We start from the raw sequence: 72089 nt of genomic DNA on the forward strand, positions 1-72089 counted from the left end.
TGATCGTTTTTACCGCATCCGGGTTTTCGCTTCGGCTTTCCCGCCCAACGTTCCCTTGTCTTCAAAGGAACGGCCGCCATCAAAGGCCCATTGATGCCACCGTTCTTTTGTTCGTCTTTCCTGCAAGTCTTAATTTCTGTCGAAAGACCGAAGAATCTATTCTAAATAGCTCCCTCTACGACCAAAACAAAGGCGTGCCTTCATATTTACTGTCGGATCGGAGAGTTCGGGTCACTGTGGTTCGCATCTATAATGGAAGTTCGGGTGCAGTAAAGCCACGGTAGCTTAATCAAAAATCACGCACGTGTCATAAATCGTTACTGATCTTTCGAATTTGCTGCAATAACCATGAAAACCTCTTTTTTTTTGCAATTGGAAGAGAGTCAATTCAGGATGTTTTAGGTGGGAAAATAAGATTCCACACATTTTCGTTTCGTAGGCCCAAGCCATTCGTAGAATTCACGTCAACTTGGAATATTTATTATTACTCGCATCTGAAACAAGTTTGGAGCCCCCCCCCCCCCAAAAAAAAAAAAAAAAAAAAAAAAAGGAAATGGAAAGATGAAATGACTATGACCGGAACAGCTTGGCACTATTAGGCATAGATAGATCAACGATTTATTAGAAACTGTAAGAAATAATTTGTTCAATTTTTGGACGGGCAACCATTTCCCCAGGATAACATATTGTCTTAGTCTTAAATTTCCTTATCTCTATGTTTTAAAGAAGCGGGACCAAAAGAGAAGATGAAAAGAGGAAGAAGAAAACTAAGAAGGATAGGGAGAGAAAAGGAAGGGGAAACAGAGAGATAATAAAAAAATAATATTGGGGTGGAGGAAGAGGAAGGGTGAAAAAAATATGGAGGAAAAACAGTTGAACGAGAAAAAAAACTAGGAAATTTGAGAGGGGAAGAAATTTAGGATCGCCAATCAATGGGAGAGGGGGGACAAATTGAAATATGGAAATGGATAGAGACAGAAAATAGGGGAAAGAAGAAGAAAGAGCTGGTGGACGATGGGGGGGGGGGGGAGAAAAAAAAGGGGGAAAGTGAAAGGGGAACAGAGGGGAAGACTTGCAGTGGCGGAGGCTGGATGTGTGAAAAGGGCTAAATTTTCCAATAAAATTTGATTTCATATCTATCACATCACAATCATTTTAGGGCCATGCTCATATAACCAAGGAGATATCATCTCCTTGATATAATATAGTACTCAAGAATGGAATAGTGACATGAACTTTTATGACCGGGATTTACCAATGTAATTATAAACTTAAAAGCTTTAAATCATCATCAAGAAGGAATGTAAGCGGACAAAATTCAGTTAAAAAAATAAGAATAAACTAAATGGGAGGCTTACAAGTTGCATAAATTGTGTGTGATTTTTATTTCATCAAAAAAGTATTTTTCTTGGTATTATTCATTGAATGTGTGACTTTCGTAACGTTCAGTATCTTTCATTTGTCATAATCACCAAGGCTACCACTACCACATTCACCATCACCGCCACCACCACCATCATCATCATCAGTGTTGATTATCATCACTATCATCAGCAGCATCATTATCGTCAGCAGCAAATCATCTATGTCATTATCATAGTTATTGAAATTAGGATCATTTTGGTAAGGAAATAATGAAAGGGACTGAAAATAAAAAGTTTGTAGCGGGAAGGGAAGGAGGTGAATTTGTTCTAAAGTAAAACCAATGTGAGTAGAATTAACTCTATGTTTTTATCTATATTGCAGTGATGGTAAAAATCAGTACAATACTAGGATGCCATGATGTTCAATAATTTAAACTTCAAATTTCAATACTTCACGGGTGAAGATATGGGGCCGTAAGCTTCAGGGTAATTATGTAGAATGATATTAACATTAGATCATTACTCTAAAATAGATGAAAGATAATTATTTATCATCTATATGAGGTTGTACACAACTGGCCTACAGCAAAAGCGAATGGGGCCATGATATAGTCTTCTCCAGCAAGAGAATTGAACATTATTGATCTTTCAGGATTACTTGGCATTAATACTCATCGAACTGTTCTTAGTCATTGCCCAGGCCTATGGTCATGAAAGAGCAAGATCACTCACCCGTGTAGAGAATCATTAATTGACAATGGCATGCTCAGCGGGTTGGCTATAGACCACAATGAATGGGAGAGGCGCTCAGAGAATAGTTCCCCATATCCGCTGTCGTGATTATTGTCATAATTTCAATAGACGAACCTACTTCAAAAGACCGTTGGCCCGTCCGATGGGGAATCTTTTGTACTATAGTGTATTAAAGTGCGTGTATACAGTAACTACCGTCCCGACTTCTTTCTTTCACCATCATCGAGTAGCGATTAGCACGTAAAACCGCATAAATTATCTCACAAAACGGATCTAATGTTCATGATTACCAGCATCACCATAATCATTACTATTATCTTTCATATATTCTTAATTATATAAAATATAAAATTGATATTGGAGAACGATTGTAAATAGATAATGAATGAATGATGATGGTGATGATGATAATGATAATTATAACTTTGAAGTGATATTAACAGACATGATAATACGAATAATAATATCAGTGATAATGTTGATGATTAAATGATAACAAATGAAGATGATTGCTATATTTTGCGGCAATGAACCATGTATAACTTGAGACGCGTTTTTTTTCTTTATTATGTTTGTTTTAAAAGGGTTTTCACATCATGATCCTGAAATACATAGATTATATTTAAATTAAAAATAGAGAGAATGGATGGCCTTCATCTAATTTTGGAAAAGATTTTGCGGGTTCTCAAGTCGAACGCAGTATCAAACATGATTGCATATCGAGGTCGATGCGATTTTTATATCGACATCATTCCCCAGTAGTCCAGTCAATCTAGCCAGAATAGGGGGGTAACCCACCACTAATTGCAACACAAGATATTCCACTGAAATGTTTTCCAGGAAGGTCCCCTAAACAACATACTAAAAGTCCCAAGAAATCCAAGCAGTGGAAATTTATTAAATTTGCATATTATGCAAATTAGCCATGAAAAATTAGACAAAGAAGGGAAATAATCTAAAGATTACAAATTAAATGTCCAAAACAATTTAATTTGAATGGAAATTCATGATAAATAACTGAATTCAATGTTTTTAATCAAAAGTGCAAAAATTTCTACCTCATTTGCATATTATGCAAATAAGCATCCTTATTTGGAAAAAATGTCAAGATATTGTGAATTTTCTCATATAGACTGCTTGAAAATATTTCATTAATGTTGGCATTAATATGCTACTATATTCCAAACATGAAAATTCATCCCAATGCCTGAAAAATAATTTGCATATTATGCAAATTAGCCATTTAAAAAAAAAATGAGGAAATAAATCCAAAGATTACAAATTAAATGTCCACAGCAAGTAATTTTGAACAAAAGTTCATGATGAATAAATAAGTTCAATGTCTTTATTTAAAAGAGCTAGCAAATGCGCCTCATTTGCATATTATGCAAATAAGTATCCTTATATGGAAAATGTCAAGAAATTTTGATTTTTATCACATTGACTGCAGTGAAAACATTGCAGTTTTTCAAATTAATATGCTGCTATCACTAAGCATTCAAATCTATCCTAATATGATTTATATTCAAGGAAAAATACTGGAAATATGTTCTTCGCTTCCTAAGCGTTAGTCTGACAAGATGATGGGATTGGCAAGAACAAATCACAGTATTTGAATTGGTGTGTATATAGTTTGTTAGAGTTGACAACCATTTCTTATGTGGATGAGAACGACTTAGACTTTCTTGAAATTTCGATCACCGCATAAACATGATAAAGTGAGGCCAGGAAAAGCAAACTTATGGCAGGTAAGATCTGATGAGTAGTCTCATTAAGAAGTGCAGCAGAGATTCCGTCTGGCCTAGTAGCTTCATGCAGGTTGTTTTCTTTAACATTTTCTTCAGTAGTCTGGCTACACATGCTTGACTAAACAATATGCTATCTGGCCATATCTGGGTCAGGACTGGGTCCCAGGACTTCAGCGTCATCATCATCATGATCAGTGGTGAATACTAAGACTAAAAATATTTGCCTTCCTTTAATAATGATATTCCAATGTAATCATAGCTATTGATATTAAGGGCTTCCAACATGCTAATTGTTACAGCCTGGATCATTGTCAATCCGGTCAACAAATTATGTATTATAGGCTTGTCTATAAACCCTCTTATGGTTCTAATTGTCATGTTAAAACTCTTCGATTAACTTTGATAAATGATACGTAATTTTGTCTTTAGAATTTTGTCGAGTATCAACAAGCATTCTAAATTGTTTACAAAAGTGCAGTGATCATCGAATTTTTTCAGATGTCACGAATCAAGCACCATTTCTCGATGATGTTCTATTTTAGAAATAATCTTTTGAGCACCAAACGAAGTATATGTTGTAATGTTATTCAGACCCAGATCGTGAAGTCTGTCCCGATAGATGGTTTACAAGAAAAAAATACGCAGACATTTTGGTCGGTCGCCAAATCGCTGGGAAAAAAAATGAAAAGGGCTAAATTTTCCAATAAAACACATTTGATTTCATACCTATCACATCACAATCATTTAGGGCCATGCTCATATAATACAGTAATAGGGAATGGAATGGTGACATGAACTTTTCTGACCGGGATTTACCAATATAATTATAAACTTAAAAGCTTTAAACCATAAAGAAGGAATATGAACGGATACACTGCAGTTTTTTGTAATAAGAATAGATTAAATAGGAGGCCTACAAGAAGCATACATTGTGTGTGAATTTTATATCATCAAAAATTATGTTTCTTGGTATTATTCATTGAATGTGTGACTTTCGTAACTTTCAGTATTTTCATTTATTATAATCATCAAGGCTGCCACATTCACTACCACCGCCACCACCATCATCAGTGTTAATTATCATCACTATCATCAGCAGGATCATTATAGTCAAGTCAACAGCAAATCATCTATGTCATTATCGTAGTTATTGAAATTAGGATCATTTTGGTAAGGAAATAATAAAAATGAGAGAAAGGTTGTAGCGGGAAGGGGGGTGTGAATTTGTTCTAAAGTAAAATCAATGTGAGTAGAATTAACTTTGTTTTTATCTATATTGCAGTGATGGTAAACATCATTGCAATACTATTTAGGATGCCATGATGTTCAATAATTCAAGCTTAAAAATTCAATACTTCACGGGTGAAGATATGGGGCCGTAAGCTGCAGGGAGATAATTATGTAGAATAATATTAAAATTAGATCATTACTCTAAAATAGATGAAATGTAATTATTATATATTTATTATTTATATTAGTTTGTACACTTAATGGCCTAACGGCAAAAGCAAATAGGGCCATGATATAGTCTTCTCCATCAAGAGAATTGAACATTATTTTCCTTTCAGGATTAATTGCTGGGCATTATACTCATCGAACTGTTCTAAGTCATTGCCCAGGCCTATGATCATGAAAAAGCAAGATCACTGACCCGTATAGTAGAGAATCATTGACAATGGCATGCTCAGCGCGTTCGCCACAGAGAACAATGGGAGAGACGCGCACAGACTTTAGTTCCCCATATCCGCTGTCGTGATTATAGTCGTAATTTCAATAGATTAACTTACTTCAAAAGACCGTTGGCCGGTCCGATGGGGAATCTTTTGTACTATAGTGTATTAAAGTGCGTATATACAGTAACTACCGTCCCGACTTCTTTTGTGCTATTTAAAAGATTTCTTTCACCACCATCGAGTAGCAATTAGCACGTAAAATCGCATAAAATACCTGACAAAACGGGTCTAATGTTCATGATTACCAGCATCACCATAATCATTACTATTACCTTTCATATATTTATAATTATAGAAAATATAAAATTGACATTGGAGAACGATTGGAAATAGATAATGAATGATGATGATAATGATAATAACATTGATGATGATAATGATAATAATAACAATGAAGTGATATTAACGGACATGATAATACGAATAATAATATAAGTGAAAATGTTGATGATCAAATTATAACAAATGAAGATGATTGGTATATTTTGCGGTATAATGAACCATGTATAACATGAGACACATTTTTCCTTTATCATGTTTGTTATAAAAGGATTTTTATATCATGATCCTGAAATACATAGATTATATTTCAGTTTTCAAACAAAATTAAGAAGAGGGAGAATGGATGGCCTTTATCTAATTATGGAAAAGTTTTTGCTGGTTGCCAAGTCCGATGCAGTATCAATCATGATTGCATACCGAGGTCGATGCGATTTTTATATCAACGTCATCATCCCCCAGAGTTTATCAAGTTTAATTTGAGTTTGTGTGCATTTTCGCAAAAATTGAAATTTGTCATGTTTGTAATACGAGATTATTCTAATTTTAGAGTGCTGTATCATCCGAACTGCATGCCATCCCGGCTATATACGTACGTTTTGAATTCATCGCCTAATTCAATTTCTGGATGCATGATACCATGCACTGCAGTTAAAGCGGAATGTCTCGGTCATATGTCAAAACTTAAGGTAATAATATTCAAACATATCAGCTCTTTTTTTAACTGTGATCCATATCCACTCACAATTTTCATACAAATCTCGAATTTTCCGCTTCCGCTTCGCATCAGTTGCTTATTTGTATAACTATATTTTTCATGATTACAAAAATTGCTTAGAATTTTCATTCTTCAGGTAGAAATGTCAAGATTTTCAGCTCACGCTTCGCGCTCACATTATTAACTTGTTGAAATATGTAACGTTTTCATTTACGGATATTACAAGCAGCCGTTAACAGTTCCCTTTTTATCAGAATGATCAAAACTCATTTTATTCATCTCGTTTAGGATGACAAACATTGCCAGAATGCCACTTTAGGACAAAATACATGAAATAATAATTTAAGAAATATCTCGCGCCTCGCGCTCGCACTATTTAAAAAAGGCTTATGAGACTATGTTAGATTTATTTTGATTTATAAGAATAAAGCTTAGAATTGACAATAGGACTACCCCTTCAAACAAAACAAAAAATCAGATTTGAGCGGCTGATCGCGGGTCATGCCTTTTGTGGATAAAAAAATTCCGCCCGCCCCCCCCCCTTCATCGCTGTGATGCCAACACTGAACAGTTAAATGTTCTTACTCGCGATGAACATGAACAAAGGTTATTTTGCCGAAAGCATGAATCCAGTTAATGCTTATTTAACCACATGTCTATCAGGGTTTTTGTATGAAAAAAGATGAAAAAAAGATCGGGCTCAGTGTGGTTAAAAAAAAAAATCTTACCCGCTTCTGAACATTAACCCTTAAAGGACTGGGCTATTTGAGATGTATTTAGGACTGGGGGGATGATGCCCCCCCCCCCCCTTCTCATATCGGCCGCTGTTCACACGATCGCGCCGAAATTTGGTACGCACATTCCTTGCCATATAAACTACAAGATAGTATTAAAAAATTCTGAAAATAATTATTTTTTATTTATTATGAATAAGATATGCAAATTTATTCATGAAAAGCATTATTTGCATGTTTTACACCCAATTTCACTTCAAAGTTTCTTCTTTTTTTTCTGATCTCATATTTGTAACCTTATTTATATTAAACCCTAAATTAATCAAGCAGACCAATTAGAACGACAAATATTCACCCTTTTATAATTATATTTCATCTCCCATAGACTTTGTACACAAATTATGAAAATGAGCCATTTTCGGCATGACATTGTCTCGTAAAAAGTCAAGTGACGTCGCGATGCTTATACCCATATGTCACAAATTCGGTCTCAAAAGTTGCGCGAGACTTCAAAAAAAGTCATAAAATTTTGCGGGGCTATCTGTTTGCGTTTCAGAAATATCGTGCGAAGTGTCGAAGGGGGGCATCATGCTCCCCCAGTCCTTTTAGGGTTAAGTTTTAGACGGTCAACACGGTCTATTCTTGAAACTAAAACAACATGTTCATGCTATTAAGCTCAATTAATCTATCAAAACAATCTAAATCTAGTTGAACATGGGCGGAAATCTGTCCCGAAAGGTAGGGGGGACAACAGGGGCTGATCCAGCATTCGCCAATAGGGGGGGGGGGCGAAACATTTTCAGTCATATGTTAATCCCCGATCGGCAGCTCGAAGGTAATTTTTGTCTGTTTCATTGAAGGAGAAGTCCTCATGGTCACTTTTTAGCTTTATCCTTATAAATCAACATAAATATATGATATCGTTTTCCTTATTTATATAATGCGAGCAATTTTTTTTGGAAAATTTATGTATTTTTTTCCTAAAATTTGAACATTCTGGGCAATGTTTGTTATCCTGAAAAAGATGTATATACAACTAAATATTTACTACGACCGCGAAGTGCGAGCAGAGGTTAACTGATGGAAAAGGTACCTGTTAAAGACTGCTTGCAATTAGCCATGAAAACGTTACATATTTCAACAATCAAATAATGCGAGCGCGAAGCGCGAGCTGAAATTTTTTGAAATTTTTACCTAAAGACTGAAAATTCTAAGCACTTTTTGTAACTTAAACATATAATAGGTATATAACTAAACAATTGATGCGAACGCGAAGCACGAGCGGAAGGTTTTGAGATTTAGACCTAAGAACGAGACACTCTGTTCATGTTTTGTAAATCATGAAAAGGATGAGTAATTGGGGTCTTTCTTACACCCGGTCCTTACATTAATAAAGCGAGTGCAAAATGCAGCCAGAAAATGTTCATATACGTTTAATTTGAATTGATCGAAAGGGTACTTGTTAAGGACTGTTTGCACTTAGCCATGAAGACGTTACATATTTCAACAATCAATGCTAGCGCGAATCGCGAGCTGAAAATTTTTGACATTTTTAACAAAAGAATCGAAAATTTTAATCAATTTTTGTAATCGTGAACAGGGTAGCTATATAACTAAACAATAGATGTAAGCGAAGCTTGAGCAGAAAAAAATTCGAGATTTAGACCTAAAAACGGGACACTCTACTCATGTTTTGTAAATCATGAAAAGGATGAGTAATAGGGGATCTTTCTACATTAATAATGCGAGCACAAAGCGCGAGCAGAAAATTTTTGATATTGTGATCTGAAACTGGATAATGATTTAAATAGAGAACAAATTGAATATCTGAATAAACATGAGCGTGTTTCAGATTTAGACCTAAAATCTCGGCATTTTACACATCTATCAGCGAGCGCAAAGCGCGAGCATAAACTATTTGATATTCCGATCTGAAAAAAAGAGTCAATTTCAGCTATATATTTCAAGCACTTTGTAGGAAAATTGTGAGGTGGATATGGATCACACTTAATAAAGAGCTGATATTTTTCATTATTATTTGAGTTTTGACATAGGACCGGGACATCCTTAGGACAAGTCATATGAAAATGATGACTATCTTCCTTTTCCTCTTACTAAGCGCAAGATGAAACAAAAGGGACAATTTAATCATTAAATTGATATCTTATTTATTAATGCATAATGCGGGCGAGAAATCTGATGATATTATGGCCTGAAAACTGGACATTTCAAGCACTTTTGTAATTAGGAATAGAATGCATCAGTTAAAACATTTTAACCATCAATGCGAGCGCAAATCGCGAGCCAAAATCTTTGATAAACTGTCATGAAAATCAATATTGAGACATACATAAATCGCCTATCAAAATACGAGCAGCACTTTCTGCTACGTTTTGACAATCAGACTTGAAAAGGGATATTTTCAAACTAAATGGAATACACAAAAATCATAGGTACTGAATAAATCGAATTTTGCGAGCGCTCAGTACGAGTAGAAAATGTCAATATTCAGACCATAAAAGCTGAAACTTTTACAGATCACTTTTTTAAAAATCCGTTTGTAAATCACAAAAAAAAATGAAAGTTTGATTTCCGAGGTGAAATGTATAATGTCTATTGACTTCCAAACATGATATTTAAGCTCTATATTGAAAAATCACCTAACAGGCAATGCGAGCGCGAAGCGCGAGCGAAAATTTTATATGGTGACATTAAAGATTATTTTTATTTTCCAAGTTTTCCCCTCATCTTATTTTATTTACTCTAAAATACACGTATTATTTCGAATGTGAATGATGCATTTTTCTCCATCATAAAAGACCAAAAATAGTAGGGGGGACATTTGATATTGTGTCCCCCTACTCTTTTTGGTAGGGGGGACACGTCCCCCCTGTCCCCCCTGGGATTTCCGCCCATGTAGTTGAACTTGTTACTACTGAAGCCTGAAAGCAGGAAGTATAAACATTTGTAGAAGCGTAGCTTTTGGAAAATATAACAATTAAACGTACACGCCACTGAACTATTATCGGCCTTTGCATGGATCCTCGCATTGTCAACATAGAGGGCGCTCATGCAAAAACAACAAATCGGATAGTTGCTTGAGAGGATTCATCGAGGTGTCACTGTAAAAGATAAAAGAGCCGCGTCCGTTTTCGCTGCAAAAAAGGGCACGCTGGCGTCTTGAATGGCAAGAGCACTGACCCGTAGGAAAGAAAAATGGACAATGGCACGCTCAGCGGGTTCGCCGTAGATTATAAAGGTAAAGACGCACGCACACTTTTGACAACACGCCTAACACAACCAAACACATCTCAATGTTCCAAAAAGACCTTTCCCTTCTTTACATTGGTCAACAGAGGTTTTTGTCATTTTTGGCACTTTAATGTATCAGAATTGTTTAATTCAAATCGTAAAGAATAAAGATAACCCACTCAATTAATTTCTCATAATCAGAATACCCTCAAAACATTTGTAATTTGTTTTCCTATGACGTCGAATTGAAAAGTTCTGTTAAGAGTTTTTTGTCAGAATCCAAGATGGCCGTCAAGGTGGCGGCCAAGGGACAATATTCAAGTTGTCAGAAGATCAAAATGAATTAATTCAGTATACGACTCCAGGATTGAAAAGGTGTAGGTTAGAAAAACTAATCAATATGTTGAAAAGGGTGGTCAAGATAATGACAATATAGTACATTTAAGTCTGTAAAATGCAGTAAAAAAACAACTCAAATTCTTAATAATTGTATATTATTATATAGGAAAGTTTTCTAGAAAGTTTCAAGACAATTTCTTTATTTTCCTTAGATATATGGTAAATCAAGTATTTTGCAAATTTTCATTTTTGGGGGAAACAATTTCAAAATGCACTTTTCTTATTAAGCCGAATTACCTTTTCATCACCTATAAATAATATCAACTTGTAGAAAATTTATTCATCTTTCATATGACACTAATTTTGTGTTCGAAGATAAACCTGATTCAGGAATACAGGCCATAGATTCAAAATACAGATAAAGTGGGGGTAGCTTCGACATATTCCTTTGAGTTGTGTATTGATGTGTAAGAACTTCATCTCTATTACCTGCAGTGCAAGTGTATCTTATAACTGTTTCCAAGAGACTTCATTAAATAAATTTATATATAATGTAACAGAAACACCTTTTTTGCCTTTACATCCTTCTGAATCACATTTCTATTACCATTCACATTACATACTGTACATTACGGTGTGTTAGTCATACCAACACAATCATGCGAGAGGCTGATCCAAGCTATTGTATTATTTGAATGACATACCATTCATCACTTTGCAATGTTTTCATGGGTGTGACTGCCTCACTGAGGTTGCTTTTTGGCATCACTTTAGCGCAAAATCGCTTAATACATTCAGCATATTTTCCTTTTATCTGAAGCAAATGAAGATACTTATGGTGGCATGAAGCCTGCCAATATTCTCGTTGATACATCCTCTTTCATATCGAATGTTGAGATTGTGAATGTATTACTAACATTCATGATAAATCTGATCAATAACAGTGCATGTGCATTTTTTTTTCCAAAAACATACACATTTTGGCCAAAAGTCTTAATTCTTTCAACAACTATATCAACCGACTTTATATTGTAGAATAAAGGGATTGTAGTTAATTCTACCAACAAAATAATATATAATTTCGCATTTTATTAAGGCTTATCTCCATTTTCTGGGTTGAAAATGTGACAATATACATTATGTATCCAAGTCTCCGATATGTAGTAAAAAAGCAAAATTTCTGAAAATTGAATTTTCAAGTTTGAGACATTATAAGTTTGTGACTAAAAACGATATCAATTTGGAATTTCGTCCACTCAATAGTTGTATATTAGGAAAGTTTTCTAGAAATTTTTGAGGCGATTTTTTAATTTTCTTTAGAGTTATGGTAAATCATGTATTTCGCAAATTTTCAATTATTTGGAAAAAATTCTCAAAATTGCACTTTTCTTATCAAAATCTCAGCTGAATTAGCTTTTCATCACCCATGAATAGTATCAAGTTGTAGAAAATTTATCTATCTTTCATATGACACTAATTTTGTGGCAAATAAATGTTTGTGTCGGAATCTATGTACGAAAAACCAAATCCCATGAATATGGCGGCCATTTTGGACGCCATCTTGAATTTGAACCCCATGGGACAATATTTCGTTTTGGGAACATCAAAATTCATTCACTACACATCTTACGGATTCCAAAAATGTAGGTTAAAAAAATATATCATTCGGGTGCATGGGAACCCTATCTCTCTCCCCTACTATAACTCCCGTAGGAACTCGGCAGGACAGCATTTTGCTGGTAAACGCCAAGCTGGTATATAACCAATTACCTAGGAAACATTTTACGTCTAGATTAATTAGTCATAGTGGCTGACCTTATAGACGACAGATATTACTCTTGTGCCCTTTTATCAAAGTGGAGACAATGGCAGAGTGGGGATTCGAACTCACAACCTTGCGATTATGAGTCCAATGCTCTAACCACTGGACCACACGACCCGTGTACGGGTTTTCTTAATAACAAACATATCGATACTCCTATCATACACAAAAGGGAAGATATATGAAAAAAAAAAAATTACCGGTTCAATTTCGGCCTCCACTCCATGGATGTTAAAGTTTGGTTTCATACCAATGACGTCATCAAATAACCTGTCGTCTCCGTATAGAAAATGTGGTGATGATAGATAGATGGGTGCTTCTGATGACCAAAAACATGTGAATAATTTTCAGTAACAACATGTTTCGAAAAAGTTGTGCGAAAGAATCTTTAAATACCATCTGGTATCTAAATCATGCACATGACACGAATCGACAAAGGTGCAGTTCATATTATTTCTTGATAAAAAAGCCTTGGCTTAAAAAAAAAGAAATAGACCCCATCCACCTAAAAACAAATAGTTATCAGCCATGATTCTAGATATCCTTAAATATCTTTCTCCAGTGGCGTTAATCCGTTCCGAGCAGTGGGAAGGGGGATGATAACAATATATTGACCTGAAAATTCAATAATTGGGGAATATAAAAAACAGGGGGATATATAGTCGTGTACATAATGATACCCTCTTTCACCTATAGGCCTGTAATGATTTTATTTCGATGACTATAATAGTAATGTTTTTTCACTAAGATAAAAGGATATGACCCCCCCCCCCCCCCCATTCACGAAATTACAAAAGCATGTGATTATTTGTTTATGTACATATTACAAGATTATCATATTAAAGTTTTTATCATAGTTAATCTAAAATTCAATGGAATCATATATTCATGAAAGGACTTCTTATAACCATACTCCATTGATGCAGTGGTCAAAACCTTTGCAATAGACTAAGCGTAGGGATTTGTCGAATTCTTGTAAGATATAGATCGAGCGGAGCGACCGCACGAAAATTTTTGCGTTATTAGAATGCAAAATTAGGCAAATTTAAGCATTTTTAATGTATATAAAGATGAATCCACGCTTTAACAGTAGTTGTAACCGTTTGGTGATTAAACTGATATCGTTTCTGTCTTGGAAAGTGGGAGATGGTTGAACATGTCATCCCCCCTCTCTGAAAGTGGAGGATATATCCCCCACCCCTCCCCTCCTGATTTACGCCCGTGTCTCTATTTCTTCCCTCCGATTTCCCAAAGAGCGGCAAAAATGCACTTAGAAAATAACAATATTTTGACCAGATAAAAGTTTTTAATTCTAATAAACATGATGTAATTAGGCCATCTTCAGTTTTGATTTATTGTGAGATCTTGATAAGCTCTTCATCAAAGCTCCAATAGATTTCACATTTTCGTTCCATAATTGGTAAATATCTATATTTTTCATATAATTGAGCCAAACTTGACAAATAATGAAATTAAAAGTTTGCCTCTAAAATACAGTAAGAAACTGAACTTTTTGCACTGTACTTCCTTAATAAAGTGAGATCATTATTATCATCAACTGATTAATCATTGATCAGTCATTTTCGTTTGCATTGACAGATTAAACAATAAAAAAACAATTACCATTCAACAATGACAGTACATGAGAGTAGACGAATTCCAAGTTTGTACTTTGATTTAACTTTATATTTCAAATCATCTTCTTCTTCGTAGATTTAAGATCTGATTGTAATATAACAAAAAAACTAATGTAATTTGTGTTTCAGCAAATTATAGGCTTTGAATGAAATCTGTTGTTTTTCATCATATGGTCAGATGAAATTAGAAAAAATATAAATAATCATTTCTAGTGACTGTTTAGGTCTTTCATATTTTGATATCATTTTCATGTTTGTCTTTTATGCATTTTTATGTTCCTACGTTCTTATGTCTTCATGTTTTAGGTTTTCGTTCTTAAATTCATGCACAGATCAATTGAAAAAAGTTTTCTCTTTCTATAGAAAAAAAAGAAAAGTGCGAGCTTATTTGAAAATGATTCGTTTACTTACGGAAATAACATACACTGACGTTAATCAATCCAGAAGGGGGACAAGTGGTTTGGTCAGGAGTGCAAAAATCAATATTAGGTGGGTATATACTGGCGTTCGCATACAGGTATTCAGGTGCGCTAAAATAATACAGCCATATACCACGAAACTCTCGGTAGCCTTCAAACAGCAATAGACCAGACCTAGCAAATATATCGATGACGGAATGAACACGTAGGCTATATGATGATGATAATAATGATGATAACACTAATAATAATATTAATAATAATATTAATAATGATAATGATAATAAAATGTATTATAATAATAATGATAATAAGTGAACCCCCCCCCCCCCAACACACACACACATAAGCACACTCATGTGGGTAACGGATGTGGGTATGGACATGGCGGGCTATGCACATCCTATAACTCGAGTGTATAAACTAACGGAAGTTAAACTGTTTTATACGCCAGATTTCCCTGAGTGTCTGAGGTATCAGACCCGATATCAATGGAATGTTTTTATTATTGTTACTGTATTGATTATATTTTCATAACAATAATAATGATAAAAATAATAATAATAACAATTATAATAACAATAACAATAATAATAATAAAAATAATTATCATTATCATTATTATTGTTACAATTAAATTATCATTGTTATGAAAATATAATATAATATAACCTCAGACACTCAGGGAAATCTGGCGTATAAAACAGTTCCACTTCCGTTAGTTTACACACTCGAGTCATAGGGTGTGCACAGCCCGCCATGTCCATACCCACATCCGTTACCCACATGAGTGTGCTTATGTGTGTGTGGGGGTGGGGGGGGGGTCACATGAGTACCTCTGAACGGTATTTCACTTAACCCAATGGCGTAATTACTATTTCATTAGAGGGGAGAAACCAAAGATAAAAAACAGTTTTTTTAGGATTAAACAGAAAACAAAATTATATAAACGATGAAAAGGGGTTGTAAAGTGATCACCCCCTCCCCCTTCTTTCGCCTTTTCTCTTCACCGAAAGAGTTATCACTATCACGCATGGGGGGGGGGGGGTCCATAGCAATTTCATCATGTTAATTGGTGGATCATCAATCCGTTTGGGGTGGGGGTGTACATAACTCTACTTACCGACACACATATGTGGAGTAGACATACACTTCTTCCTCTTTATCTACGAATGGATGCATTATCGTTCCATCTGGAATGTATGGTATTTATTAAATTATGCATCGCAGTAACAAATACTGAATTACACATGGATATACAATATATTAATAAAAGGTGTTTAATTTCTAACAGTTGTATTATTTCCATGATTAAAAGTTACAGGTATACATCACATATTTGATCAATGAAGAAAGAAATTTATGTACCATTTTACGAGGCCGCCGTCATTTTCAAGCTTAACCGCTCACGATGACTGTCTCATGCATTCATTTAAACTGTTATTTTCTTTTAATTGAATATTGCTTATTGTTATTTATTTTTCATTGCTTTATTATGACTATTGCTTTATTGTTTTGTAAAACTTAAATGTATCACCTAAATTTTATGTTGCATATTTATATTGAATGCAGAAATAAAATAAAATCAATCAATCAATCAATTTCTAGTGAACGTACCATGCTGAACTGAATTAAAACAAAGATTTACATTGATAATATAAAAAAAGAAGATGTGGAGAGTGAGGGAGGGGGTGAAACCTGGGGTGGATGGAAAATACAAGAAAAGGGGTAAGAAGAGGGGAACGAAGTGGCAGACCTTTTAGCAAAAAAAGGAGCATCAAAAGAACGAGTTGAAATAAACATTCCGTATATCAAAGAGGAATGGAAAAAAAACATGCCTTTGATCTGGCAGGCTCAATGGGTATCATCGTCTAAAGGAAGACATTTATTGACGCAGATAATCTCTGTAGATATAGATTGAATAGCGCCAACCCAACTCCAACACCAACCAACCAACGAGGAAAGAAGACTAAGACCGATAAAGATACAAATATTGAGATGAAGGAAGGAGAAGAGAAGAAAAAGAAGAAATAGAAGACGAAGAAAAACATGAAGGACAAGTAAAAGAAGAAGAAAAGAAGAAACGGAAGAAGTAGAAGAAGAAGGGGTGAGAGAAGAAGGAAGGTAGGAATAAGAAGGAGAAAAAGAGAAGGAGGAGGAGAAGAAGAGGGAGAAGAAGAAGAAGAAGAAGAGGAAGAAGAAGAAGAAGAAAAAAAAGAAGGGAGACGAAGAACGGGTAAAAAAAGGGGAAAGGGGAAAGAGATGATGAAGAAGAAGAAGAAGAAGGAGAAGAAGAAGGAGAAGAAGAAGAAGAAGGAGACGAAGAAGAAGAAAAAGAAAAAAGAAAACTAAGAAGAAAAAATAGAAGAAGAAAATAAATTGATGAAGAAGAAAGTCAACTTGAAGAAGAATAATGTCAAATGAGATTGTATGGATCAAGCAGGCATTGGTCTTGGCCTTGAAGCTTTTAAACCTTGAAATTTCAATGCATTTTCAAGGCACTTTGTATTTTGTACTTTCCATTGTTTTTAATGTACTTATTTAAATGTTTTAATAGTTGTGTATGTTTAATGAAAAATGACGGCCAATACTTCCGGTCAACATCAGGAGTAGAACTAGTAAGTTTAAGAGTAATGCCACATATTTTATTATGATATTATCATAATTATCACCATATCCAGGATTATCATCATTAAATAGACAACACCAATGATGAAAAATAACATTAATAATGATAACATTGGAAATGACACTGGTAATGTCATGATGAAATATGATTTAATGAAAGGTCAATTTATAATAATGATGATGATGATAATGATATTAATAATGATAATTACTATTATGAGAATGATGATCATCGATTTTGTTTGCCTCGTAATTTTCTTATGTTTATTGTTATCAAATTAAACCATTCCTTTCGGATACTGTTAGAAACAGAAGGATGGGAAAACATCCAGGATGATAAAGAATAAAATGGTCATGTTAATGTTTAATAGTTGAAATAATCTATTCAAAATTTACCCATCCCCGCAACTAAGCCAGTGGCGTAAAGAGCCAAAGAAATTGAGAGCCCAAGATATGGCGTATCAGCATTTTTTTTAAGTTGCGAACGAGTGATCGATTAATTGATTTTATTCGTCAAGAATATCGCAAAATATAATATACAATAAATGGGAAGAATACCTAGACAGGATAACCCACACTGTAAAAAATGAAGTGCTAATTTAGCACTTACAGTGCTTGTGCAGTCACTATACAAGCACTGTAAGTGCTAAATTAGCACTTCATTTTTTACAGTGCATGCACTGAACAAATGTTTGGTAAAATTTTTACCACCACGAGGGTAACTATGTGTCCAACTAATTTGAGGCAGTATTTTATTGTCCAGTAAGGATTAAAAACAAGCAGCAATTACTTTAAATACTTTAAAATGGGAAAAATTTTCATCACACTGCATGAATAAATAAAAATGCCCAATGTTGGATGGACACATAATTACCCTCATGGAACACTTTCACCCAATATATCCAATGGGGTCCTATTATAGTATGAAAACATTATTTTAACAAGAAAATGTATCAACTACGACGATTAAGGGAAAGTACTGTTCTCAAGTAGATTCCAGTAGTAGGTATTTCTTTAATGCACCCATAACGTGAGGAAATTTTTAACAGCTTTGACTTGATTATAGGAAGAGAATTCCAAAATTAAATGTCATCGAAGTAAAAACTGTTCTCTATATGACCTTCATGTTCTGGCAATACACAATTGAAATTACTATTTTTAGTAGAGTACCTATGGATATTTGAGAAAAACGATTGAAATTATCAGATACAATTTTAATTATCTAATGTATCTGAATATAATATTTTGTGCACATGGTGCAATATTAGCTGTTTAGATCTTTGATCTACAAGGAGTAATCCTGCTTTGTCAAGTTAATTATATCCGACGTGTGTTCTTGGGCCTAAAACATTTATAAATCTTACAATCTTATTCTGAATTTATCTTATCCGTCACACCCAAACTACCGTACCAAGCTGCATTAGCATAGTCGAATACAGATTGTATTAAACATGCTAAAGCAAAACAACAAAATACGTCGAGACTTCGTGCATATTTTAACAGGTTTGGTATCTTTACAAAAGTTTTAATTGGCCTTTTTGGCGTTTGAGTCTATCATCAAGTCCATACAAGGTCACTTGTTAAATTAATTCCAAGTATTTTAATGATTTTTCTCAATCACTTCATTATTATATGAATCCCTGAAATCGTGTGTATATTTGAAGTTTCCTTTTGAACGAAAAAACTGCTTTATGTTTTCTAAACATGTAAGCTAATCTTGTTGTTTGTCATCCATTCGATGCAATTTGCAATTTCTGCACTAAGTTTGTTTATTCATTTATCTTAGGATTTGTATCTGAGTATAGCAAGATACTATTGTCAGCAAATAATTTGAATAATTTGAATTATGATTCCACTATAAAATAAGGCTAATGGCGAATATTTAGCACGTGTGAAACCAAACTAGACATGATAAGAATCACGAACGCTAATTACAGTCACGATTACAATAGGAATCACCAATACAATGATGATTCAAGATTCACATGTAAAAAGGCCCCTAGTGTACTTCGTGTTTTGATAAGGAATTCCATGCCGTGTTCGTTCCAGACGATTGTCTAGTGTGACGCTAGAGAGAGATTGGTCTAAACGGGGTATTATATACGTTAGATTGAATTAGTTTATATTTCTTATACAAAATCGTTTGTGTCAATAATTTTGCTTTGAAACTTTCAGACCATTATTTCAAATCTATAACATTTACCATTTTCGAGTACCAGTTCACCCCGCCCCCCCCAAAAAAAAAAAAAATCACCAAGTTGGTATATGCCTTTAGTATTTCATTATACTTTAATGCTCTAAATGTTGGACATTTGTTGTAAAATCAATTGAGAGTATATAAACTGGAAATATTGTTTGGCTGATAATAATGAATTGCATAATAGTTATTACTAACAGTCTGTGGTAAGTGGTAAAATGGCGTTCTACTTAAAATCATACTTAAAATTGTTGGACACATTGTCATTTGGTTATTTGTGAGATTGAATTTCCAGTTTGTTTGAGTTTCGCTCTCTTCCATTTTTATCACTTCTTGTGCCCCCATTAATTCGGCGCCGGGGCGCATGCCCTTTGCCCTCTAGATATGCCATAGAGCAGCGCTTCTCAAACGATGGGCCACGCGGCCCACTGGCACCGGTGGGCCGCAAGAAGCTCCAGAGGGAGAAAAAATAGGAAAAAAATATATAGTATATTTCACAGACATGTCCGAACATGGTAGGTCCGATCAGTCTACGTGGTTCAAACAAAACTAAAGCACGCTATAGGTATCATGTATTTTGGAAACATGCACATGCGCACTATGATGGTTTCGATCTAACTTTAATGTGAACCTCATGTGCATGCATATTGTGTATGTAGTTAACTGTCACCCATTTACCGGACATTTGCGAATGCAGATAAGCTCTCAAACTGTTTGTTTCAAATGTGCTTTAGAGCTTTGTTTTCAAATTTCACGAAACATTTTCTCATCAAAATGGTCGTTTTCGTAAAATTTTGGTAGGTGGGCCTCGAAAAAATCTGCGAGTGAAAGAGGTCTTCGAGTAAAAATGGGTTTAGAAGCGCTGCCATGGAGGTTTGACCACTAATAGCTGCCTTTAAAGGAAAATGCCAATAACATTGTAATCAATTAATATTTCAAAACTAATTAATATTAAGCCACTAACGGCATTTGCGATGGATAAGTGGGTTAAGAAATCGGCTAAAAATGCATAATAAAAAAAATCAACTGTATAGATGAATAAATGAAGAAATCGAAAAATGATAGTTAAAAAACATACTCTTTATTAATGAATTGATCGGAGTGAAGGAATATATTAATGGATCAATACACTGTGAAAGGGAAATAACGATATTAAATGATGGAACTGATAGAGAAACATATATGGATAATATATATAAATAAAACATTTAAGATGTCATAATATGAACCAAATAAGCAAACGTTTTGTCAAACATCAAAATGAATAAATATTGAAATTCGTGAACAATCCAATTAAGTGACATTTCAAATAAAGGACAAATAAAATCGTTAAATGAATAAATGATAAATAAACAAAAGAGAAAATTAATTGATGAATGGATGTTTAAAAAAAAATTGAATGCATCTATAAGGAACAAACGTACCAGTGCCATTTAAGGCATTAGCATAGTCTGTAGTCCACCATGATAGTAACCTCTCTCTATTCCACATATCCATCTGATTAAGCTTCATGAGATCATCTTGACCAGTATACACAGACCATATACCATCATCACTGTTATTATACTACAGATTAGCAGACAAAAAGAAAAGGAGAGAGTGAATAGTGATAGAGAAAATATAAATAGGGATTTAGATAGGAGAGGATCTGGAAGATAGAGGGTGCAAATTTTCTCTAAAAAATTGATAAGGAAAAAGATTTGAAGAAAATTGCTCACCGTTGACAGGGTTAATAACCCTTCCCCCATTTTTTTTCAAGGTGAAGTAATGAATATTTCGGTTCTTTTAAATGATGTTGAGATACGTTGTCATCATGCAGAATGTTATCACGATACATGATCTATACATGATAATGAATAATAATAATAATGATAATGATAACAACAGCAACTCTAATTTACCCAGGGCAGCCACTTCAATTGTAAGCTGTTCTTCCAGTGGGCCCTGCATGCATAACATGTTATTATTACCCTTCTCCAATCTAAATGCTGAGCACCTAGCAAGAAGGCAGAAGGTCCCATTTTTATAAGTCTTTGGCCTGAGATCGAAACCACTACCTCCCGTTCATATATATATATAAGCCTTTACAGACACATTAATTTATCAACATTATACCGTATATATGAGATATTATACACGTACGCAACAGTTTTTGCAACTCTTTTTATTTTCATAATTATATTGTGAAAGAAATGAATAAAGGAGAGCAATGGTAGGTGTAGCTCAAATCAAAGTTCCCCAGAGCTCCCTCCCTCCAAAGTTCCCTCCATTTTGAAAACTCTGGTGAGGAAGAAAAAAACGTCTCTGCCGGGAATCGAATTCAGGCCCTAAGGCGAGGTGCTGTGGCCGAGTGGTATATAAGGCGCCTGACTATACATGGAAAGTCCGGGGTTCGATCCCCGGCCGCGGCACCTATGCTCGTGAGCAAGGCATTTAATCGACAATTCTCTTTTATCCTGCATTCAAATAAATGGAAATGCTGTAAGCATTATTGCTAGCTTGTTCAAAAAATAAAAAATAAATAAAAAGATGAATGAAAAAAGTTTAGTAGCTAAGGCGAACCCGATCCGAATGACCGTCAGATAAACAGATTTCACTTACCCCCATCAGAATGCCAAAGTTTGTGAAAGGAACAACGTCTTCACCAAGGATCCTTTGTGCTAATTCTAAATACTTTTCTGGATAGCCCCATATGAAGCCTCCAACTGACAGTTCTATTATGACATCAGCTGTAGATAACTCGTGAATTAGTTGCCAAGCTTTCTGAATCAGGTCAGGGGCGTTCTTGAGCCAATTAGCAATAGTCTATTTGAGTAAATCAACAATTATTGTGGTTTGCATTTTAATCACTAAACTCCCTATAGAATAATTTTATATCTTTGTTTGAATATTCTATATGGGGACAGATTGATTTCAAGAATAAGAACAATTATATGTCTAGGATGTGTGAAATAGTTATTTGGGGGTATAAGTAAGAGAAAAACTCTTGTTGTAACCCAGTAAAAAAATATGCTAAAGAGATTTTTATTCTAAATCTAATAATGAACTTGGGCTAATTATGTTTACGCCCGTCCAAATTTTATCCAACTTTATCAAGATTCTTTAAGGAGGAGCGGGGTACAAAAACCAAAGTTCTATAAAATAATTTAAAATAAACGCATTAATATTTGGATATTTAACGAGAAATCACGAGGTTACAAGGATCACATTTTACTCTGAAGAGTCGATACTCGATTATGCTAGTTTAAGAGGCATAACCTTGTTTTTTCATATATACAATATTTTTTGATGGTTTCTTGTCAATTCGAGGGTGCTGATGACGAATCTGAATGATGCCACTCGTGTAACGTTGAGCATTTTCCGCAAATTGGCAAAATCCAATATGGCCGCCAAAATATGCATATTACCCATGAAAATCATAAAATTGCCAGCAAATTGACTATGAAATGCATGTAATTGTGTTGCAGGAGTAAAATACTCTCTGAAAAAAAAACACATTTTGACAACATATTTATTTCTTGATATTCAAAATGGCCGCCACAGACCTCTGTATACCCTATTATGTACAATATGAATAGGGAAAATTAATTTTTCACAAAAATGATCACTAAACTGCAAGTAATTGTGAACTAAGGACGAAGTAATATATGAAAATCATCAATGCTAACATGATATATCATTTATTACGTCATGTATGGGAAAATTGTTGTATTTAATATTCAAAATAGCTGCCACTGGCCCAATTAGTATTATTTCTTATGGCATAGGGGCCAACAAAAATCGCAACAGTGAGCACTAAAATGAATTATATTAAGAGAAACGAGTGGAATACTGATTAAAAAACACAACTGCTAACGAAATGTATTATATAATATGCCATGTATGTGATAAATGCTCTATTTTGATATTCAAAATGGCCGCCAAAGGCCCTAACAGTATTATATACAATGATAAAGAGGACCAAAGAAATCACAAGAGTGAGCACTGAAATGCATTTATTTGTGATGAATAAATGAGATACTGTCTAAAAACATATTTTTTAACGAAATATATCATTCAGGTTAAAGTTTGTGTTTAATACTGTATTTTGACTTTCAAAATCATGGCCGCCAAAGACATTGATTGTATTATATACAATGCGAACTAGGAAAAAAAAATCACACGAGTGAGCACCATAAATGCACTTAATTGTAATCTATGAATAAAATATTGTCTGAAAGCATAATTTCTAACAAGATATATCATTTCTTTTGCCAGGTAGGTGATAAATACTCTATTTTGAAAGTCAAAATGGCCGCTAAAGGCCCCAACAGTATTATGTACAATGTGAATGAGGACAAATGATTTTAACAGATTTTGGCTTTGCTTGACTAAATGGTGTTGTATGAGTGAAACATTGTCTGAAAATATGATTACTAACGCAATATATCACATCATCTAAAATTTAGGTGATAAATGTTATATTTCAAAATTCAAAATGGCCGCCATATGCCTTTTTTGTGAAAATTATCTGTCCTCATTCAAATTGTACATAATACAATAAGGGCCCATGGCGGCCATTTTCCATTTCAGAATGCAGCATTTATCACCTTAAATGCACCAGATATGAAGTCGTTAGGAACCATGGTTTTAGACAATATTTCACTCTTACATCACAATTATATGCAATACTTATAGTCAAGCAAAGCCAAATTCTGTCAAAATTATATGTCTCAAATTACAATGTACATAATTCTTTTAGGACCAATGGTAGCCATTTTGAATTTCAAAGTACAGCATTTATTACCTCCATGACCAATATGTGATGTATTTATTTAGAAATCATGCTTAAGACAACATTTTTACTCATACATCACAGTTATATGCATTTTATGAAACTCACTCTTGTAAAAAAGTAGATTCCCTATACGCATTAGTTGGGGCTTGTATCAGCTATTTTGAATGTCAAAATACAGTATTTATCACTTACATGGCCGAAGAAATGCTATATTTCATTAAAAAAATCATGTTTTCAAATAATGTTTCATCATACAACAGGATTTTATGGATTTCATAGTCAAGTAAATCCAATTCTTACAAAATTACATGTCCCCATTTACATTGTAGATAATACTGTTAGGGCCTATAGGGACCACTTTGAATTTTCACAATACAACATTTATCTCATGCATTGACAAAAGAAATGATATGTTTCGCTAGAAAACATGTTTTCAGATCACAATTATATACATTTTATAGTTCTTACTCTTCATACTCTTGTGAAAATTAATTTCTCCAATCGCATTGTACGTAATGTATAATGGGTCTCTGGCGGCCATTTTGAATGTAAAAATACAGCATTTATCACATAAATTGCATTTATATATCGTTAAAAATTTTGTTTTTAGCAAGAATTTCACTCGCTTATCTTAATATTAGTAATAGGCATTTTAGTACTCACTCTTGTGATTTTCTTATATCCCCATTAACATTGTACATAATACTGTCAGGGCATTTGGTAGCTTTTTGAACATTAAAATGCATCATTTATTACATACATGACATAACAAATGATACATTTCGTTAGCAGTCGTGTTTTTATCCATTATTTCACTAAAAATCACAATTACTTGCATTTAATGCTCACTTTTGTGATATTTAGTTTTCCCCATTCATATTGTACATAATATAGAATACAGGGGTGTACGGCGGCCATTTTGAATATCTAGAAAATAATTTTGTTGTCAAAAATCGTTTTTTTCAGAGAGTATTTCACTCCTGCAACACAAACACATACATTTTATAACCAATGTGTGGGCAATTTTATGATATTCATAGGTAATTTGCATATTTTGGCGGCCATATTGGATTTTGCCAATTTGCGGAAAATGCTCAAGGTTACACGAGTGGCATCATTCAGATTCGTAATCAGCACCCTCGAATTGACAAGAAACCATAAAACATATTGTATATATAAAAAAACAAGGTTTGGTCAATTTTGTATTGGGCCTAAATAAAAGGTCGAAGTATTTAGCACACAATAATCTTCTCCAAGTACGAGCTTTGATATAGCCAGTTCCACTATAAATGTGGCAGTCCTAGCAACAATAAAATACTGTTTACTTGGGGATCCTGTAGACATAAGAATAAAACAAAATGCAAGCATAGATTAATAAGCTATAAACCGCTCTACGCAGAGAAGACATCATATCATCTTAAACATCATCACCATCACCACCATTATCATTATCACCATCATCATCATCATCACCACCGCCACCATCGTAATCATCGCTATCATCATCACCATCACCACCACCATCATTATCATCATTATTATGATCACCATCATCATCACCACCACCACCACCATCATCATCATCACCACCACCACCACCATAATCACCATCATCAGCACAAAAAAAATATGATACTTACAAAGACAGGGCTGTTAACTGCAATGAAGGTATCTGATTCAGGACCGACAGACATGTCAAGATCAAAGACAAAACTTTTCTTGTTAAGGTAGCTGACTGTCCCGTTATCATAGTGGGTTATGTTAACCTTTGGACGATACTCCCTGCAATCAAATGTTTTGAATTAGATTCTCTGTCATTTTACACCATAATAACACATATCTCTTCCTTTCATCTTCACATTGTTTCAAATAATTTGAGGTGAAAAGTCAATCGCATGTTGTTTTTGTTTTAATTAGAATGTTTTGCACTTGGGATTGCTGATAGATTTGTTTTCTTCTTCTTTTTTAATTTGATTTCTTCTCGGGACCTGAAATATCTGTTTTATTTATTTTATCATCATAATGATGCATTAGCATGAAATTATTGTAGTACTTATCATTTGAGTGGTTGCTTTAAAACCCTTCAAAATTTGGTAAATGCATGGTAAGTATAAAATAGTGAATCATACTCGAGTGTGATTGGACATTTTTTTCAGCAGTTACAATTCAAATTTGACATCTTATACCCTCTCTCAGTAGTATCTTTATTTAAAAATTGCATTTAACACTTACTTTACATTTTTCTTAATTTGGATATTAAAGAGCTACAGCCTACATACAAAGATTGTGTCCTGAATTTATATATTTCACAGCATAACTGCTATGAATTGGATATAGTGACATTAACATTATCGGGGATAAACTAAAAATTAACATAGCTTTTATACAGGGGCGTATTCATGGGGGGGGGGGGGCGACCACAGGCCGTATTGGTCAAAACTCTCTTTAGAAGAGGGTAAGAAAAAGGGTAACATATTTTAGATTGAGCTAAAGCAGGAGTGGTTATGACAACAGTTGTGTTTTGTATCTACTTAAACATGTGCTATGTAAATGCATTCATTATCAGTAGTAGTAGAAGTAGCAGTAGAAATAGTAGTTGTAGTAGTAATAGTAGTAGTAGTAGTAGTAGTACTGTGGTAGTAGTAGTAGTAGTATAGCAGTAGTAGTAGTAGTAGTAGTAGTAGTAGTAGTAGTAGTAGTAGTAGTAGTAGTAGTAGTTAGTAGTAGTAGTTAGTGGTAGTAGTAGTAGTAGTAGTAGTAGTAGTAGTAGTAGTAGTGGTAGAGGTGGTGGTAGTGGTGGTGGTAGTAGTAGCATAAGTAGTAGTAGCGGCAGTAGTAGTAGTAGTAGTAGTAGTAGTAGTAGAAGTAGTAGTATTAGTAGTAGTAGTAGTGGTAGAGGTGGTGGTAGTGGTGGTGGTAGTAGTAGCAGACGTAGTAGTAGTATTAGTAGTAATAAACAATGCAAAGAATAGCAACGAGAATCACACTAATCAATAATGTCGATGGTTAATATTGTTTTTGAAAAAAATCATGAAAATACTGGTCTGTCAATTCAAATAAATTTAATTGTTTTATTTTTCCATTTTCAATGTTTTCATATTTAAAAATATTATGCAGTTGACATGGTAGTATATTATCACATTTTAAGTATATGTATGTAGAGATTAACATAATATTGCTATCCTTGTAAAACCTTACATGCAATAAATTCATATAGAAATAACGAAAAGAAATATCATGAAAGAAATCGCACAATAATTGAATAGCAATGAATACGAGAGAAACTAAACGTGGAGCAAATTAAAGAACGTGAAAATAAAAGCCGATGAACTAGACGGTAGAATTAATAACCCATTTGTGTTCGGATCTCCACATCACTGCCTTGATTTGACTTACTTATATGTATAGGGTCCAAGTTCTTCTAGTCTTGCTGGTCCTCCTTTCAAGAATTCCTCAGGATTGGTGAGATTCCAGAACCAGAACTGAAAATATATTGGAATAGGGACCTCTTCCCATAGAGGATAGGCAAGAGAACTGGGGACTAGGGTTCCTTCCTGTGAGAATAATCAACAATATTTGTTTTAATGTTATATGAATACAAAAATCATACTCTTTAAAGCATATAAACGAACCAGTAGATACAATTGAAATCCCCGAATTAGCTGAGACCCTGGCAAACCGCTTGAAAAAAGGCCTAAATCTCTTAATCCACCAAGATCAGTCTGGTTTTCTAAAAGGAAGAAATATTGGGTTTAATATTAGGTTGATTTTAGATTTGATTGAATATACTGAGACAAACAATATCCCTGGAGATATTTTGCTTCTCGATATTCAGAAAGCATTTGACAGTGTGAACCATGATTTTTTAATCGAAGTCTTGAATTGCTTTATTATGGGGATAAAATTCATTTAGTGGGTAAAAACCATATATTGCAATAGGAAAAGCTACGTTTTGAATAATGGATTTTTAACTAAGGTAATTGATATGGAAAGAGGCATATTCCAAGGGTGCCCTATTTCCCCTTATCTTTTTTTTACTTGTAATTGAAACAATGGCATTGGCTGTGAGACAAAAAGACAATATCAAAGGTATTGCAATCCAAAATGAAGATGTGAAAATTTCATTGATGGCGGATGATTCAACTTGTTTTTTAGATGGATCCTTGGAATCTTTTAATGTTTTTATTTCAATTGCTTGATAAATTTTCTTGCAGTTCAGGGTGTAAGCTTAACTTATCTAAGTCAGAAGCTATCTGGATAGGAAGGAATAAAAGGTTGTCAAGATTTCCCATTTGCTGAAAGAGGTCTAACATGGAGAGGAGAGATAATTCTTTCAAAACATTAGGTATTCAATTTTCGTTGAATTTTAATTTACTGTATAGTCTTAACTATGTTCCTAAACTGAGGCAGATAGAGAATATATTGAATAATTTGTTGGCGCTCAAGAAATTTGTCTTTGGTCGGAAGAATATGTGTTATTAAAACTTTATCAATGCCTCTGTTGCTGTATTTATTATCCGTATTGTGTATTAAAATTCCAAGTAAATTATTTAAAGATCTAAATACGCAATTTTACAGATTTATTTGGAATGGAGTTGCCTCTGTCCACACTGTGGACAGAGTAAAAAGAAACTATTTTTGTAATGATTTTTCTGCCTGTGGGCTGAAGATGGTTGATCCCCTATATGTTTTCATTGGCTCAGAAAATGATTTGGGTAATTTTTTTGTTAAATGATAACTACAATAGTGGATGGAAATTAATTGAAGTCTCATTTTAGACAAATTTAATGCAATGAGGGACATTTTGTGGAAGGCCCATGCACCAGAAATGTTTTGAATAATTTAAATTGTTCCCTACTTGCAGACTCAATCCGAACCTGGTATTTGTTTAGAGATAAAGCTTCCAGAAAGGAGTTTGGATATGATTATTTGTATTTGGGTTACTCGCATTGTATTTGGTTCAATAAAAATGTCAGATCCAAATCTAAACAATTTTTTTAATGAAAATTGGTTTGATAAAGGCATAGTTTTTACAAGTAATCTCTTTAATCCACCCCATCCATGTTACAAGTTATTTGAAGAGTTAGTTCTTGACTTTGAAATTTCAGCAAAAGATAGAAGAAGATACATTTTTTTTTTATTACAAAACATTCCTGGTCCATGGTTAGATTGGCAAAATAATCCAGAATTAGATACCCATTCCGAAGTTGTAAAGAAATTATTAGAGAAAAGGAAAGCAGTTATGCATACTCAATATTTTTTTAATCAATGTCTACCTGAGAACTGTGTTTCCTTTTGGCATGTTTGGGAAGAATCTTGCCCTTCTAACGACAAAGTAGACTGGGAGAAAATTCATTTGCTGAATTTTGAGAGTGCTTTTGATAGCCGCCTTAGATCATTTTATTACAAGGTCTTTCATAAGACAATCGCCCTTAATGCATTTTTATTTAAAATCAAAAGAAAAGATACCCCAAACTGTTCATTCTGTAAAAGAGACCCTGAAGCAATTGTTCATATTTTTGTGATTGTCCAGTTGTTGACATTGTGTGGGACGATCTTTTATCTAAATTATAATAAACCAAAAAACAACATTCGAATATTACCATTTCCTCCTTTGTAAAGATATTTGGCATTCAAGGTGATAATTTTTTAACATTCATTTTCCTTGCTTTCAAATATTATGTTCACTTTTGTAAATTTAATAACAAAACCCCCAATATTGTGGAATTCAAAGCTCGTATCAAAGGCATTTAGGATATAGCATATTTTTGGGCGAAGAAAAATGGTAAATTACCAGTACATTTAAACCAAGTGGAACGCCTCTGGCAGTCTCGCCTGCTTTACGCAATTCGATATAGCAGCAGTACTGCCTTTGAAAACAGCTGAATAATTATTCATAGAAGAAAACACTAATACGATAATAAAATATTATGTCCATTGACCCCAAATGACCTTAGACCATGATCATGTGACCTAAGACATGTGCAAAACAATCATTCATACTTTATGTCGATGTTTCATGCGCTAGATCCATAAACTTTCTAAGTTGTATGATGCCAATTCAACACATATTCCCAACACGGCCACAGTTCATTGACCTTTAAATGACATTTGACCTTGGTCATGTGACCTGAAACTCGCACAGGATGTTTAACGATACATGGTTGCTCTTATGTCCACGTTTCATGAACTAGATCCATAAAATTTTAAAGTTATGATGACAATTCCTCAAATACCCCCAACATGGCCAAAGTTCGTTGACCCTAAGTGACCTCTGACCTTGGTCATTTGACCTGAAACTCCACATGATATTCAGGGATACATGGTTGCTCTTATGTCCAAGTTTCATGAACTAGCTAGATCCATAAACTTTTAAAGTTATGATAACAATTCCTCAAACAACCCCAACATGGCCAAAGTTCATTGACCTTTAAATGACCTTTGACCTTAATCATGTGACCTGAAACTCTGGCAGGATCTTTAGTAATACGCTGTTATCCTTATGTCTAAGTTTTATGAACTAGGTCTATATACTTTCGAAGTTATGTTGACATTTCAAAAACTTAACCTTGGTTAAGATTTCGATATGGAGTCCCCCAACATGGTCTAAGTTCATTGACCCTAAAAGATCTTTGACCTTAATTATGTGACCTGAAACTCAGGCAGGATGTTTAGTAATACTTGATTACTCTTTTGATTAGGTTTTATGAACTAAGTTCATATACTTTCTAAGTTATGATGACATTTCAAAAACAAAACCTTGGTTAAGATTTCAATGTTGACGACGCCGCCGCCGTCGAAAATGCGGCGCCTATAGTCTCGCTCTGCTATGCAGACGAGACAAAAATGGAGATTTTATATTTAATTTGTCTTTTGTATCTGACAAACTTATACACACGTAAGTGCTGCTCTGTTTAATCATGTAAATAGCTTGTTGATTTGTTTGATTTATACTGTAATTTATACTTTGATCAATACAGATTGAAAGAAAAAAACATACAGTATGCTACATATTAAGGATTGTAAAAAAAAAAACATCAAGCATGGTCAAGTAAGCATATAAGATCCCCGGTCAATGACCTGTATTTATTTGTAGCAAAGGTAACGATGGCTGTTTGATGATATATTAGAGTAATTAAGATCAATCATTAACTTTGAAGTACGTGTTCTTCCTCTTCACGTGCACTTTTTCATTAATCATTTATCATTTATAGTCATTATTTGTTTTAATCTATTTAAAATTAGTTCAAATAAATTATATTATCGTAATTAAGTCAAATAATTGATGTCTTTTCCCTGGATAACTGTTGAACTAACCTGCTCCATGACCTTTAAAATGACGACATCTGTGATGGGAATAAGAACGATACCGATACAGGCCATGATCGTTCCTGTCACACCCCAACAAATCAATTTATTGGATCGTACCCCGCTCATCTTTAAACCACTGATAATGGTGATTATTCTGCAAAGTAGAACATAAAATATCAAATCATGAGAAACAGGTAAACAGTCGGTTTAGTAACTCGGTAATCAAATATGCGACAATAAACGTTCTAAATATTAAAACAAGAAAGGGTGAGTGAGAGAGAGAGAGAGAGAGGGGGGGGGGAGAGAGGGGGAGAGAGAGAGAAAGAGGGGGAGATGTGGAGTTGTCGAAATGAGCTTGTGTTCTAAATTGAAAATTTGCGGTAGGTTTTAATTTGAAAAGGCCCGGTCCCACATCATTTGCGGATGCAAAGCGGATGTAAAACGGAAAAAAATATTGCCATCCGTTGGAATACGCTATGCAACCGTTGAGTACCCATTGCATCGTGTTTTATACGCTTTATCCTTCGAGCGTCCGTCCACTGTTATTTCGTCCGCGCAAAAAGTTTTGCGCTGCACAAAACTTTCAGAACGGATTAACTTTCCGCCGTGTGCGATATATATACGTGACATATAGGAACAACAGACGTTCTATGTCCGTTTTCATCCGTTAAACGTCCACTCTATCCTCTCTGCATCTTCTGGGCACCCTCGCAACTCAGATCCACTGAAGCTGAACAACGGAAAGAGGGAGGAAAGATAAGGAACATGGAACGTCTATACATCGTTAGTAACAAGGAAATAGAAAGGATGTAAGCGTATGCATCTCGTAAATATAGTATTCAAAACCCCCGGCAATCCTTTCGGAGCTGTCACCCACGTCCATCCGTTTTCATCCGCAAGGTTTCCCCATGAACAACCGTTTAACATCCGCGCTACATACTACCCACGTCCGTTATTTTCCGTTATGTTTTCGCAAATTTCTGGAGCGGATTAAAACGGATGGGTATTTTGCTCGTCCGCTGTGTTCTTCGTGAATACGTTTTGCGTCCGTCGGCTAGTGGGACCAGGCCTTTAAGAAAAAAAAAGAGGTTTTGGCTTTCCCAATGTAACATATTTTATTTTGACATGGTTAAAGTATAATTCAAATGGCAAAATATGACTAGTTTAGCAAAGACAGTATATGCATACTGAAATTAAAAAAAAAAGGCACGGTGTGTGCTTCTAAGGCCAATTTGTACACATTAAAGCAAAATAGAAGTAAAAATTGCTGAAAATATACCGCTTAATAGGGTTGAATTTCTAGGATGCGAAATTATCATTGTCACGCCTTGTACTGGACGTAAGCGAAGTTTTGTAATGAGTGGAGCACCCCCCCCCCCCCTCCCTCCCCGGCTGGCCAACAAAAAAAAGAAGAATCAAGAAAATGAGAGAGCAGGTCTAAGAGGGGAAATAAACACAAACGCCTTGGGAGAAAGGCGAAAAGAGAAATATTTTGTCTCAATCTGATGACAAATTATTATTTTTGTATATTTATCCCTGTATTCATATCCAACTTTGAGTGCTCACATAATAGACGTTCCTTCTTTGTGAAAATACAAGTTTAATACTGCAGTAGATATATCTACCCATTATTTTCTTCTTTTTAAATACTGACAAGTTCCTTTCTTCTCCCACAGGAGGGTTAGTCACTACACTTGTACCATCCCCTTCCCCCTTTTATACCCTGAGTTATATTTTCGCCGTCCATTTCTTCAGGCTTATTTAATGTTCCATTCAAAATCAGCTTAGGGGCACGGATGGGCGCTTTGAAGGGTTTCAGGGTATATAACTAAGAAATTGACGCGAGCGCGAAGCGTGAGCGGGAAAAAAAAGCGGAAAAAAAATTGACAGAATTATCTCGACAACCTTATGGACAAAATTGACCAGTGCAGAAGAGGCAGAATAACCTGATCCAAAGTCATATAGGTTATTACTAAGACTATTGCACATAGATATTATATTATATAAACATTATATAATCATATTATATAAATACACCTCTCAAGTATTTTGGAAAATATTGTTAATACAGATATTGGGTTATCATCCAATATCTGTTTTAGTCATTAATTCAGGTGTACCATTTTTTTTAAATAGGGGTAACTCTTGCTAATTTCAATTGGTCAGAAAACAATCACAATGGAAAACACTAATTAAATATTGCACATAATGCAAACAATTAAAAACAAAAGAATAGTGAAAGACATCATCGACTCTCTCATTTGCATATTAAATGTATATTCACATATCTGGTGTTGAAAAGAAACTCTTACAGCTAAACCCTTCAAAGGCAAGTGGGCCTGATGAGATTACACTGCTCAAGCTTGTGGCTCATGAAATTGCACCACCATTAGTCTTCCTCTTTCAGAAAAGTTATGACAATGGTGTGGTTCCATCCCAATGGAATATCCAGGGGACAAAAGTGACCCATCCAACTACGGGCCAATTTCTTTTACTTGTATCTCCTGCAAAATCATGGAACACATCGTTCTGAGCCACATCTCCAAGCACATTGCAGTAAATAACATTCTTGTCGATGCACAACATGGTTTTCGGCAAGGGTTATCAACTGTAAAACAACTTACTTTGGTGGTCCATGAGTGGTCATAAACACTTCAAAGTCGTAGTCAGTCTGATGCTGTTTTTTTCTGGATTTCCAGAAAGCCTTCGAAAAGGTACCGCATGAACGTCTTTCCATGAAACTACAATATTATGGCATCTCGGAACATTCTCTCAGTTGGATCCGTGCTTTTGGGGTTGGAAGGTCAAAGTCAGCTGTTGTTGATGGGAGCCATCATGGAAGGAGGTCTCATCAGGAGTACCGCAGGGCTCAGTTATCGACCCTAAATCTTACTCTATATCAATGGCATCCAAGATGACATTTCGTCATCCATACGTCTCTTCGCTGAGGATTGTGCAATCTTTCGTGAAATTTCATCAGACCCTGACTCTATATAATGTTTCGGTGGTCCACGAGGACCAACAGGACCTTCGTCCCTTAACTACATGGTCATCAACCTGGCTCATGCACTTCAACGTTAGAAATGTCTTTTACTCGAAAACACAGTCCAATGATCTACCAGTATCACACCCAGGATGATATTGTCCCACTTAAAATGTTTCACGTCCCTTTTTTCTAATAATAATTTAAGTCCCCCGCCAACCGGAGGACAACCTCCCCGGAGTCAGGTAAATTTTAGACACCATGCATATTCTAACAATTCCCAGAATTACCCTCCGTTTTTTAAAGTATATTTCGAGTAGATAATGATAACGAAACAAGATTAACTTGTATCACCTGCTAAGGACCCGTAAGGCACTTACGCAGATCTCTTTATATTCACCGCCCCAAATCTTGGAATTCCTTTCCTCTGAATATTGAGCTTAAGAATATTTAAACTTAGAGGGATCGTTTCACTTTGTGAGCAGCTGATTTTGAAAATTCTCAAACAAAGATGAAACATGTTTATGAGTGCTTGTATTTATCCTTAGAAACCCCGAAACAGACCACAATATAGGATGAAAAACTTTAATTTAGACAATTAGCCTGATTTTTAGAACCCGTTTGCAAGACGCATACAGCTTATGCCCAGTTTTCTCAAATTCAGAAAGTTTGTTAGCTGTGTTGACTGCCTTCTGCTGTGTGTATCTTCTGCACACACTAATATAAGCTGCACTGTACATTCAGTGTGTGCCTTGTACGCACTGTATGTAGGCCGTACTGGGTTTATCCAGATTTTATGTGTTGTACACACAGTCATTGAAACCAACTCCCAATTATTTTCAAACTTTGGTTTACATCTCCAAAGTTTTTAAATAGTTTCTATAGGTATGCTTTGAAACTTTTGGGATGGTATTTTTACACCATAAGCCTAATGTTGAGTCCATTTTCAAAAACCAAAATTATATATTTCTTTTTAATCAGATCAAAGTGAAATGATCATTATATATTTAAAAGATCAATATTGTCTCCTACCCAAAAGAAAGCCCCTCGATTTTGTTATGGTCATACAGATCCCACCGCATATTGCTTCCTTTTTCCACTCCTTTTTTAATTCATTGCTTTCACTTATCACTCTGTTTAATTCTGTCTTCGTGGAGCCCCCACCCATACTTCATTGTACAATTATATTTTCAAAGGCGGATCCAGGGGCAAATTGGGATGTGGGCCCCCTATTGGCGGCGCGAAAAAAAAAAGACAGGGGGAGGAAAGAAGAAAGGGAGGAGAGAGAAAAAAAGAAAAGGATAAGAGGAGGAAGAAGAAAAGTAAATGAAACAAGGGGAGGTGAATAGTTGGAAAATGGGGGAAATCGCGTTTGCATTGCTTTGAGTCAGATAATAGTCTACTCAAGAAGATATTCAAGTGGCTCAACATATCATGTTCTCAAGTCGAAATATATGTACAAATTAATTCTCTTGCGATTCGAGATTCCATTATTTTGTTACGGTGAGATACCGTTCGTGATTACAACAAAGTACTGAATATATAATGAAAAGTAAATGGAATGTCCCGTTTTAGCTTTAATTAAAAAACATGTACATTGTACTCATTGGCGGCGGAAGCAAAAAAAAAAAGGTTATATATCAACCAAAATTTCAGGGGTAGGCCGACAAAAAAAATTGACAAGCAAAAAAAAAAAAAAAGATCATCAACGAAAAATGTAGGGGGATCGTCCCCCCACCTCAAATTTAGGGGGGACACGTCCCCCCCCCCCCCCCGCTTCCGCCGCCTATGATTGTACTAACATCTATCAAGATTTTTATTTGCGATGGATGTTCTTTTGATTTTTTTCGTCACAACTAAATTACAGTTAGACAACTAAATTACAGTTAGACTGGCCTAGCATTTCAATATTACGAGCGAGCAAGCAAATTTCTGTACGTGGAGGACAGAATGGTGTCCAAAACGTTTTTGAAGTGGTGTTAAGTATATGGGAGAGACTTAAACCTTGTGCTGAGTTCGTTGGACTTTGAAATCTAAGTTGAACCTAATATGGATTGGATCGAAACTAAACGCGGAGGAAGAAAACTTCCCATGAATGGGTATTTATATAAAAAAAAAAGTAACATTGCACTTGGTATAACAGTCGCAAATATAGACTATTTAGAGCATGTAAGTGCAAACAGATATTTTTCATATACTCACCCCCCCCCCTCCCCTAAAGAAAAGAAAAAAAACTTTTCAATAGTTTTTTTTATATAGATTTAGCCCTATAAACGGGTAATTCTAAGCACTTTTTATAATGCAACAAATGCAAATGCATTCGCGAACTGCAAATATTTGATAAAGTGAAGTGAGAATTGAAGATTTTAGAGAGTGTTTATGAAAATTCATGAATATATATTTATTGCCAGGGAATATGTCAAAGGGTAATGTCCTCTCCAACATGATGATTAATGATGGGAAATAAAGAAGAGTGAAATTTGTTTCTTATATTTTAATGGGAACAAAAGGATTCCATTGAATAATAAGTAATTAAGCGAGTTTTAGCAAAAGGGATAAACCCCCGTTAACCATCACATTGCCGTTGTCATCAATGAGGGGGTCCTTTGCAGGTGCGTAGCCAGGGGGCGATGGGGGCTGTCGCCCCCCCCCCAAAAAAAAAAAAAAAAAAAAAAAAAAAAAAAAAAAAACGCCCCCAAAAAGGAAAAAAAGAAGGGGAAAAGGAGAAGAAAAAAAAAGGGAAATAAGAAAAGGGAAGAAAGGTATAGCTTTCTTGTTTTTTCTTCTTTTTTTGGTCATAAAAACCTAAATGAGACGTTTTTCTCTCTTCATACAAAATTGCCATTCCCTTTTGTTTCTCACACCTTTTTTCTTCTCCGTTTTTACCCTTTCCGGCTGTGGGAATCGTATTTTCTTGCCAGAAGAACATAGGCGGATCCAGGGGGGGGGGCCCGCGCCCCCCCCCCCCTATTGGCGGAGAAAAAAAAGGAGGGAAAAGAGAGGAGGAAGACGAGTGAATAAAAATAAGATGAGAGGAAGGCCTAGAAAATAAATAGAGTTTTTTATGTCACTATATAAAATTTTCGCTCGCGCTTCGCGCTCGCATTGTCTGTTAGGTGATTTTCATATCTTGTTCAATATGAAGTTTAAGTTTGAAAGTCAATATACAAAACATGTTTCATCTCGGAAATCGAACTTTCATTATTGTGTGTGCTTAATTACAAATTGATTTTAAAAAAGTGCTCTGTAAAATTGTCAATTTTATGAACTAAATATCAACATTTTCTGCTCGCGTTGCGCGCTCGCAAATTTTGATTTATCACGTACCTATTATTTTCGTGTATTCCATAAAGTTTTCAAAATATCCCTTCTCAGGTCTGATTGTCAAAACGTATTAGCTAGCGCTGCACGATCGCATTCTGATTGGCGAGTTATGTATGTCTCAATATTGATTATACAACAAATTACTTAACATCCCCTTTTCATGACAGTATAAAAAAAATTAGGCTCGCAATTTGCGCTCGCATTAATGGTTAAAAGGGTTAACTGCTGCATCCTATTTATAATTACAAATGTTCAAAAAAAAATTCCAGTTTTCAGGCCAAAATATCATCAGATTTCGCGCCCTCATTAGGCATCAATGAATAAGATATCAATTTAATGATTGAATTGTCCCTTTTGCTTCATCTCTCGCTTAGCAAGAGGAATAAGAAGACAGTCATCATTTTCATATGATGACATGTCTTAAGGATATCCCGGTCCTATGTCAAAACTCAAAGTAAGTATAAAGAAACATATTAGCTTTTTATTAAGAGCGATCCATACACTCTAAAAAACGAAGAGCTAATTTAGCTCTTAAAGAGCGTGTATAGTGACTGCACTTTGGAGTGCTGATTTGTCTAGTTCAAATTTGAACGAGGAAAATCAGCACTCGAAAGTGCAGTCACTATACACGCTCTTTAAGAGCTAAATTAGCTCTTCGTTTTTTAGAGTGTATCCCCTCACAATTTTCCTGCAAAGTGTATGAAATATAGAGCTGAAATTGACTCTTCAGATGAGAATATCAAAAAGATTAAGCTCGCGCTTCGCGCTCGCGTTGATTTTTTATGATAACAGATGTATTTACAATGCCTAGATTCTTGGTCTAAATACGAATTCAGATCTTCGACTTGTTCTCTATTTAAATCATTATCCAGTTTCAGATCACAATATCAAAAATTTTCTGCTCGCGCTTTGTGGTCGCATTCAGTGGCGTATATACCGTGGGTCACGGCATTGGGGGGGGGGGCACCAGCCAAAATTTTAAGTTACTTAGTGAGTGCGCTTCTGCGAGGTATACTGACCTAATAGAGACATTTTATGGACAGTGCCATTAAACGGATATGCATATATGTCACTGATCAAAATAATGTGAGCGCAAAGCGCGAGCTGAAAATGTTAGATGTTCAGACCTAAAAAAGGACGTAATGAACAATTTCTAAGAAATATCAAAGTTAGAACAGGTTAAAGTTTCAGAGAAATGTCCAAACTTCAGAGCTTCAATGCCATTCGCGGGAAGAAAATAGGGCCTACTTCCTTTCTTTATATACCCGTCTTCTACTCTGTTTTGCGACTTGAGTTAACGAAATGTAAACTTTTTACAATTAAATCTGATGTGACCAAGGTAGGCACAATATTGTAGACTTATCATTTCTGTTCTCTATTTTTATGAAACGTTTTAAGCTTCCGCGCCTCGCGCGGTAAGAGGATTATTTCAAATTCTTCAATCTTTTCCCATTTTTTTGAAGCTCATAATTTCTTTAGAAAACTATATATTTTTAAATCAGAGCAAGTCAATATTCGAGTTTATAAGGGTACTAGAGACGCAAGAAACGCCTTCTTTCGATTTGAATTTGATGAGATATCAAAAACTTCGCGCTCCGCGAGGGAGGGGGGGGGGGGGTTCCGCGCGCTCTGTAAGTGTTGGCACGCTTCGCGTGCACTTACCGCCCCTCCAAGATTAAATCCTTGCTACGCGGTTGCTCCTTTGGCACAACAAAAATAAAAACTACAAGAATGATTAAACAAAATGATATTAATATTTAAAACATGGCCCCAGGGGGATACTTAGTATAAATGTTTGATACGTATATGCCGCGGTGGATCGTATACATGTATGTGTTACGATACTGCAACAAATAACAATGAAAATTTAGTTTTAAATTTGATTTCCTTTTTTATGACAGGAAATATAACAATTATAAACTAGCAAAACATAAATAAATATTTATCTTACATCTCTTGAAGTGTCAGATGTGCAATCCAAAGATATAATAGTCCAGATAAAATCCAAGTTGGTTGGCGAAGATTCCGTAAATTAAAGTTCACAATGATGGCGATGATGAAACTGATGTTGAAGCACAATAAATAACAAGAGTCACTGTAACGAGTTGAAATGTCCGTGAAGACGATGTTGATGATGATTAACAGTCAATTTCAGCAATCCATGGGTTGAAAAGCGTTCATTAAAACAGCTTGATGATCTCGATGAGAACTGATAATTTCTCTCTCAAAGTAACTGCAAACAGTTCATTGATGGCGTGCAAATAATTCCACAGAAGATAAATATTCAAGGTGGAAATAAACTTTGCTCTGACATAAAGTCTGGCGTGAAACTCTGAGTTCTGATCTGATATGATGTGATGATGTCCTTGAAGAAACTGCCAGCTTATATACAAATAATTCACTATTCTGAAAGCTTCTAGTATTGTCTACAAAAAGAACATTCTGCCCATTTCTAGAGCAGTCTAATTTTAGAACATTCTTGGATGACCTCAGTGAAATTAACAATGTAAGCAACATACTACCACTAGGAATCTCTATTGTGTCGCAGTCTATTATTTAGCAGTCTGTATTGTCTCTCTTTGGACATTCAAGAAATAACAAAGATTATTCAAAGATTACTCATGTCTCACAAAGCTTTATTGAGACATTCTGGAATATTCTTAATCATTCTATGCTAGGAATATCCTTAAAGAGGAAATAACTAAATAAATGAATGTAATTGCTCCTACAATTCCTCTTATATATAACACCTCCCACACCGGGGAAAAGAAAGCTTTACCGTAGTAAAGGTTTCTTTAAGATTACTTTTTTCCTTTAACTTTTCAAAGTCATCTTGATAAATCATTTACAATATTGTGTACAAAGGTATAGTACTAACAAACATGTTTAAATAAATGAACATCAAAGACGTTTACTTCAAATGACACATTTGGTCAAAAACATGAATAATTTCACTTTTTATACTCTTGAAAGAGCATCAGCAATTACATTATTCTTTCCTTTTATGTGTACAATTTTCAATGGGAATGGTTGGAGCATTAGACTCCATCTGTACAGTCTTTGGTTCTTTGTGTTAAATTTCTCCAAAAACACAAGAGGATTGTGGTCTGTATAGACTGTAATCTCTCATTTGGTTAGATACACCTCAAACTGCTGAAGGGCTAGTACGAGACTCAGGGCCTCTTTTCAATAGTTGAGTACTTCTGAAACCAATTGAGTTTCTTAGAGAAGTAGCACACTGGTTTTTCGATGCCTTCGTCATCTTCTTGGAGCAATACTGCTCCTACTCCAACATCACATGCATCAATAGCTACTTTGAATGGCTTTGTGAAGTTTGGAGCTGCCAAAACAGGCTCATTTGCCAAAACGGCCTATAATTTCTCAAATGATCTCTGACATTCATCAGACCAAACATACTTCATTTTTGCCTTCAGCAGGTTTGTCAGAGGACTAACCACTGTACTGTAATTTGGAACAAATTTCCTGTAGAAGCCACTCATACCTAAGAATCTGAGCAATTATTTCTTAGTTCTGGGAATTGGGAAGTCTAATATACGACACAATTGTCAAGACCAGCAATTACTTGATTTGTTAACCTTTGGAAGGTTGCTGGTGCATTTTTCATTCCAAAAGGCATGACTTTGCATTGAAATAAGCCTTCATGTGTGACAAAGGCTGATATCTCTTTGGCTCGGTCAGTCAGTGGCACTTGTCAATATCCTTTAAGCAAGTCTATCTTTGTGATATAGGCAGAATTTCCAACTTTATCAATACAATCTTCTAACCTAGGATTGGATACGACTCAGTCTTAGTTACTGCATTTACCTTTCGGTAATCAATGCAAAATCTCTGAGAGCCGTCTGGCTTTGGAACCATTACAATAGGGGAACTCCAACTACTCTGACTCGGTTCGATTATGTCATTATCTAACATAAACTGTATTTCCTTATTCACCATTTCCATCTTGGTTGGACTGAGCCTTTAAGGATTCTGTTTGATAGGTCTTACATCACTTACGTCTTCATCATGTACAGTTAAAGGCGTACGACCTGGTTTGTCTTTACACACATTTTTACACACATTTTCATAGTCTTTTAACAGGCCAGATATATCATTTCTCTTATCTTCAGGCAGGTGTTTTAATGCCTCATCCATATTTCCTAACGTCTCTGAGTTAGACAACTTTACACCACATGGTTCGTTCTTAGATACATCTGTATAAGACAATTCATTATCTGTCTTTCCATAGCATTCATCTTCATGTACATCTACCTGTTTCTTGTCTTCTATGACCTGTGTTGTACCTATTGGCTGACTAGCCTCTCGCTCAAAGTATTCTTTCAACATGTTTACATGACGACCTCTTTGAGACTTTCTTCGATCAGGGGTACTGATTACATAATTGACATCATTCAGTTTCTTTTTGACTATGTAGGGGACCACTAAACATAGCTTTCAAGGGCTCACCTTGCAAAGGCAACAACACTAACACTTTGTCTCCAGGCCTGAAACTTCACTCTTTTGCATTTTTGTCAGCTTGAGCTTTCATTTTTCCCTGCGACACTTTCAAGTGTTCCTTAGCCACATCACAAGCTTTTGAGAGCCTTTCTCTAAACTTTGACACATAGTCTAGAAGATTTACATCATAATCCTGAACCATAAACCTCTCTTTGATCAGCTTTAGGGGCCCCCTAACCTCATGACCATAGACCAATTCAAATGGAATGAAACCTGTGGACTCATTAGGGGAATCCCTAGTTGCAAACAGTAGGAATGATATCCCTTTATCCCAGTCATCGGGATAGTCTTCACAATTAGCCCTAACCATGGTCTTCAGGGTCTGATGATAGCGTTCTAATGCTCCTTGGGACTGCGCGTGATAAGCAGAGGACTTGATCTGCTTTATTCCCAACTCCCTCATAACTTGCTGAAATATTCCTGACATGAAATTTGACCCTAGGCCAGACTGAATTTCCTTAGGCAGACCATACCGAGTGAAAAACTGCACTAACGTATGTACCACTGTTTTTGCAGTAATACTCCTCAGGGGTATCGCCTCTGGAAAACGTGTAGACAAGTCCATAATCGTCAGGAGAAATCTGTGACCCGACCTCGTTCTGGGTAAGGGTCCAACACAATCAAGAACTCTAGTAAAAGGTTCATCAAATGCAGGAATGGGTATCAAGGGAACAGGCTTGATAGAAGGCTGTGCCTTACCAATAATCTGACATATATGACATGTCTTACAGAAATGCACCACATCCGTGTGCATCTTATGCTAATAGAAATGCCTCATAATTCTATCTTCTGTCTTCCGAATACCTACATGACCTGCCATAAGTAACTCATGAGCCATTTTCAGAATCTCTGTGCGGTAACAGGGAGGAACTACTACCTGGTGAATTATACACCAATCTTCATCAGCTGGTCTCCGGGGAGGTCTCCACTTCCTCATCAAAATGTCATCTTTGACATAAAAGCACTCAGGAACCTTATCAGCCTCAGCCTCAGCCTCAGAGCATGCTTTCTGTGACAAGCTTTTCAATTCTGGGTCTGCCTGTTGGGCCTGTACAAGGGAGAACTTACTAAACAAACTATCATTTGTTAGCAACAGAGCCTTCAACACTATCCCCATTCAAATCCTTGAAAAAGATTTCAGCTAACCAGACATCAGTACTCTCCTCTACATCAGCAGAATCCGCATCATCTTTTTCAGCTCTACAAGTCTGAGACCTAGTAACAACACAATCCGGGAAAACCCCTAGAAAATATTCCTGCAACAATTCGGTTTCAGCTACCTCAACCGGCTTCTCCGAAACCACTGGAGATGCAACAACTCTATCTCCAGCCAAGTCGTTACTTAACAAGAAATCAACACCTTCCATGGGTAATTCTGGAATGACACCAACAGTCACAGGACCACTAACTAGGTCACACTTTAAGTCGACCTTATGCACAGGAACCGACATGAAATTTGGGCCAATACCTTGAATTAAGACTTTGGCATTCTCTGAACTCTCCGGAGGAAGAGCCAAACCCCCTGGTACCATCAGGGACTGTGCAGCACCTGTATCCCTAAGGATCACCACTGACTTACCAGCAGCACCAGTCGAAAAAGGGGATACTTCACCATCATACAAAAAGTTTCTAAAGCATTCATCAACCTGCTTGACTTTATCAGCAAATACCAGAGAAACACTCTCAACATCTCGGATGGGATCTGATGGGACAAACTCCATCGAGGGAACACTTGTTTGCTTGACAGAACCCATGTCTTTCTTAACTTTGGTTGACATTCCAACCAATTTCCAACATGATTATTTCAACTGTCCCGATTTATGACAATGAGTACAAATTTTGGAACTACGATTCTCAGACCTTTTGGTTGATTCTGTGCCCTCACTAGCCTGATTCTTGTTGGTGTCTTTGTCCTTGCTAGCATATTTTCCCTCACCAGGTTTATTGTGGGATTCAAATGACCTTTACCTTTCTTCTTCCAATAATTCTTGAAAGGAGGCCTATCTCCACTACCTTTATGTGTGACCCACTAGCGTACCTACGGGGGGGGGGCAGAGGGGGCAGTCTGCCCCCCCCCCCTGACGAGCTACAACCCATGCAAAGGACGTATCCCTGCCCCTCCCCCCCCCCCCCCACTGACGAACTTTAAGACCTTTATTGCCCCCCCCCCCCCCCCCTGACGAGCTTGAAGACCTTTTTTTTTTTTTTTTTTTTTTTGCTTGTCAAATTTGTTTCTGGTACGAAATCCTTCATTTGTGATTGAAGACCTTTTTTTTTTTTTGCTTGTCAAATTTGTTTCTGGTACGAAATCCTTCATTTGTGATTGAAGACCTTTTTTTTTTTTTTTTTTTTTTTTTTGCTTGTCAAATTGGTTTCTGGTACGAAATCCTTCATTTGTGATTGAAGACCTCTTTTTTTTTTTTTTGCTTGTCAATTTTTTTGGCAACCGGTTTTGCCCCCCCTGTGAAAAATCCCAGGTACGCCACTGGTGTGACCTCAAATTCATCAGCTACTATGGCTGCTTTACTGACTTCAGTAACTCTATGGTAATCTAAGTGAGATTTAATGCCAAAAGGAAAACTCTTTTTGAATTATTCTAGGAGGACAACTTCCCTAAGGTGAACAAAATCTTTGTCAACTTTCAGTGATCTATACCACTTATCGAACATCATCTCTTGTTCCCTTGCAAATTCAACATAAGTCTGGCCTGATTGTCTTTGCATGTTCCTAAATTTATGCCTGTATGCTTCTGGTACCAACTCATATGCATTGAGAATTGTTTCTTTTACTATAGCATAGTCAAATGATTGCATTTCAGAGAGCGAAGAATGGACTTTTGCAGCCTTTCCAACAAAAACACTTTGGAGGAGAAGAGTCCAGTTTTCCTCAGGCCAATTCAGTCTCTTGGCCACTTTTTCAAATGACACAAAATATGTATCAACTCCCTCTTCGTCAAATTTTGGCACAAGGCGAATGTTCTTCGCCACATCAAAGCCTTGGGTAGATTTATCTTTAGCGGAGTAAGTATTTGCATGAACTAACTCCATTTCTTTCAATTTTAACTGGTACTCTAATATCATTCTCTCCTTTTCAATGTTTATTTTCTCCTTTTCAAGGTTGATTTTCTCTTTTTCCAGTTCAATGTTTGCCAGTTGAATCTGAGCATCATCTGAAATGATGACAGAAGTTTCAGACTCATCTGTAAGCTTCATGTGACTAGCTAACAAGTCAATTATCTCTGCCTTCTTTAAACCTGGGGCTAGAGATACACCAAAATGATCACAAACTGTTATCAAATCATCTTTTTTCAGTGACTTCAAATGCTCATCTGACATTTCTGTCATTGCAAGGAATTCTTCAACATCAAATGTAGCCATGGTGGAATATACAGAAGCAAGTAATAACACAGTACAGTATATTCTAAAACTTTCCAAAAATTTATAAAATGTTTTCAATTCAAATTGGCTTTTGTTTCGAAATGGCTTCGTCTCAAATTGGCTTTCGTTTCCCGGACAAGCCCCATGAATTATTTGTTACGATACTGCAACAAAAAACAATGAAAATTTAGTTTTAAATTTGATTTCCTTTTTTTATTACAGGAAATGTAACAATCATAAACTAACAAAACATGAATAAATATCTATCTTACATCTCTTAAAGTGTCAGATGTGCATTCCAAAGTTATGATAGTCCAGATAAAATCCAAGTTGGTTGGCGAAGATTCCGTAAATCAAAGTTCACAATGATGGCGATGATGAAATTGTTGTTGAAGCACGATGAATAACAAGAGTCACTGTAACGAGTTGAAATATATGTGAAGAAAAGCGTTCATCACAGGTTGATGATCTCGATGAGAACTGAGAATTCCTCTATCAAAGTAACTGCAAGCAGTTCATTGATGACGTGCAAATAATTCCACAGAAGATAAATGTTATATTCCAGTTGGAAATAAGCTATGCTCTGACATAGAGTCTTTGAAGTCCTTGAAGAAACTGCCAGCTTATATATAAATTATTCACTATTCTGGAAGCTTCTAGTATTGTCTACAAAAAGAACATTCTGCCCATTTCTAGAGCAGTCTTATTTTAGAACATTCTTGGATGACCTCAGTGAAATTAACAATGTAAGCAACATAGCTAATCCTATTGTCCTTTTCCACTACCGCTAGTAATCTCTATTGTGTTGCAGTCTATTATTTAGCAGTCTGTATTGTCTCTATTTGGACATTCCAGAAATAACAAAGATTATTCAAAGATTACTCATGTCTAACAAAGCTTTATTGTGACATTCTGGAATATTCTTAATCATTCTATGCTATGAATATCCTTAAAGAGAAAATAACTAAATAAATGAATGTAATCTGATTCAATAACTCCCATTCTCCGATCTCTCCATTGGCTACCAGTTGATAAAAGAATTATATTCAAAATTTTGTTACTAGTTCATCACTCTGTCTACCCTGTTTCCCCCTTATACCTGTGCAACTCAATTTCTCGATATTGCCCGACACGAAGTCTTCGTTCTTCATCAGATACATTGTTGCTTCAGATACCAAGAACCAGACACACATGGGGGGATAGGGCTTTCTCTGTCATGGGTCCAAAACTCTGGAACGAACTCCCGCTACGAATTCGACAGTTGTCTTCTACAGAATCATTCAAATCCCAACTAAAAACCTATCTATTCCCCTGAAATGATTAATTTAATAATTTAATTTGCCTTGTCCAGGAGATATTTTATTTTATTATTCTTTCTTTTTCTCTTTCCTTTTTTTTTCCTAAGCGCCATGAGCACCTTAATGTGGACCTGTGCGCTATACAAATAACCACTATTATTATTATTATTATTAATCGCTCCTACAATTCTTCTTATATATAACATATGCAAGTTCCAGTCTAAATTTTCGTTCCAGAGCATTACTAAGTCAGAAAGCCATATAGTCCAAACCTTGTTTTTTCATATATACAATATTTTTTGATGGTTTCTTGTCAATTCAAGGGTGCTGATTACGAATCTGAATGATGCCACTCGTGCAACCTTGAGCATTTTCCGCAAATTGGCAAAATCCAATATGGCCGCCAAAATATGCAAATTACCTATGAAAATCATAAAATTGCCCACACATTGGTTATAGAATATATGTATTTGTGCTGCAAGAGTGAAATACTCTCTGAAAAAAAAACGATTTTTGACAACAAATTTTTTTTCTAGATATTCAAAATGGCCGCCATACACCCCTGTATTTTATATTATGTACAATATGAATGGGGAAAACTAAATATCACAAAAGTGAGCACTAAATGCAAGTAATTGTGATTTTTAGTGAAATAATGGATAAAAACATGATTGCTAACGAAATGTATCATTTTTTATGTCATGTATGTAATGAATGATGCATTTTAATGTTCAAAAGCCACAAAATGCCCTGACAGTATTATGTACAATGTTAATGGGGATAAAAGAAAATCACAAGAGTGATTACTAAAATGCATGTTACTAATATTAAGATAAGCGAGTGGAATACTTGCTAAAAACATAATTTTTAACGATATATATGCAATTTATGTGATAAATGCTGTATTTTTACATTCAAAATGGCCGCCAGAGACCCATTATACATTATGTACAATGCGATTGGAGAAATTAATTTTCACAAGAGCATGAAGAGTAAGAACTATAAATGTATGTAATTGTGATCTGAAAACATGTTTTCTAGCGAAACATATCATTTCTTTTGTTATGCATGAGATAAATGGTGTATTATGAAATTCAAAATGGCCCCTATAGGCCCTAACAGTATTATCTACAATGTAAATGGGGACATGTAATTTTGTAAGAATTTGGATTTACTTGACTGTGAAATCCATAAAATCCTGTTATATGATGAAACATTATTTGAAAACATGATTTTTAAATGAAATATAGCATTTCTCCTGCCATGTAAGTGATAAATACTGTATTTTGACATTTAAAATAGCTGATACAAGCCCTAACTAATGCGTATAGGGAATCTACTTTTTACAAGAGTGAGTATCATAAAATGCATGTAACTGTGATGTATGAGTAAAAAATTTGTCTAAAACATGATTTCTAAATAAATACTTCACATATTGGTCATGGAGGTAATAAATGCTGTACTTTGAAATTAAAAAATGGCTACCATAGGTCCTAAAAGAATTATGTACATTGTAATTTGGGACATATAATTTTGACAGAATTTAGCTTTGCTTGACTATAAGTATTGCATATAATTGTGATGTAAGAGTGAAATATTGTCTATAATCATGGTTCCTGACGAGGTATATCTTATCTTGTGCATTTAAGATGATAAATGCTGCATTCTGAAATGGAAAATGGCCGCCATGGGCCCTTATTGTATTATATACATTTTGAATGAGGACAGATAATTTTCACAAAAAGGCATATAGCGGCCATTTCAAATTTTGAAATATAACATTTATCACCTAAATTTTAGATGATATGATATATTGCGTTAGTAGTCATATTTTCAGACAATGTTTCGCTCATACAACACCATTTAGTCAAGCAAAGCCAAAATCTGTTAAGATAATTTGTCCCCATTCACATTGTACATAATACTGCTGGGGCATTTAGCGGCCATTTTGACTTTCAAAATAGAATATTTATCACCTACCTGGCAAATGAAATGATATATCTGGTTAAAAATTATGCTTTCAGACAATATTTCACTCTTACATCACAATTATATGCAATACTTATAGTCAAGCAAAGCCAAATTCTGTCAAAATTATATGTCCCAAATTACAATGTACATAATTCTTTTAGGACCTATGGTAGCCATTTTGAATTTCATAGTACAGCATTTATTACCTCCATGACCAATATTTGAGGTATTTATTTAGAAATCATGTTTAAGACAAAATTTTTACTCATACATCACAGTTACATGCATTTTATGATACTCACTCTTGTAAAAAGTAGATTCCCTATACGCATTAGTTAGGGCTTGTATCAGCTATTTTGAATGTCAAAATACAGTATTTATCACTTACATGGCAGGAGAAATGCTATATTTCATTTAAAAATCATGTTTTCAAATAACTCATAGATTACAATTAAGTGCATTTATGGTGCTCAATCGTTGGACAATTTATTTCCTAGTTCGCATTGTATATAATACAATCAATGTCTTTGGCGGCCATGATTTTGAAAGTCAAAATACAGTATTAAACACAAACTTTTACCTGAATGATATATTTCGTTAAAAATATATTTTTAGACAGTATCCCATTTATTCATCACAAATAAATGCATTTCAGTGCTCACTCTTGTGATTTCTTTGGTCCTCTTTATCATTGTACATAGTACGGTTAGGACCTTTGGTGGCCATTTTGAATATCAAAATACAGCATATATCACATACATGGCATATGAAAATAATCTATTTTGTTAGCAGTTATGTTTTTAGTCAGTATTCCACTCGTTTTTCTTAATATTATGCATTTTAGTGCTCACTCTTGCGAATTTTGTTGGCCCCTTTGCCATAAAAAATGATACTAATTTGGCCAGTGGCAGCTATTTTGAATATTAAATACAACAATTTTCCCATACATGACATAATAAATGATATATCATGTTAGCATTGATGATTTTCATATATTACTTCGTCCATAGATAACAATTACTTGCAGTTTAGTGATAACTTTTGTGAAAAATTAATTTTCCCTATTCATATTGTACATAATACCTGAATGATATATAATGATATATACAGTGGTCTGTGGCGGCCATTTTGAATATCAAGAAATAAATATGTTGTCAAAATGTTAGTTTTTTTTCAGAGAGTATTTCACTCCTGCAACACAATTACATGCATTTTATAGTCAATTTGCTGGCAATTTTATGATTTTCATGGGTAATATGCATATTTTGGCGGCCATATTGGATTTTGCCAATTTGCGGAAAATGCTCAACTTTATACGAGTGCCATCATTCAGATTCGTAATCAGCTCCCTCGAATTGACAAGAAACCATAAAAAAATATTGTATATATGAAAAACCAAGGTTATGCCTCTTCTATCCTTGACTAATAGAAATTCATATTTTTCCCCGTTCCGGAGGCTTATTATAATCACTCGGGTCGCGTTCGCGTTCGAAATCACTCGGGTCGCGTTCGAAATCACTCGGGTTTTGGATTTTTGGCGATTTTTTTTTTATTTCGATGCGATTTTTTTTCTAACGGTGTCTTCAATGGGACAAACACGCTGGGCAAATAAAATGAAATTGAAATTCTAGTTTCGTTTTCAGCCAGCAAATGCCTTAGATAAAATGCATCATCTTAAAGGCGCAAGTGCAATTAAAATGCAATAGAAGTCGCAAGCACGCGCGATGATTCGGAACATGTTATTAAAATGCTGTGGGGAGGTAACGTTTTCAAATCAATTTATTACTATCTTCAGAAATTAACTTTTGATAACCAAGAACAAATATAAAAGAAGCGGGGTCCGCTATCACCACGAGGTTGAAGAGAAGTGTCTATCATCATAAAGGAGGTAAGAGAGTAGTGCAGTGATGTCCGTCGATAATACGACCTTTAAAATTTCACGGCGGCGTCCGCTATCACCACGAGGTTGAAGAGAAGATATCTATCCTCGTAAACATCGTCAGAGATAATACTGCGTCTTTCTCCCTGATTAATGCGACCTCTAAATAGCTAGCACCTCAAAAAAATCTTATGTATATATGTTCTGAACGATCACGCACTGTTACTAGATCTACGCCGATATTTTATATCCGATTTTTCCTTCAAGGGGCATAATCGAAGATTGGCAGGTGATCGCGCCGATTGTGGTAAAATCGGGTAAAATCGGGAGCCGATTTTAAAATCGGTTAATTAGAACAGGTACAATTACGATTTTAAAATTTAAAATTAATTTTAAATCGATTTCCAAAATCAATTTCAAAATCGATCTAAGATCAATTTTAGATCAGTTTTAGTATTAGTTTTTAAAAGCCCATTCACATTTTTACTGATGCTGACGAAAAGTTAGTTTGGTTGTCAGAGCGTTATTTATCCTGCGTCTAAATAACTATGTCCGATCGAAGGACCGTTTTAATTTCGGAAAGGTAGGAGAGACAGAGAGAGAGACTGATCCCGGTTCAGCTCAACGTATACGTTTGGCACGCGAGCACAAAGAAGATCAATTAAGCACATCACCTAATGCAATGTTTCGAGAATTTAGGTAGGGAATTTTTTAGGTCTCCAGTTACTCTCCAGTTACTTAAAACATGATATGGCCATTTTATCTATAAAATATGACAAATTTTATGAGAAATGGACAATAGTTAAGAGCAGAATTTTAAAACGCCTATCGGAAAGATCGTCCTCAAAGCTCATTACGTATTAGACAGCTGGCAGCCGTCTGTTTCGAGTTTTTTAACATTTTTATTTCTCCCCGTACACAGACGGCTCGCTATGGTGCAACCATCATGACGGGGTTAACAATGCAAAATCCCCCAGACGGCGCTCATCGATTTTTGTCTTTATTTCATAAAAATATATGGAAAGAACTGTATCAAATAAATATTATTATTCCGTTTTGTCCTAAAATGCACCAAAAAAAGAGAAAATAAACTTAAAAGGGGAAAAACAGTAACTAATTGCTTCGGCTGTCGCGCAACTTCACTTTCCCGTTTTATTGGAACTTAATGCATAAACATATGGCCATTGAGTCCCTGTACAGATCGAGCTAGAACTTCGGTCTCTGTATTGGTGAGTGGAGCTAATGGAGTTCAGCGGAACAACGAACATTACAGACTGGAGACCGAAGCTTTTGGTCTAATTACGTATATATGCATTAAACCACGGATGGCTGGCTATGCATACCGCTGAATAAAATACTTTCGGACGAGCTGCAGACTGACTGGCACTGTAACGTGGGATCTAACTCGGCTGGACTCACGTTACCTTGCTCCATGCTACCGATGCACGCCGTGTCCGACCGTGGCCGGGTCCCGCCTTGGGGCCATTGCATGCAGGCATACATGTCCGTACATGGGAATGACGATGTTATATCGATGTGGCAGATATGGCAAGTTCCGACTCGGAGTCCTCGTATAAAAACAGTAGAAGTCTGGATGTATTCTAGGATAGTTGAGCCACATGGCTGATTTGCTTGTTTGTTATGTTAAGCAGCAGGCTTAAAACGAAACTAGAATTTGAATTTCATTTTATTTTCCCAGCGTGTTTGTCCCATTGAAGACACCGTTAGAAAAAAAAATCGCATCGAAATAAAAAAAAAATCGCCAAAAATCCAAAACCCGAGTGATTTCGAACGCGAACGCGACCCGAGTGATTATAACAAGCCGTTCCGGATACCCCAAGTTAATTTTGTGGTTTCTCGTTCACTGGAACGAGTACATGTACTCAGCACTGTACATTGGCAAATTACCATTGACCATGTTAACTGCGTTCAACGATAGCCAAAGCTCCGCACGGCGGTTCGGAGGCCGCTGATTTAATTGGATCATCATCGCGCAGAAACGTCAAGTTTTATGCATATTTATGCTACTAACGCTCCGAAACATAGAATTTATGCCGTTCCAGAGCACTGCATTTTTAGAAATCGTTGGTATTAGAGCAGTTCCGGAGACCCCCATTTTAAGACCAAAGTTAATTTTAGAGCCCCCGATTTTCGTTTTTAATGCGGCACATAGGATATCATTTATAATTCGAGTATCCTCCCCCCCCCCCCCCCGGGGAGGGAAATCTACGCTCTCAACAAAAAAGTCAGTCAAAATTACTAGTTAGTTGGGTCAGCTGGGTGCAACTGTTATTCCAGTCAAATTTGCACATAGGTATCATTTTATAATTCGAGTATCCCCCCCCCCCTGGGGGAGAGAGATCTACGCTCTCAACAAAAAATCAGTCAAACTAACTCGTTAATTGGGTCAGCTGGATGCAATTGTTGTTGTAGTCCAATTTGCATATAGATATCATTTTATATTTCGAGTATCCCCCGGGGGAGGGAAATCTACACTCTCAACAACAAAAAAATCAGTCAAACTGACTCGTTAATTGGGTCAGCTTGGTGCAACGGTAATTCTAGACAAATTTGACTATTTTCTAGTCGTATCTTATTAGATATTTCTGACTAGAATATACGTCAGAAATATGACTAGACATACCATTTTCACCCAGCTAACTAACTGATCTAGTAAATTTGACTGATTTATTCTAAGAGTGTAAAATGAGTCGAGATGCCCTTCGGGGAGTTGTCCTGCAGGGGGATTTGTCCTCCGGAGGAGTTATCAGGTAGGAGTTGTCCTAGAAACGTCTCACACGCATGTTGATGAGTGTTGATGAATGTTGATGAGTTTCTCTAAATCGTCATCTCTTGACACATGATAATCTGTTTGAATACTACTTGGCAAAATTAAAGCTGGTTATGGAGAACAGTTTAAAGGAGAATGAAACCCTTGAAACTAGCTGAATCCATATCAAAGAGAAAAATCAAAGAAACATATTGTTGAAAGTTTGAGGAAGATTGAATGAATAATAAGAAAGTTATGAGCATTTGAATATTGAGATCACTAGTGCCATGTAGATCCTCCCATCGGCAATGCGACCAAGATATGTGATATCACACACGTACAACTCCCTCATTACTTTAGTACTTATTTCACTTATATTCTCCCTTTTATAGAGTCTATCACAAGGTTAGGTGTTTTCTTTATGAGATGACAAGTACAGAGGTTTTACAACATTATATCATTGATGAATCGTTTGTCATATGATTAGAATGAGCAAAAAGAGATGTTTTGGGGTATATTTTCAGTGTCCGAATGGGAGAGTTGTACGTGTGTGACATCACAGATCTTGGTCGCATTGCCAATGGGAGGATCTCCATAGCATTAGTGATCTCGACATTCAAATGCTCATAACTCTTTTATTGCTAGTCCTATTTTACTCAAAGTTTTGTTGATCTTATTCTTTGATTTTTCTGCTTTCACAAAAGCTAACTTGCTCCAAGAGTTTCATTCTCCTTTAAGCTCAAGTCAACCTTAGAAACGTGTTGATTTGAGTCAATAGGGAAAAATCATACAAGAATAACGCTGAAAATATCGTTAAAATCGGATGTAAAGTAAGAAAGTTATGGCATTTTAAAGTATGTGATAAAATACATATAAATAGTGAGTGGGTGACGTCATCAGTACCCTCATTTGCATACCGAAAAGGATGTGCGTATAACTGTTTTGTGAAATAAGGCAAAACTGAAAAAATATATATATTTTACATCCGAATTTGATGAAATTTTCATTATTATGCTTGTTGGAGTTTTCTTTTTTATTCAAATCAACTTTTGTTGGGATGGACTTGTTCTTTAAGCATTCAATCGAAATCAGAATTTGTTGTTTTCATTCTTGAATGGCGTTGCAACTCCGGGCTGAAAAATTATGACATGACATACCATTTTTATTTCCCCTTGGTTCACATGAATTTCTGAATAACAATCATTGTACTATGGGTGATAATAGCAGAAAGTTTGAACATAGCATACATTTGAACACATAGCATTGATATTCAAAGTAATTGACAAAATAATTTCATTTCGTGGACATACATTTTCAGAAGATTTTGTCTTCGACAATCCAAAAGAAGCAATAAACCGTACACAGTTTCTTTTTTTTTTAAATTCAGATATTATTAACTGGATCAAGTGAAAATCATATATAAAATGACGCGATAACAAAAAAAAAACAATCAATGCATTACTTACAAGATTTGAGAGTATACAAGCTATGCAATGCCCATACTGGTTTTTAGAGAAATTGTAGTCCCATGTCGGTCTATACAAAATAACATTCTATGACGATCATTCAAAGCAGAATAGTTTCTATATTGATGAATATTGAAGCGTGATTTAGTTTCTTGCAATTATCGGTGTACGGCAAGAACAAAATGATGATGTCATCAATATTCTATAACACAGTCTAAGTTTGTTTCATTTAGCCTTATAATGCTGTCACTAATTAGTAAACTTCTGTAATTATCTAACATGTCTAAAAGGGCAAACAAACCAAAGTCCTATAACATCAAATCGTGTTCACCTTGTGTTACTGATAGGATTAAAACAAAATCAAACACAAGTACACCTTAAAGCACTCGTGGAAAAGACGCTATAAAAATATTAATTGTCAGTATTTGACGATCTCCCAAATCACAAAAGTCATTTATTAGTAAATGTCGAAGTGTGATTCTGTTCCTTGCCATATGCCATAAGAGCATATCAGCGTAAATGATAATAAATCATAAATTCATTAGAATTATCAACACTCTACCACTGCTGAATAGCCAACAATTTCACAAGTATCTAACGTTTAAACCATCCGATAAAACTAATTACTATTTATTAGACAAAATAAATCGTCATGGTTAAGACCATCACTTCAATCATTCAAATTTATATTGACTTTGGAATATCTGCTGATTATTCCATTATTATGATCATTTCAATTACTAAAACTACAAAGAAATTGAGTAACAATACAAACAAGAAGGTTAGTGCACAGGGGAACATGGGGAAGGACATGGTGAATACAAACTTTTTTTCAAGTGAAACTGCCAAAGTATTGATCATTTTTAATAGAGTCTTCCCATGACATATTTGATGAACCTATTCCATGCACGTAGACAGACCAATAACAAGGTTATTTTGGATGACCTATCTAGATTCGATAATCTCTCTCACAAGTGTTTTCCAAACAAATTATCTTAGTTTAATAGCTCAAAGTTCCTGATCTTTTTTTCTTTTATTTAACGTTTCAGCCCGTTGTCAATAATGCACACAAAACTCTGGCACTTATATAGATTTTCCATTCAGTAGGCCCTCCATAATATTTTGAAACGAGGCAATCTTATAGGGAAGTTGGGAGTTAATTCCACTTTTTATACCGATAAAAGCTAGTGAATATAAAGAGGAAGAAAGTCTCACTTTAGGAACATGAACATTATTTTTTTTTGTCGAGTAGCATATGAATGAACATTTGAATTGAGTGAAAACATATATATTGCAATATAGTTCAATGACAATATCTGAATTTTAAGTGTATGCATAAGGTATTCAAAGTAATTTGTTCATGTAAAGGCAAGATATTGTTCTTTTTAAAATTAGTTTAACTTGCACTTTGCATATGGGACTTTGTAATTAATCGGATTGATTTTTTCTGTAAGATATGTAGTTTTAGAAGGCGTGATTTGTAAGTATTACCCCAAATATAGTTACAATAATTCAAATGTGGCAAGATTAAGGATATTTAAAACATTGGAAGGTGATATGAATTTTCCATTTATCTAGGATACCAACATATTTAGATAAATATTTAAAGAATTCTGATATGTGTATCCTCCAATCTATGATCTCATTAAAAGTAACTCCAAGAAATTTGACATTCTATAATTTAGAATTACAAGATTAACAATTATAACATGTGATAAGTCATGGGGGCACCCTCTTGCCCCTTGATCTAAATATAATATAGTTTGTTTTGACTACATTCAGAGATAATTCATTGGCTTTGAACCAGGTAGAGACTTTTGCTATTTCCCTGTTTACCGACAAGACAAGTGTTTTTATGTTACTGTTACTCATATGTGCACAAGTATCGTCGACAAATAGGGAAAACTTAAGAAGAGAAGAAGAATTGATAATATCATTGACATATATATAAGGAGCAAGACAGATCCTTGAGGACACCACAGTCGAGATGCTGTATTGAGGATTTGACACCATTGACCATCACATATTGACTTCTGTGAGATAGATACTCTTCAAACCATTTTAGGGCAAGACCTCTGACACCACAAGAATCAAGTTTCTTTTAGCAGTATATGATGGTCAATGGTGTCAAATGCCCTTGACAAGTCCATAAAAAGTCCAATGCAAAAATTATCCTTTTTAAGTTTATTTTTAATATAAGTACATGAATAAGAAACAGCTATTGAAGTCGAGAATTTTTTTTTCTGAAACCAAATTGAGCATCAGTTAAAAAATGATTCATCTGTAAAAATGTATATAAACGTTCATGAATAATTTTTTTCAAGAATCTTTGCAAATAAAGGAAGGAAAGCAATTGCAATGGTCTATAATTAGTTAAATCATTTGCAACCTTTACAACCTTTATCAACAAGCTATACAGTGCATTTAAAAAAAATAATTACACAATGAAGTCATTTTATGAGATGATATATGTGATCGATCATACCGAAATGAGAGACAAGTCGCAAATCAAAATTCCTTGGAATTCGACACACAAATAAAAAAGTCAAAATTGTGAAGATTTTTTTTTTTTTTCATTTTCTGATTCTTCCATGTTTCATAATTACTCTGTGAAAAAGATGAGTGAAATTGATGACGGGAATATGATAAAAAAGCAGTTTTTCTGCGAGTGTTTTTTTCGGTCAATTCGAAAATTTCTGATACTTGGCACGTTCGACTTGATCGAATTTCGCTTCATACTAAGCTCCGCCCCTAGCAACGTATGCCATTGTTGATTGGCTATTCATTTAAACTCGTGTACAGCTGGCGGCGGCCGCTAGCTCGATCGATCGATCGGTTCAATGATTCAGCTTCAAAAGAACGATCAAAAGCATCGATTTCAATACGTATTCTGAAATTCAAAAGGGGGGCTTCTTGACAATAGTTAACAAACGGGATACAACTTCTAAAGGGTTATTTTTTGGTGATAATAGTACCAGGCGTGGGTATTAGCGATAGATTGATACCGGATTTAGAGTATTAGCCTGGTTATAATCGCGAAATAAAAGTCATGCAGAGACGCAAAGTATTCGGAACACGGTTTGTTTGCGAGGATTAATTTCATTAAACATAACATGGACATGTTGAAGATTCTCTCCATCATTTGCAAGTGATCGGGACGTTTTCAAGAGAGAACATTTTCAAAAGAAAGGGTTTACAAACCTTAAAAGTATTGTTTGTTCGTGAATGTGAGTTAATTGATCTGCAGTATCTTTAACAAAAGAAACAACATTCATGTAGAAAGCTTGGTGGGCTTCATTATTTCCAATTATTTATAATCAAGACATTGTTGCCCTCAATTTTTATCATGTTTGAATGAACGATAGAGAAAGCGAAAGAAATAACTGTACAAATAGAAAGTCTGAGACAGCTAACGTCGACCAATGAAAAATGGCCGAAACGACCATGCAGAAGGTTTAGTGCATTTTTTTGGATAAAGACATTGATTGAAAATATCAGTCATTTAAAATACACATATTGAAATAAACATTTCATAAAAGTCATTGTCATGTTGTTCCATTCGACTGTTTCCAGATCTATTCTCTCTTTCCTTCTCTCGTATTCTCTTACCTACTTCTTTCGTCTTTCTTGTGTTTTATTTCTTCCTTTCTTCCTCTCTCCCCCTTTTCGTTCGCTCTTTTTATTCAGGTCATTCGGTCTCCTCTCTCTAACCCCCTCCCCTATTCTATCTCATCTTATTTTTTAAAATCCTCTTTATATGTTTGAGAGTGAACACATGCGAAAAAATATCGAACAGCTTTTATTGTTCTTTCTTTAATCATTCAATCTTACAAATACATCATTGTTGCACAAAGCATTTGCAACAATCTTCTGATTCTATATCTGTATTACTGCGTTAGAATATATATATATTTTTTAAACAAGTGCACACCAAGCTACCAATAATGCCTATAGAATTTCCATTTATTTGAAAGCAGGATAAAATAGCATTGCACATTAAATGCCTTGCTCACAGGCATAGGTGCCGCGGCCGGGGATCGAACCCCGGACTTTTTATGTATAGCCAGGCGCCTTAGACCACTCGGCCACGGCACAACCAAAATATTGTTTGTGCTTGATATCGATCCGAAAATCAGCATTCGTGGAGGTGTCGTGGCCGAGTGGTCCAAGGTGCCTGACTATACATAGGAAGCCCGGGGTTTATCCTGCATTCAAATAAGTGGAATGTTGTATGCATTCTTGGTAACTAGGTGTGCACTTGTTAGTTTAAAAAAAATCTTAACTCCACTTATATATCCTTTGTTGGAAATAATTGTGGCGGGATTTTACTCAGGGTACCTCCTCGCTCTTTTTGTTGTAGAGTTAAGACGTTTATGCCAGGGTTTTTTTCCGGAATCAGTTTTAGAATCACTATAACTTTTTTTTTCATTAATATATCTTTGTATTTTTTTTCATACTAATTTTGAATCATTCCAATGCTGTAAATAATTATACACCCCCCCCAAAAAAAAAAAGATCGATAATAGACGATATTGAGCAAATTATTCACGTTTTTTGTTCTCACTGCCTCAATCTAACATAAGCATTCATAAAACATGATCACACAAGCCTTTCGTATAAAGATAAGGTTCAAATTGAAATATTTTGACGGTTTATCTTACTATTTTACAACGGATAGTTCATTTTATTAGAACATGCGGTTAAAGTTTAGGTCATAATGACTCGCTTGATAGATGTGAGAGTAAACGCGATCGACATTCAAACAACCGCATAGAGGCAATTTGCGGTATATGAAATTGTTATTATTATTTAATAAACAAGACGATGATACAATGAAAATCATTGGTATACTCCCTCCTCACTGGTTTTAGGTCCGACCTTTTCTCCCTGCCTTTTATTTCATTAAAAAGGGAGATCATGACAATTATTTCTTTCACGAATATAATTATAAAACCCCAGTATAACTATGGAGCTATTACACTGATCTGTATAGAAGATCAGTGGATTGACATATCGAACCAGAACATTAACTTTGTTTCGTCTTGCAGTCGCGCGTGACCTGCAAGTTCACTATTGTTCCAAATGCAGCCTCCTCATTGGTCAATCGTTTCGCCTTCTTTGGCAAGCGGTTGCTAGGACATTTCGGTTAGCTCGGCGGTGGCAAAATATATTTTTTCATGGAACGGATTCAAAACGGAAGTCAAACTTCGAAGGCGTTTTTCTCTTGATTCTTATTTTCAAAAGCCCAATTCTTCTTGCATTCTAAGGCTAATATCTCCACTATTATTTACTCTTAAGGGTCGAGTGATATATCAAATTAAAGGTAAAGAAACGGAGAACAATAATCACTACAAAACTTGGATTTTAAAAATTCCGAGTTGTCTCTCATTTCGGTATGACGAGTCACATATGTGTGATATTATGAAGGTTTTTTTTTTTATTGTTATACGTCTCTTTAAGCAAATGACGATATGTCGGCATTTTTCCCGCTTGAGTAATCACATCTTACTTTTGAAAAGTTCGTAAAAATTATTTGCGCAGAACTTAGAAAAGGTTGTATTGATTAAATAGACGTTAGTCATTAAAAGCACGTGGGTACTAGCTAGGAAGGTTGGTTTGAGTATATCTTCGACCTGTTTATTTTGTTTCCTTGCCCCCAAAACACCCCTTGAGCGCCAAAAGCCCCACACCAAGACCATCGTAATGATATCGAGCTCCAATGCCGCACCCCCACACCATCGCACACCTAGACCATCGTGATGATATCGAGCTCCAATGCCGCACCCTCACATCATCGCACACCTAGACCATCGTGATGATATCGAGCTCCAATGCCCCACCCCACATCATTGCACACCTAAACCATCGAAGTTTTATCGAGCTTCGATGCCCCACCCCACATCATTGCACATCTAGACCATCGTGATGATATCGAGCTCCAATGCCCCACCCCACATCATCGCACACCTAGACCATCGTGATGATATCGAGCTCCAATGCCGCACCCTCACATCATCGCACACCTAGACCATCGTGATGATATCGAGCTCCAATGCCCCACCCCACATCATTGCACACCTAAACCATCGAAGTTTTATCGAGCTTCGATGCCCCACCCCACATCATTGCACACCTAGACCATCGTGATGATATCGAGCTCCAATGCCCCACCCCACATCATTGCACACCTACACCATCGTGATAATATCGAGCTCCAATGCCCCACCCCACATCATTGCACACCTAGACCATCGTGATGATATCGAGCTCCAATGCCCCACCGCACATCATTGCACACCTAGACCATCGAAGTATTATCGAGCTCCAATGCCCCACCCCACATCATTGCACACCTAGACCATCGTGATGATATCGAGCTCCAATGCCCCACCCCACATCATCGCACACCTAGACCATCGTAATGATATCTAGCTCCAATGCCCCAACCCCACATCATCGCACACCTAGACCATCGTGATGATATCGAGCTCCAATACCCCACCCTACATCATCGCACACCTAGAGCATCGGGATGATATCGAGCTCCAATGCCCCACCCCACATCATTGCACACCTAGACCGTCGTAGTATTATCGAGCTCCAATGCCCCACCCCACATCATTGCACACCTAGACCATCGTGATGATATCGAGCCCCAATGCCCCACCCCACATCATTGCACACCTAGACCATCGCAGTATTATCGAGCTCCAATGCCCCACCCCACATCATTGCACACCTAGACCATCGTGATGATATCGAGCTCCAATGCCCCAACCCCACATCATCGCACACCTAGACCATCGTGATGATATCGAGCTCCAATGCCCCACCCTACATCATCGCACACCTAGACCATCGTGATGATATCTAGCTCCAATGCCCCACCCCACATCATCGCACACCTAGACCATCGTGATGATATCGAGCTCCAATGCCCCAACCCCACATCATCGCACACCTAGACCATCGTGATGATATCGAGCTCCAATGCCCCACCCTACATCATCGCACACCTAGAGCATCGTGATGATATCGAGCTCCAATGCCCCACCCCACATCATTGCACACCTAGACCGTCGTAGTATTATCGAGCTCCAATGCCCCACCCCACATCATTGTACATCTAGACCATCGTGATGATATCGAGCTCCGATGCCCCACCCCATATCATTGCACACCTAGACCATCGCAGTATTATCGAGCTCCAATGCCCCACCCCACATCATTGCACACCTAGACCATCGTGATGATATCGAGCTCCAATGCCCCACCCCACATCATTGCACACCTAGACCATCGGGTTGATATCGAGCTCCAATGCCCCACCCCACATCATTGCACACCTAGACCATCGTGATGATATCTAGCTCCAATGCCCCACCCCACATCATTGCACACCTAGACCGTCGTAGTATTATCGAGCTCCAATGCCTGTTACGATACTGCAACAAATATCAATGAAGATTTAGTTTTGAATTTGATTTCCTTTTTTTTTTAACAGGAAATACATGTAAATCAACCAAATTAAAACAAAATATCTTACATCTCTTGAAGTGATAATTATAATCAAAAGTTATGATCCAGATAAAATCCAAGTTGGCTGCCGAAAATTCCTTATATTAAAGTTCACAATGATGGCGATGATGAAACAGATGTTGAAGCACAATAAATAACAAGAGTCACTGTAACGAGTTGAATGTCCGTGAAGACGATGTTGATGATGATTAACAGTCAATTTCAGCAATCCATGGGTTGAAAAGCGTTCATTAAAACAGCTTGATGATCTCGATGAGAACTGAGAATTTCTCTCTCAAAGTAACTGCAAACAGTTCATTGATGGCGTGCAAATAATTCCACAGAAGATAAATATTCCAGGTGGAAATAAACTTTGCTCTGACATAATGTCTGGCGTGAAACTATGAGTTCTGATCTGATATGATGTGATGATGTCCTTGAAGAAACTGCCAGCTTATATACAAATTATTCACTATTCTGGAAGCTTCTAGTATTCACTATTATGGAAGCTTCTAGTATTGTCTACAAAAAGAACATTCTGCCAATTTCTATAGCAGTCTAATTTTAGAAGACTCTTGAATGACCTCAGTGAAATTAACAATGTACTGTAAACAACAAAGCTAATCCCATTGTTCATTTCCACTACTACTTGGAATCTCTTTGTGTTGCAGTCTCTATTCAGAAATAACAAATTTCCTCAGACTTAAAATAGGTGTAGGCATGCCTCACAAAGATATGAGACATTCTGGAATATTCTTAATCATGCTGTGAATATCCTTAAAGAGGAAATAACTAAATAAATGAAATAGATGTAATTGCTCCTAAATTTTTTCTTATAACATGCCCCACCCCACATCATTGCACACCTAGACCATCGTAATGATATCGAGCTCCAATGCCCCACCCCACGTCATTGCACACCTAGACCATCGTAGTATTATCGAGCTCCAATGCCCCACCCCACATCATTGCACACCTAGACCATCGTAATGATATCGAGCTCCAATGCCCCACCCCACATCATTGTACACCTAGACCATCGTAGTATTATCGAGCACCAATGCCCCACCCCACATCATCGCACACCTAGACCATCGTAATGATATCGAGCTCCAATGCCCCACCCCACATCATTGCACACCTAGACCATCGTAGTATTATCGAGCTCCAATGCCCCACCCCACATCATTGCACACCTAGACCATCGTAAAGATATCGAGCTCCAATGCCCCACCCCGCATCATTGCACACCTAGACCATCGTAGTATTATCGAGCTCCAATGCCCCACCCCACATCATTGCACACCTAGACCATCGTAATGATATCGAGCTCCAATGCCCCACCCCACATCATTGCACACCTAGACCATCGTAGAATTATGGAGCTCCAATGCCCCACCCCACATCATCGCACACCTAGACCATCGTAATGATATCTGGTTTACCTGTAGCTGTGGTTCCCATGAAATGGCCAAGGCTTGATTAATTAATTCCTCCTCACGCCTGGGGAAAATTGTGGAAAAATTATAAAATGTAAACCTCTTTCAATAACAAATTTTAAGAAAAACAAATGCTGGGGATGTCTGAAATGAACTTATGTTTACATTGATTTGTTTCATGTTCAATATATTCAGCGAGCACATGAAGGGTTAAAGTTGTGCTTCTCTAGGGTTAAAATGTTAATTTTGGTAGCAAAGTTGTGCTTCTCTAGGGTTATAATGTTAATTTAGGTAGCAAAGTTGTTAGAAACTACAAAGTTAATTTTAAAATGAATCTGTTATATTTACATTGACTAACAATGCAACAACAAAAAAGAGAAATGTATAGCACGGTCAGTTCGTTTCACAGCGTGAATATGAGCATTTCTGTGCAAACCGATTTCTGCGAGCCTTACAAAAATGGACAGTGCTCACTTAAACGAAACATTCCCAGTGGCGTAACAAGCTGCCCCCCCCCCCCCGGCAGATTTCACCGGGAAATAAAACAAAACTAAACGGGAAAAAGAGAAAAGGGAGAAAGAAAGAAAGGGAAAGAAAGAAGGGGAAAGAAAGAATTAACATAAATAGGGAAAGTTGAAGGAAAGCGGGAAAAGGAAGAAAAGAAGTACACGTGAGGAAGTACAAAATATCCTGAAATACTAATATACTAACATGATTAGCAAGAGAGGGATATAAAATCAAAAGATATGACTTAATGGCACTGGCAAGAATGCGGGAAAATGGGAGAAAGAGGCAAAAAGAAACAGGAAATGAACAGGATGAAGGTAGAACCAAACGCTTCATTGGAAAATCAGAATGTAGAGAAAAGGGACGAGAAAAAAAGAAGAACGTAATAACACGACTCGGCTGCCGAGGTTTGAAAAATATAAAGAAGGGGAAGAAAGGTGGATGGCGTCTATTATAAGCTTGCTAAATTTTATGCAATAATAGTTGCAATCATGACAAAAAAATCCTTAGCCAAGGGTTAGCCAAGGGCTAGTTATATCCCCCGATATTATGTCCTAACCTAAGTAAAGCTTTGCGTTGGCTAGATTTACCGTAAAAAGCCTGTTTACTTTGGCTTGATTTTCTTAGCTACTATCACATAAGTAGAATTTAATTTCAAAATCATTTTAAAAGGCAAAAAAAAATTTGGCTCGCTTCGCTCGCTGGCGACTTTTACAAATCTTTCCACATTTGCGTATGTCGTGCTGTCTCAAAATATTTCGTTACGAACCGCAACTGCGTTGAAGTTTTATTGTGTATGTATCCGCGATTTGATAAAACAGTGGCCATCTGCAATGTCTAAAAATATCGCGAGGTTTCGGGGGCTCCGCCCCAGTCCAGTGGCGGCACCAGAGGGGGGTCATGGGGGGCATTTGCCCCCAGTGAGTTGGCCCAACCCCCGAAATTTTGAGGAAAAAAAATGTATAGTAAATGTTGTCATAAGCATACTACTAAAGCTGCAAAGTGATCCAAAACAGCTTTTTCGTTCTTTAGATTTTGAATGTTTTCTCATCAATACACTGTTAGCTCCCAACATTTTTTGTCACTAACATAAATCTTTCAGGTCATTATATGAAATTCAAAATGTCGCCCGCGCTACACGCTCGAAATAAATGTTGATTGAGATAAGTAAATTATTTGTTTAAAAGGGGCTTAAATTTCCAATGTTCAAGTCAATAGGCTTCTCGCGATTAGAGTTTTAGTTTTAGTGAGATACGCATATCCTGCGTATTCATAATTTTCACAAATCAAAAATTTTCAGCTCGCGCTACGCGCTCGCATGAAATCCAGTTTATGATTACAAAAAGTGCTTATAGAACGTCCAGTTATCATCTCATGATATAAAAAATTTCAGCTCCCGCTTCGCGCTCGCATTATTTATTTGGTAAGATATATTTATGACCCAATGCAAACAGCTAGTCCTTAACAGGTCCCTTTTCAAGTCAGTAGGCCCTACATTAAACAAAAATTAACTCGCGTTTTCTTGCTCGATTTAGAGAAATATGCAAAACATTTGTGTGTTGCCCCGCCCCCCAAATGTTCTTTTGCCTCCCCCGAGGTTGAAAATCCTGGTGTCGCCATTGCCTCGGACCCGATCCTTATAGCATTCGCCCCTAAAAGTTCTACAACCAAGAACAAAACAAAAAAAAAGATGAAAGGAAAGGAAGATGTAAGATTAAAAATATTATGTTATTTTTTTAATACCAGGTCAAAATCAATCTCAAAGTTAGATTATCATGAAAGGCTTTTTTTTTTCTCGCTCGCTTCGCTCGCTCGGGACATATTTTTGGGTACTTATCACGCATTGAGCTTCGCCCTAATGATCGGGGCACAATCATAAAAAATCATGTTCATGCCATGATATGACCAGGAATTTTTTTACTCTTGCCCCCCCCCCGGCCACCGACCTATGTTACGCCCCTGAACATTCCGTCTAAATTTTACGTTCATCTGATAGATAAGACCAAACCCCAAGAAAGCATGTGAAAATTTATCCCCTTGTATCTTTTTCACTTCCCATGTCTTTTTCAAAGTGTAAACTTTTTATTAAAACGCAATGGAGTGGTATGATTATTCATTGATAAAGATAAAAGAAATCTTTAAATAAAATAAATTCTATCGTGGGATTTGAGGGGGTGTTGCGGAGAGTTTTGTGGACTTCAGTCTGCAGCATTAGTAAATATATAGAAAATACCCATCAAATAACACAAAAAAAACTTAGATGTCTTTGTCGAAAATTGGTGAAACGGAGCAGCAGATCGTAGCTGACGAAAAAATGCAAATAATGTCGTTTACCAGGAGTCAAGGACGACACTGCTTCTTCTATTCACCGATTTTCGACATAGGCTGTTTTGTCATGGAAGTGTTTTGATAATAGATTATCAACGTTCCAGGAAGAGTCTGCGTACTGCACCTGACTGGTTGCGAAAACTCCCTATTAAAGCTCGGTCCAACTAGCGAGGAGCATATAATACGAATCGCAAGGGTAGCACTCAAAGTGCCCCTTTTGCATTAATTCTTGATATTTTCATGGATTTTTGATAATGCACATTTTTATTTTCTCTGGATATAAACGATTCCTAATCATTTATTTTTTGTATCTTAAATATGCTGATATTTGGCAGATTGAGTTCGGACTTGGAGGTACCTTTCCAAATTAGATGCCCCTTTCCTCCAATTCTTTTTGTATACTTATGTCAGGCAAAATCATTTTGAATTATATCAGCATATTTCTGTATCTGTAATTTTGCTATATTACTGGGATAATTTCTAATGAGTTTGATAACATTCCATTTGCGTTTCAAGAAGAAAAATGATATTGCCCCGGGGCACTTTAAAGGAACTTCCCATTCAAGCTACTTAATTGACTTCAACAATCCGACAATTGAGATTATTTATGATCTTGTACGGGTTAATGCTTAGGATTATAATCCACCCTCCTCCATCTTAACACGATATTAACCCAACCACTTTCCTACTATTGAAACCACTGGCGTACCTAGGAATTTCCAGGATTTTCGTCGGGGGGGGGGGGGGGCAAAAAGGTCTTTCAAGCTCGTCAGGGGGGCAGGGATACATGCATGGGTGGTGGCTCGTCAGGGGGGGGGCAGACTGTCCCTCTGACCCCCCCCCCCCCCCCCCCGTAGGTACGCTAGTGATTGAAACCGTTGGCGACCTTTGTAGCTAGGTACATGTCAGGATATGGGAATGTATTCTGATTGATTTCAGATTTAACTTGTGATCATCATGCTGATGATTCTCCATACTATTATCACTCCGGTGAAATTAACAGGAGGTAACCAAGACTACAGGTTATCACCTGTTCACATACATCCATATGTTTTACCAGAATCATTGATTTAAAAAAATACAAACCTTAAAACAAACGCGGGAAAACTTGAACAGATACTGTATTCATAGAAGTAATCGCTTTTGCATCTTTATTAACGAAAATATTGTACAATAAAATACAAGAGAATGAAAATAATACCTTTGTACACATTTAAGAGGTTTTAAAACACTTTATATTGTTCAAACTAGCTTAAGAGTAAATGAAGACGGTAATCAAATAGAAAAAAATATAATCTTCTCAAAAGCATCTACGTGTATATAATGGAGGAGACGAACGGGTAAATTTGGGGAGTTCAATCTAAGATCGGGGTTTAAGAAAATGTTACAGTACAGTTTAATTTGCTATTTATTCTGAGCGTGGATATGCTTCAATAATACTCAAATTCGGACAAAACGTAACTAAAACAAGCGATGGTTAAAGGGGGTATTCCAGGCTAAAAATATGATTTTGACAGATAAAGAAAAATCAGACAACTAAAAAATTAAAAATTTGATCAAAATTTGACAAGGAATAACAAAGCTTTTTTTGCTGAGGGTGGCAGCCAGCTTGAGCCCAACCTGAAGCGGTTCCATGATGAAGGTAGACTGCTTCTGGGGGCGAGGGGTTAACTTCTCAACCATCTCTTGGAACAGGTCAGGTGTGATTATGAGGTAATTTTTGCAGCCCACTTGATCTTCCTTATGGAGTTCAGTCAGTAGACTGTCTTACTGTCCAAACTAGTACCTTCTGGTCAACCATGCGGGAAGTGTGTAAACTATGCGCAAATTATGCGCGAACTCGTCGTACCAGTTCGTTTCAATGTGCAAACTGATAGGCAGACATACATGAACTATTCGTGAACTATGCGTGAACTAGTCGTGAACAGTGCGAGAGTCTCCCAGTTCGTGCCCCCAAAATGGCACGACTTGCCACGACAAAATCGTGGCCAAAATTCGTGCAAGTATCAGCCTGGCATAATGCTACTATTACACTTGTACGATTTTTGTGCCCGAATAGTTCACGCATCGAGTCGTGCCATGTCGTAAAGTGTGCGGGCAAATGCGGAACAATGCTTGAAGTGTCGTGCCAAAATTTTAAAATTTCTAAAATCTTGGCACGAAAAATTTCGGGGATTATCGGCGTGACCCATTCGTAAACTGTGCGCAACCTCGTCGGTCCAAGTCGTGCCCCCGTACCATGTCACGAGTGGCACGCATTTCACGACTAGTACACGAGTAGTTTGCCACAAGTTAAACAATAGTTTGCGCACAATTCATGCTCGCATAAAATTGCTCCCCTCAAAGGCATACGCATGCGCAGTTTGGCAATATCGAACGGCAATTCATGAAGTTCGATTTTATTCTCTAATGAATGATGATGAATTGAATTGCGTGACCAATAATGTATCCATTATCAACTTTGACCCCTGCACAAATTGTCAAGAGGCGACAATTTGTGCATGGGTGGCAATTTGTGGTGTCAGTTTTTTGCACAAATTGTCGCGGTTGACAATTTGAGCTGGGTTGACAACCATTGGCGTACAGATGTAGAGATTGATAGATTAACGCACTCCACCCCCTTCCCCGTTCATTTCTTAAAGTCCTCCAAAATATTACTCATTAACTAGGCACCTTTCCTTGCGAAATTAAACAAAGCATAAAATTAAAGCATCTCGTTCCTCTATTTACATATTTACAGTTGTACTACCTACATGTAATCAAATGACAAGAATTCGCTCATAAAACAAAACAAAAAAATCAAACCTATCGATTGAGAATATTCATTGAGAAAACATTACAAGGTGTGTCCGCCGACCTATTTTGTAACCAAACTTAAAGAAACCATACCCTCGGAATGACCAGCTTTTCCATTCTTGTCTTTTATAAAACCAACAATATTAAATCAAATCAGAAGGCTTAGAGCTACCTTTAAAACGCAGTGTGAATTATTTCCTACGTTGGTATTGTTGGTATTGTATTATAACACTGGTTAAACCACTATCAAAACATGTCCCTTGAAACTTTTTAGATTAGAATCGAACCAAAATTTTACCATACAAAAAACCCAGCACTTTCAATGCAAATAGTAACAATTAAAAGTATGGAGCCAGATTGGAATACCTACTTAACAGAACCGTCACTGGCGGATCCAGGGAGAGGGGGGGGGGGGGGGGGGGCAAAGCCGGCCCGTGCCCCCCCCCCCCTTGAGAGGCACAATTTACATTTGTAATATAAAAATGCCATTAAAATAAAAGTGTGTACCCCCCCCCCCCTTTGAAAATGAAGACCTTTTTTTTTCTTTCTTTCTTTCCCTTTTTTTCTTGCTTGTCAACCTTTTTCGTGGAAGAAATCAAATGATTTTCTTTTGACAGATCACATATCACGCCAGGCCAGAATGAACATCTTCTTCCAGAACAACTATACATGTGAATTATGCATGCATGAAGAAATTCCTAGAAATGGATATTTCTATATAAAAAAATTTGTATATCAAACCAAGAAGATTCTATGACTGGAGTTCCAACAGGCAACAAATTTATTCAAGCATCTGTTCATTTCTAAAGAAGCACAAAAGAAAGAACGGCAGTAAAGACCTTTTTGATGTCCGCCTTCGAAGCCGCCAGTTGTCAGCGAAGAAATCCGACGAGTGAAATTTTACGAATATCCATTTGTATCAATTTTCTTATATTCTCTTATATTAATAAACAAACTGAAATTTGAACGCATGACAAGACATCAATAACGAAGCACCATTACATTAAGATATTTGCCCAGATTATATCAATTTACCTTAATTAATGAAAAAAGTAAGAATTTGACCTTTTACTGAAACCAGATTTTAACATTTTTCCGACCGTTTGCGGCAACTGAAAATTTCAAATGTGGTCGGTAGAATGTTGCTAGTCATTATTGTATATGCCAGATGAGTGCCCGCACATGCCCAGTCGAGTAAATTTGAGTCATATTTCATGATATATTGCATAGTTTATTTTCGCATGCCTCCGAATTATGTACTACACGTATAACCAGACCAGATGCGGCGAAAAAGTAATTATCATCACAATAGCATATTTCCCTTTATATATGACCTATAGCTGCAGTCATGCGGAAATCATTTGTCTACACAATTTCAAGAGATGTTGAGCAAAGTGCATGCCTGACATACTTTCTGCTGGCGGTTTTTAACCTTGTTCAAAGGGATTTTATTTGCTGTTACTCCATCTCATTTGAAACCTCCTTGATCAAATTGGCTTGGGTTTCTCACACCTGTTCCTATGCATTTAAAAAGGGAATTTCTTCATATAACATGCAAAAGAAATGAATGTTGCCATGCATTTGGGTGTGACAAAAATGCGTCAAGAGAAAACAAGAATGGCAGTATAACGCGATCAGATTCATTGCATCCGTCCCATCAATTTACCGTTCATGTTCTTACTAATGAACACTTTTTTAACAAGTGCACACCTAGTTACCAATAAAGCATATAGCATTTCCATTTCTTTGAAAGCAGGATAAAATAGCATTGTAGATTAAATGCCTTGCTCACTGACATAGGTGCCGCGGCCGGGGATCGAACCCCGGACTTTCCATGTACATGTATAGCCAGGCGCCTTAGACCACTCAGCCACGGCACCATTAATATTTGGATCGCGATTCAAACTGCTTTTTCCCCGATCGTTCACATATCGTTGTCCTAATTAAAGAAACGCTCTAATTCGCATTACCGGAATTAATTGACCTCATGAGTTACAAAAAGGGAGAATCTCCTTGGTTCAAAGAAATGTTACTGGATCGAATATAAGCATGTACTTATACCTTGTGCATCGTAGGATAGGCAGATCCAGGGGCGAGCCCCCCCCCCCCCCCCCCCCCCATTGCCAGAGCAAAAAAAGGGAAAAAGGGGGAAAGAAATAAAAATGTAAAAAAAAAGGGGGAAAAGAGAGGAGAAAAAGAGGAGG

At 36.1% G+C, this 72089-nt stretch overlaps 1 protein-coding gene across 1 annotated transcript; it reads right to left on the reverse strand.

The window, feature by feature from the left end:
* Positions 1 to 5221: 5221 nt before the first annotated feature.
* LOC129283446 (scavenger receptor class B member 1-like) lies at positions 5222 to 55501 on the reverse strand. Its single transcript, XM_064099477.1, has 11 exons — positions 55298 to 55501; positions 46186 to 46329; positions 31718 to 31865; positions 27797 to 27954; positions 26041 to 26182; positions 22225 to 22428; positions 21048 to 21189; positions 15922 to 15991; positions 14791 to 14972; positions 12943 to 13061; positions 5222 to 5248 (listed from the first exon to the last, which is right to left on the reverse strand). The coding sequence occupies exons 3-11, from the start codon at positions 31835 to 31837 to the stop codon at positions 5222 to 5224; spliced, it is 1164 nt and encodes a 387-aa protein (XP_063955547.1). The 5' UTR covers positions 31838 to 31865; positions 46186 to 46329; positions 55298 to 55501.
* Positions 55502 to 72089: the final 16588 nt, after the last annotated feature.

The sequence above is a fragment of the Lytechinus pictus genome, chromosome 5, assembly GCF_037042905.1.
Source record: "Lytechinus pictus isolate F3 Inbred chromosome 5, Lp3.0, whole genome shotgun sequence".
In the NCBI taxonomy this organism is placed as follows: domain Eukaryota; kingdom Metazoa; phylum Echinodermata; class Echinoidea; order Temnopleuroida; family Toxopneustidae; genus Lytechinus; species Lytechinus pictus.

Coding starts and splice junctions, on each gene's coding strand:
- LOC129283446 (XM_064099477.1), bottom strand. CDS start 31,837: ATGAGCGGGGTACGATCCAATAAATTGATTTGTTGGGGTGTGACAGGA. Junction 27,955..31,717: donor TTTTAAAGGTCATGGAGCAG/GTTAGTTCAACA, acceptor TTATTCTCACAG/GAAGGAACCCTAGTCCCCAG. Junction 5,249..12,942: donor TGGAGGCCGAAATTGAACCG/GTAATTTTTTTT, acceptor ATCTCCCTGCAG/CTTACGGCCCCATATCTTCA.